Raw genomic sequence first — 72,089 nt, forward strand, 5'->3', positions numbered from 1 at the left:
AAATATGATCTCTGAAAAGCATATACTTCTTTTCCCTGCAAAGAACTAATTTAGTATTCCATTTTACTATTATATGACATAATGACATTAATTTCTTATCTGTGTGGGTGGGGAAGTAAGGCAATGGAGAGAATAATCCTTTTACTCTGGTGCTAGAAATCACCGAAAGTAAAATGAAGAGACTAAAATATGGGGATAGAGAGGGAAAAATCAATAAATATCTAAATTATTTAAAGAAAAGCTACTACCAAGTGTCTTACTGTCATGCATCATACCCCAGATCTGAAAGCAGACAGGTGAATTGTCTCCAGCCTGCATTGGTTTGGACACTCTTTCCAGCACGCTCATTAGCAGCTCCAAGTCTAGGCTCCCTGTTAGTAGAAAGGCAGGGATCACAGCAGGGAAGTTATATCTCAGGCTTCTCACATTCCTGCTCTATCTTAGTAAAGCTTTACAAAGCCTTTTCTGGCAGCTCATTAGTAGGTGCACTGATGCATAAGAGACAGTCATTAGAAGTGTTTTTCAACATTGGCTTTTGATCAGGTGACTAGTAGCATCGTGGAGACATTTACTTACATTGTTTTCCATAAGAGATTCTGTTGCTATATTGAGAATGACATACATAAAAATGTTGAAAACTAGTTTGACCTTTCTATGACAAAAAGGGAGAAGAAAAAGAAACTCCATTAGTTCCCTGAATGTTGTCCTTATACTGTCAACTATGACGTAAGAGATGCGTGGACTGCTCCCTCAGCAACTGCTCTCTTTTAGCTTTAATAATCTAAGCTAAGTTCAAATCTATCATTTGATTTAAGGTTATGACAAGAGGAACACTAGTGTGAGCAAATAAAAATGAAATATCATAAGCTTTATAGAGTCTCTTCTAATGCTAGGCATTTGTTTTTTTCACCATAAAGGCTGACTTTCCAAATAAGGGCAAAATCCATCATTCACAGCCTAATAAAGCATTGTAAAAAGTTAGCAGACAAAATTCAAATGTCTGATTAATCTCTAAAGAGAAATTCTATGGTAAAAATTTGTTAAGGCTACAGAGACAATTTTTTAATAAGTAAAAGCATAAAACACTTCATGTGGAGAAAGCATCTGTGGTCAGGTGAGCCCCCACTATAGCATAATTGAATTTGTCATTCTTTTAAGAGTCCACTGTCTGTAAAATAAAGCAGGTTATTATGGGTAATTGAACTTTTGCTAATAAATTTTCTTTGATAATTATCTTTCACTACTGATATCTGCTCTTGTTTTGTCCCCAAAACATTTACTTGTCAAGTCTTAGTTTGGTGAGAATTTTTATTTCATCAGTTCACAGCGTATACAGTTAGCCTTGGGTCCCTTCTCAACAGAAGAAAATCATGTTAAGCACATACCCTGACATGTAACTCAAAAGGATGAGAAGCTCCCTTTGTCATACTTTACTGAAGTGCATCAGCTTAATCAGGTCTGTTCTTGGCAATGCAGGAACATGACATGCCAATTACATAAACTTTCAACTAAGTGAAGACTCCTGCTGACTAATTCAGTGTTGATTGTTTTCCGCTACTTGGCTTTGACTGCTTGTTAAGACTTCAGGAAAAAAAAAAAAAAGAGGGGATGGGAGAGGGGTTAAAAATTGTAGGAATTCTCTCCTTCCGTCAAACATTCTTATGATTGCCAGCAATTAGTTAAGCTTCTTGGAGGTAAAAATGACAAGATGGAACTTGACCAAACACAATGTGTGGAACTCACAGGCATCCGCCCCAGTTGAAAGACATTACAATGTTTGTTAACCTTACGGGTCATTCCTGATTCACTTCTGCAGACAGAAAACAAGATTTATATAACACAGATCAATACTGCCCTAAGACTTTCGCCATTGAGGATGCTAGATTGAGGCACTTCTCTTTATCAGTTTACCATGACACTAATGTATTTTGCCTGTTTTGCCTGGGCAGTGATGAATCTGTTGGCAAGAGAAAACAAATAAGTTTTGTTGTTGAGAGACATGTTGTCCATGATTTGTCTCAGCAGACATGCCAACTTGCTGGCCAATTCATTTCCTATTTAATTTAAGTGGCATTCTGTCTTCCCCTTTCAGGTATGTCTTTTGTCTACTGCACAACCACACTGGCAGTGCTCTGAGAGAGCCTGCCGTAGATCTCTGCAAGGAGATTGACACAGCAGAGCCAAGAACCCAATCTATAATTTTCAGAAGAATCTCTCTGAAATATAGAGCCACCATCTAACCCAATGTCTGGCATGAAACTTACTATTTACCCAGGGTCTGGCATGAAAGAATATTTTAGCAATATTTTACAAATAGTTCATGAATTTGATCCTACTTCCAAAATATAAATACATAGCAAGTGTCCTTTTAGAATCAGAGTTTATTTCTTATATAGAGAATATTTTGTTCATTTTGTGAGGTCAAGCAAGAATTAATTATGAAATATATGTTGTATAATATATAAAATAAAAATATTTTATTTTGATATGTTCCATGTGGGTACAGTTCCTAATTTCTTCATTACCTCAATTAGTTTTACTCAATCCTCTCACCTTTAAGGCATTGGATAATGTTTAAATAGAAGAGAAACAAAATGCAAGGTGATTAATTTTAACAGCAATGCTTATATAGTTTAATTTTAAATGAAGCCCCTTTTTAAAGGAAGATAACATACCCTATCACCAGACACACATGACACCTAACTAAATATTAATAGAAAAGCCAAGGAAGAAATGACTTAACATTTCAATTCATGACAAAGCTGATGCTCTAGGAAAATGTGTCAAGTGCTAAAACCATAGCACAGGAACACCTCAAGCTGACAGTCCTTTAGCAATGGAACAGTTAACATAGCACAGCACAGTCCACAAATGTGCCAGCTAAATCTCTGTGTCAGAACACATTAATTATAGCAGTCAGTTTACCTTTCTCCTTCATAACATTTTTGATTAAAATTTCACACATTACAATGATATGTGTCTTTTCTACAAGCTGTGAAATTTGCTCAGCCATCAGTGGGTTTGGATTTTGTTCCTAAGAAGCTTATAAAACATAAAAAGTTGACTTATGAATTTCTGAATAGTGAAATCAAGGACAGCTTCTTTTGGATAGACTTAGAATTTTATACCAGGAGTGGTGTTTCAGAGCAAAACATTCATTAGTAATATTGTACCCCCAAAGCAATAACTTCTCTCTTAATATGCTGGCTCAAAATTTATAACTGTAAGGCTTAATTAAGCTGTAGATTATGTTTTGAAAGGTATAGTCAATTTAATGAATCCCTGAAGATGAAAAATAAACAATAAAAGATAATCAAAACATTTATCTATTTAATGGATTTATATAGTTGTGTTGTAAATGTTATTTAACAGATGTGCAAAGATTAATAAAATAATGCAATGATAATTATAAGCATATTCAAATCATTACTATCTAAACTGACATGCAATACTTCTATGTTAACTCTTACAACTACAGAATACATGTTTATATGTCTATCAGCTTGAAATACAATTACTTTTAAGGATGAAGCACATTGTAGGTTTAGAGTCTATACTTTTGAGGTTAGTTATATAACACTGACTGTTCTCAATTTAAAAATCAAAGATTTAATAATGTAAACTTGAGCCAAAATTTCTTTGATGTTTCATCATTTACCAAGTCTAAAGATTTCATCTATATCAATCATGTTCTGGAGTGATTCTTCTTGAGAGATTCTGTTGTAATAATTTAGAAATCAAAATATGAGTGCGCATCTGTGTATTCATATATACACACACATAAGCATATATCTAGCTACTCTCCCACCTATACAGGCACACATAAAATTTTAATTCCCCTGAAACTGCTAAAAAAAATCAAATATTAATTTTTTTCACTTAAAAATACAATAAATACCAAACTTTTCTCTTACTGAAACAAATTCATTAGTGAGTAAACTCAACTCCTTTATTATAAAAAAAAATTGAAATTTAAATACATTTCAACTTTTTTATTGAGCTTAAAAGTTATATGTATTTGAATGTCACTTCTCTCAGAAATGAATCCCAATCTTTCTATCATGAAAAGAACATTTCTTTTGATAAAGGAGCATTTGGAACCTCATCAGTATTTTTTTTTTTTCAGTTTTAACAATTTCTTACAAAACTCAGTAGTTTGTTTTATAATGGAATATTTTCCAAAAGGAGCATAGCCAACATTTGGAAACGATGGACAGTATAATGGTTAAATTTAGAAAAAAATATAAAGCTTCAGCTAAATGGTAGGTCACTAACTCAAAGATTTCCTAAGATATAGATTGTAAATATCCTTTTAACATCCATGAATAACCGGGGTGAAGTCATTAATGAAGTAGAACTGGTCACCTCCCAAAATACCTTGCAATTTATTGAATTTTTATAGCGGGAATCCACAATACATTCCCAAACTTTGACTAGAAATGAAAATGCTTAGGCTTCCTTCTCTTCAAGTCACAGCTCAATTTGCCACTGAAAAAAATCCAGTTTCATCGATTATGAGAGATTCCAGTTAACCCTAATTCCAAGGTCATTCCAGTTAATCTATATCCAACCTACTGCAATTTAAGCTCATCTTTTTATTCTTGTCATTGAAAGGATGAACGACCAATGACTACTGTCCATAAACTTGAGATAGAGTGATAGGATGTCTCTCAGCCTTCCCTTTTCTAAATCATTTAATCTGAATTCCCTTAACCTTCCTCACTTTCAAATCTTCTGGTTATTTCCTCTTTTTTCCTTCATATTGTCTTTGATTTTTGACATTTAGCTTAATGTGAGGATCCCAAACACTGAGACAGTCCCAAGATGAATACCAAGGTACAAGTATCAAATTGGTCATGGAAATACTGAGTTTGAACATATTAGTAGTCATTAAAATATAAAACTAAATATAAATAAACTGCCATTATATCCTATTTCCATGAATTTTACAAATAAAATAGAAAGTACTACTTATTTAAGAGCCAGTATTTATTAAGAATGTTGGAGGTCACGAAACAAAGAGATCACACCAGTCCTTTTATCAAGCAACATAAACAAGATCAAGAATAAGTGGTATTGCTTCCCAAGAAAATGATACATTTGAGTATCATTGAGATGGATTTGGTGAAATAAGCTGTACAAGACCTTTTTCTCTCTCTGTCTTTTTCTCTCTCTGTCTAGACAGCCTAGAAAAGCATCATTTCCTGATCTTTGCAGAGGTCAGCCATTTGGGAAAGAAACATCCATTCTTAAGACTAACTTAGCTTTGTCTTCCTTGGGAAATGCACACAGGGTTCTGCTCTCCCTTACCCTCATCGAGTTTTATAGGACCTGCTTTCCAATGTCTTATTCCTAGAAATCCTGAATGCTCCTTCCTATTGCTCTGGCATGTGAAAGCTCAAATAATGTAACTCAGATCATCAGTTTCAGATGCTCTAAAAGGGAAACGGGCAAATTTTGGTCTAATAAAATTTTAAGAGACTAAATTGTTTGTCTTATGACTAAGACATTCAAACAAACTAAATGTGCATTGGTGGTGTATGGATAAAGAATATCTGAGATATTTATCTATATATCCCCAAAAACAAAAATGAAATCTTGCCTATTAAAATAATATGGATGAACCTTGAAGGTATTATGCTAAGTGAAATAAATCAGAGAGAGATAAATATCATATGATTTCACTTATATGTGGAATCTAAAAACAAAAGAAACAAAAGAAAAAACAGCTCATGGATATAAAGAACAGATCAGTGATTGTATGAAGCAAGAGGTGGCAGGTGGATGAAATGGGTTGAAGGGAGTCAAAAGGTGCAAATTTTCCGTTGTAAAATATATAAATAATGGGAATATAATGTACAGGTTGACAACTACAGTTAATAATACTGTACTGCATATGTCAAAATAAATTAGGAATGGATCTTGAAAATTCTCATCACAAGAAAAAAATTTGTCACTATATGTACGGTAATGGATGTTAACTGGAGTTACGGTGGTCATTATTCTGTAATATATACACATATCAAAATAAGAACAAGAATTTTCACTTCTAAGAAGCTCTCAGATAATGTTAATGTGTGTGGTTGAGGACCACACTTTGAGAACCACTTGTGTAAGCCATGCCTAAATTGGCAAATTCTAGAAGCGATAGAACTTCCAGGGCTCCATGGAAAATTGACAAAAATACTGGGAATGAACTGAGTCCATCTCCTCCTTTATCATCTTTCTTAGTTTTAACCAACCCTTAGAAAATAACTGGAATGCAGGACTCAGAATTTTTTGTCTTCCTATGCTTTTGTAGGCAAGGAACAGTATAGGTATGGATCTCAGTCAATTCAGTTCAGTCGCTCAGTCGTGTCCGACTCTTTGCGACCCCATGAATCGCAACACGCCAGGCCTCCCTGTCCATCACAAACTCCCAGAGTTCACTCAGACTCGCATCCATCGAGTCAGTGATGCCATCCAGCCATCTCATCCTCTGTCGTCCCCTTCTCCTCCTGCCACCCATCCCTCCCAGCAACAGAGTTTTTTCCAATGAGTCAACTCTTCTCATGAGGTGGCCAAAGTACTGGAGTTTCAGCTTCAACATCATTCCCTCCAAAGAAATCCCAGGGCTGATTTCCTAAAGAATGGACTGGTTGGATCTCCTTACAGTCCAAGGGACTCTCAAGAGCCTTCTCCAACGCCACAGTTCAAAAGCATCAATTCTTCGGCGTTCAGCTTTCTTCACAGTCCAACACTCACATACATACATGACAACAGGAAAAATCATAGCCTTGACTAGACAGACTTTGTTGGTAAAGTAATGTCTCTGCTTTTCAATATGCTATCTAGGTTGGTCATAACTTTCCTTCCAAGGAGTAAGCGTCTTTTAATTTCATGGCTGCAGTCACCATCTGCAGTGATTTTGGAGCCCCACAAAAATAAAGTCTGACACTGTTTCCACTGTTTCCCCATCTATTTACCATGAAGTGATAGGACTGGATGCCATGATCTTCGTTTTCTGAATGTTGAGCTTTAAGCCAACTTTTTCACCCTCCACTTTCACTTTCATCAAGAGGGTTTTTAGTTCCTCTTCACTTTCTGCCATAAGGGTGGTGTCACCTGCATATCTGAAGTTATTGATATTTCTCCCTGAAATCTTGATTCCAGCTTGTGTTTCTTCCAGTCCAGCATTTCTCATGATGTATTCTGCATATAAGTTAAATAAGCAGGGTGACAATATACAACCTTGACGTACTCCTTTTCCTATTTGGAACCAGTCTGTTGTTCCATGTCCAGTTCTAACTGTTGCTTCCTGACCTGCATACAGATTTCTCAAAAGGCAGATCAGGTGGTCCGGTATTCCCATCTCTTTCAGAATTGTCCACAGTTTATTGTGATCCACACAGTCAAAGGCTTTGGCATAGTCAAGAAAGCAGAAATAGATGTTTTTCTGGAACTCTCTTGCTTTTTCCATGATCCAGTGGATGTTGGCAATTTGATCTCTGGTTCCACTGCCTTTTCTAAAACCAGCTTGAACATCAGGAAGTTCATGGTTCACTTCATTGCTGTTCATGGTTCACAGGCTTCATTACTTAAGCCTGGCTTGGAGAATTTTGAGCATTACTTTACTAGCATGTGAGATGAGTGCAAATGTGCGGTAGTTTGAGCATTCTTTCGTATTACCTTTCTTTGGGATTGGAATGAAACTGACCTTTTCCAGTCCTGTGGCCACTGCTGAGTTTTCCAAATTTGCTGGCATATTGAGTGCAGCACTTTCACAGCATCATCTTTCAGGATTTGAATAGCTCAACTGGAATTCCATCACCTCCATTAGCTTTGTTTGTAGTGATGCTTCCTAAGGCCCACTTGACTTCACATTCCAGGATGTCTGGTTCTAGGTGAGTGATCACACCATTGTGATTATCTGGGTCGTGAAGATCTTTTTTGTACAGTTCTTCTGTGTATTCTTGCCACCTGTTCTTAATATCTTCTGCTTCTGTTAGGTCCATACCATTTCTGTCCTTTATCGAGCCCATCTTTGCATGAAATGTTCCCTTGGTATCTCTAATTTTCTTGAAGAGATCTCTAGTCTTTCCCATTCTGTTGTTTTCCTCTGTTTCTTTGCATTGATCACTGAAGAAGGCTTTCTTATCTCTTCTTGCTATTCTTTGGAACTCTGCATTCAGATGCTTATATCTTTCCTTTTCTCCTTTGCTTTTCGCTTCTCTTCTTTTCACAGCTATTTGTAAGGCCTCCTCAGGCAGCCATTTTGCTTTTTTGCATTTCTTTTCCATGGAGATGGATGGTCTTGATCCCTGTCTCCTGTACAATGTCACGAAACTCATTCCATAGTTCATCAGGCACTCTATCAGATCTAGTCCCTTAAATCTGTTTCTCACTTCCACTGTATAATCAGAAGGGATTTGATTTAGGTCATACCTGAATGGTCTAGTGGTTTTCCCTACTTTCTTCAATTTCAGTCTGAATTTGGCAATAAGGAGTTCATGATCTGAGACACAGTCGGCTCCTGGTCTTGTTTTTGTTGACTGTATAGAGCTTCTCCATCTTTGGCTGCAAAGAATATAATCAATCTGATTTTGGTGTTGACCATCAGGTGATGTCCATGTGTAGAGTCTTCTCTTGTGTTGTTGGAAGAGAGTGTTTGCTATGACCAGTGCATTTTCTTGGCAAAACTCTATTAGTCTTTGTCCTGCTTCATTCCGTATTCCAAGGCCAAATTTGCCTGTTACTCCAGGTGTTTCTTGACTTCCTACTTTTGCATTCCAGTCCTCTATAATGAAAAGGACATCTTTTTGGGGTGTTAGTTTTAAAGGTCTTGTAGGTCTTCATAGAACCGTTCAACTTCAGCTTTTTCAGCATTACTGGTTGGGGCATAGACTTGGATTACTGTGATATTGAATGGTTTGCCTTGGAAATGAACAGAGATCATTCTGTCGTTTTTGAGATTGCATCCAAGTACTGCATTTAGGACTCTTTTGTTGACCATGATGGCTACTCCATTTCCTCTGAGGGATTCCTGCCCGCAGTAGTAGATATAATTGTCATCTGAGTTAAATTCACCCATTCTGGTCCATTTTAGTTCACTGATTCCTGGAATGTCGACATTCACTTTTGCCATCTCTTGTTTGACCACTTCCAATTTGCCTTGATTCATGGACCTGACATTCCAGGTTCCTATGCAGTATTGGTCTTTACAGCATCAGACCTAGCTTCTATCACCAGTCACATCCAAAGCTGGGTATTGTTTTTGCTTTGGCCCCATCCCTTCATTCTTTCTGGAGTTATTTCTCCACTGATCTCCAATAGCATATTGGGCACCTACTGACTTGGGGAGTTCCTCTTTCAGTATCCTATCATTTTGCCTTTTCATACTGTTCATGGCATTCTCAAGGCAAGAATACTGAAGTGGTTTGCCATTCCCTTCTCCAGTGGACCACATTCTGTCAGATCTCTCCACCATGACCCACCCGTCTTGGGTTGCCCCACGGGCATGGCTTAGTTTCATTGAGTTAGACAAGGCTGTGGTCCTAGTGTGATTAGATTGACTAGTTTTCTATGAGTATGGTTTCAGTGTGTCTGCCCTCTGATGCCCTCTTGCAACACCTACCATCTTAATTGGGTTTCTCTTACCTTGGATGTGGGGTATCTCTTCATGGCTGTTCCATCAAAGTGCAGCCACTGCTCCTTACCTTGGATGAGGGGTATCTCCTCACTGCCGCCCTTCCTGATCTTCAACATGGGGTAGCACCTCTAGGCCCTCCTGCTCCCGTGTATAGAACAGTATAGGTATGGATCTAGTTTTAGCTAATACAGTCAGGACTTCATGTCCCTGAGTTCTCCAACCAAGGATTCAACTAACTGAATCAAAAATAATTTTTAAAAATTTCGGAAAGTTCCAAAAAGAAAAGGTTGAATTTGTCACACACTGGCAACTATTTACACAACATTTAAATTATATGTATAACTATTTACATTTACATTGTATTAGATATTATAAGTAATCTAGAAATGATTTAAAGTATATAGGGATAAGTACATAGGTGATATGTACGTACCATGCATTTTTATATAGGGGACTTGAGAATCCCAATTTCCTTTCTGTAGGGATCCTGAAATTAATCTCCCAAGGATACTGAGGGAAGACTGATATCTGTACTATATTCCCATTTCACTGTCTCCCTTCCCTAGATCTGTGTGATGCCTTCACTCTCACAGAGGCACAGCAGAAGGTAGAACACAGCAGCAGCATCTCTCATAAATATGTGCCCATGAGAATACCAAATCCTTTATTAGTTTTCAAAATATTTTTGGTGACCAAGTAAGCTCAGAGTTCTAGCATTTTTTTCATGGGTATTTATTAAATTCCTCCTCTATTTTGTTAATTCTGCAAATTACAAAGGGTAGAAAGATAAAAAAATTTTGGTCTTTAAAATTCATAGTTTTGGTGGAAGAAATTTAATAACTTCCACTTGTATCACTTTACTATTAAAAACAAATTTTGCATGTATTATCAAACATGATCTTCAAAACATGTCTGTGAGGCAAGGATCAAATTTAAGTAATTACTAGGATTTGTATGTGTTAGTTTAGTTCCCCCAAATAGACTCTGAGACAAGGATTTGAGTTCAAATAATTTATTTGGAAAGTCATCCAGAAAATACTGTGAGAGAATGAAAATCTGAGCCAGAAACAGAAAAACTAATAACCGAAAAGTACAAAGCCTTTGACTGTGTGGATCACAATCAACTGTGGAAAATTCTAAAAGAGATGGAATATCAGACCACCTGACCTGCTTCTTGAGAAACCTGTATGCAGGTCAGGAAGCAACAGTTAGAACTGGACATGGAACAACAGACTGGTTCCAAATAGGAAAAGGAGTATGTCAAGGCTGTATACTGTCACCCTGCTTATTTAACTTATATGCAGAGTACATCATGAAAAACGCTGGGCTGGAAGAAGCACAAGCTGGAATCAAGACTGCCGGGAGAAATATCAATAACCTCAGATGTGCAGATGACACCACCCTTATGGCAGAAAGTGAAGAAGAACTAAAGAGCTTCTTGATGAAGGTGAAAGAGAGGAATGAAAAAGTTGGCTTAAAGCTAAACATTCAGAAATCTAAGATCATGGCATCCGGTCCCATCACTTCATGGCAAATAGATGGGGAAACAGTGGCTGACTTTATTTTTTTGGGCTCCAAAATCACTGCAGATGATCATTTCAGCCATAAAATTAAAAGACGCTTACTCCTTGGAAGGAAAGTTATGACCAACCTAGATAGCATATTCAAAAGCAGAGACATTACTTTGTCAACAAAGGTCCCTCTAGTCAAGGCTATGGTTTTTCCAGTAGTCATGTATGGATGTGAGAGTTAGACTATAAAGAAAGCTGAGCGCCGAAGAACTGATGCTTTTGAACTGTGGTGTTGGAGAAGACTTTTGAGAGTCCCTTGGACTGCAAGGAGATCCAACTGGTCCATTCTAAAGGAGATCAGTTCCGAATATTCATTGGAAGGACTGATGCTGAAGCTGAAACTCCAGTACTTTGGCCACCTGATGCGAAGTGCTGACTCATTTGAAAAGACCATGATGCTGGGAAAGATTGAGGGCAGGAGGAGAAGGGAACGACAGAGGATGAGATGGTTGGATGGCATCACCGACTCAATGGACATGGGTTTGAATGAACTCCAGGAGTTGGTGATGGACCGGGAGCCCTGGTGTGCTGTGGTTCATGGGGTCACAAAGAGTTGGACATGACTGAGCGACTGAACTGAACTAGTACATGAATGAACAGGTTCCCACTAAAACCCACAATCTATGTATTAAATGGTCAAGATAAAGATGATAACATGTTGTTAGCAAGGAAGCATCTATGCCCTATATTCATATATATATATATATATATATATTCATATATATATATATAATTTTACCATGACCAAGATTTTTACTATTTCATAAATGCTTCAATATTACTTTTGAAAATGAACAATTCTTTTCCCCTGACATATTTAGAATCAAAGTTGACCAAGCTGCTCCTACTCTGGAATTTTAAACGAAATCTAATTAAATCAACAAGATTCTCTGGATGTTGTTAGGCTGTTTCCTGAATATACACGACCCTGCCGTTCTGCTTGTAAAGAGCTCTCAGCCCTGTTTTCTGCTGACTTTTCCTTTGGGCTGGCCCTCGATCAGTCTTAATGATCCCCAGCTGTATCAGTTCCCTGTCTGCTTTAACCCCAATTGGCCTGGCCTCACATCTCTGCAGAGTCTGGAAGACAAATGAAGCCAAGTTGACCAGTACCTTTTTAATGTAGTCCCAGATTATAGGTGGTAATAGACATTTAAGTCATTTCTTTTGTTCCTGTATATGTGCTATGAAAATTAATAACCTGTATTTTTTTAAAAATCAGGAATAAAAGATAACAATGTGGTATGTTTGTCAATCTGGTTGCTACTATATCACTATTCCTAACCTCTCTCACCCACTTCGTTTTTTTAAAGATGTTTACAAACCGGCCAGCATAGAATCGTGGCTGTGGCTGAAAGGTGGTGAAAATCTGTTCAGAATTGGCCACAGATGTGCGATGGCCTCAAAACCCATGTGTATCTCTTCTGCTGCTGCTGCTAATTCGCTTCAGTTCTGTCCGACTCTGTGCAACCCCATAGATGGCAGCCCACCAGGTTCCTCCGTCCCTGGGATTCTCCAGGCAAGAATACTGGAGTGGGTTGCCATTTCCTTCTCCAATGCATACATGCATGCTAAGTAGCTTCAGTCATGTCTGACTCTGTGCAACCCTATGGACAGCAGCCCATCAGGCTCCTCTATCCATGGGATTCTCTAGGCAAGAATACTGGAGTGGGTACCTCCTCATTATATTTCTAAAACTGACCCCTTCCCAAAGATACTTGTGTATGAAAATCACAGACCATATTATTAGTAGGCCATATTAGGTTATTTAAATTAAGATTAAGAAAATATCAAAAATCAAGTGTTAGGCATGAAGAGTGGCAGAGGGTGAACTTGCAGTTCTTAACATTATTATCAGAAAGGAATCAGGGCCCTCTGTCCTATATGCAGATATTAACAGATATAAACTCAGCTGAAGGCTAGGAGATTATATGTAGTCCAGAAACTACTGATAAATAGCCAAAATGTGCAAAGACACCCTTTGAATGTTATACATCCCAGCTAACATCAATCAACTGCCGAACTTTGCTCAAAGTATTAGTTTATACCTGCACGGACACAGTCTCCAGTTAAGTTCTCATTAGGGATTGTCATTGTTGAGATCCAATTATTTTTCTTTAAACAGCAACAATAAAAAGGAAAGAGACATAGTTGGTCACTTTCCCAGCTCAGGAGACAGTTCTGATTTGCCAACCACTTTGTGGGTACCATAATCATCAACCAAAACAGTCTTCATGATTAGCTTTAGTCACAATATTAGAACATACTGATAGAGAAAGGAGAAACAACAGACTTGAAATGTTTTAAAGTATCATCCATTAATTTTCCTAAGAACTTTTGTCAGCATGAGCAATGGTAATATGTAAAATTTTATTTTAAAAAATGTACCTGACACATACATTTTACTTTTTTCTAGACAACCAAGGACAGATACTTTCCAAAGTGGAAGATATGTACGTGTTTGTTAAATTCAAGTTTCATTTACATGTATGCTTTCATCCTACAGGAAGTTATACCTGCTGTGTGTATGTGTATACACACATGTACATATGAATATGTATGGACTACATGCATCTCTGTTATTGTATTATTATTATACTTTTTAAGGCTGAGTTCCAAAGTGTTAACTTGTTCATATCACTTCGAAAAGATTTTTTTCGAGATAATCACCCTTTGAACAATGTTTCCATCTATATATATTCTTATTTATAATGCTATATGAATTTATTTTGGTCCTGTGAGTTATGTGACAGAAATATGAAATTATTAAATAATGTTATTTTAATTGAATCATCTCACTGCCTTTTCTATGGAAACCAGCTTTTATTTCATGTATTTATGCTCCGGTGTTGATTCTGCACTCTGATACGTATGCCACAAAATTTTGAAGACTGAACTGAAATTACCAGGAATAGAATTTAGCTTAAAGTTTCCACATAGCTGGCTGGCAGAAAATGTACTTATAATCTTATACTTGTGATATCACACGGAGAAGGCGATGGCACCCCACTCCAGTACTCTTGCCTGGAAAATCCCATGGATGGAGGAGTCTGGTAGGCTGCAGTCCATGGAGTCGCTAAGAGTTGGATACGACTGAGCGACTTCACTTTCACTTTTCACTCTCATGCATTGGAGAAGGAAATGGCAGCCCACTCCAGTGTTCTTGCCTGGAGAATCCCAGGGACGGGGGAGCCTGGTGGGCTGCCGTCTTTGGGATCGCACAGAGTCAGACACGACTGCAGTGACTTAGCAGTAGCAGTAGCAGCAGTGATATCATAGTTGGCTTCTCAGTGAAAGATCTTCCTGTGAACACTGATTTCTATGATTGAGGAAGAAGGGTGGCTTTTTGTTTGTGTGTGTGTGTGTGTGTGTGAAGTTAATAGTATGAATTGTTTTATGTCTGCTGCTGCTGCTGCTACTGCTAAGTAGCTTCAGTCGTGTCCGACTCTGTGCAACCCTACAGACGGAAGCCCACCAGGCTCTCCCATCCCTGGGATTTTCCAGGAAAGAGTACTAGAGTGGGTTGCCATTTCCTTCTCCAGTGCATGAAAGTGAAAAGTGAAAGGGAAGTCACTCAATCGTGTCCGACTTTTAGTGACCCCATTGACTACAGCCTACCAGGCTCCTCCATCCATGGGATTTTCCAGGCAAGAGTACTGGAGTGGGGTGCCATTGACTTCTCCCGTATTATGTCTAGCCCCCTACATTTTCTATTTACACCTACTTAAATCAATAGTACTGATTTACATAGTAGTACTATGTAAAGCATTTTACGTCTGAATTGCAAAGGGCTATTGTAAATGCAACAGTTATTCATGCACCATAAGATGATGAAGGCCAACATCTGAACTTGTGTTGTTGAAAGGATTTTTGCAGCAAATGGATCAGAGAGTGCTCTTCATTTAGGTCTGCTGGGGATAATGTGTCCAAAGTAAATACCCAAAAGGCCTTCCTTCTACTAAGTTCACCACCTGAATTATCCTCTCTCTGTGAAGGATTAATTTTCTAAATGCCTATGAATTTCAAACTAGAAATTGCATGGCACAAATTAATAAAGAGTTTAGCTGTAGGGCAATCAGTGGCACTTTTTCTAATCAAGCTCAATATACCCAATGTATTCCTTTAAGATTGTAATAGTTCACCAAATATGTCTGAAGTCACATGGGCATGTCATCACATGAATAGCCTTATTAGAAAAACAATTCCCTTATTAATAAAATCTGAGAGTATCATGGCCAGAATGTAAGAAGCAAGTGATGAATGAGAACCAGCAGTGCCTTTGCTGAAAGTATAAGATAAACTAGTCACTTCTATCTGCTGAATGTACTGGTGTCAAGATGTTTTGAGAACAACTGACTTTACTTTTATTTCAAATTAAAAACTTACCTAAAATAACATCCTTAACAATTTAGAATTAGACTCTCTCTTTCTTTATTCTGTCGCTTCTTTCATCTTCCATTTTCTTTCTCCTGTATAACCTTAGATGTAAAGGAATAAGTTAAAATTTTAAATCATGATACCCTGTTGTTGTCCATCTTGAAACAATCATCAGTGGTGGTTTTGCTTTTCTTTCTTTCTCCATTGTCCTCATCTTTCTTCCCTTTTGCCTCTTCCCAATAGAACTTATTGGGAAGTTCATATTTCACTCTAATATGAAAGTAAATTTGTACAATATGTAAGAATCCTTAAAAGATTGTTTTGTGTATATTGGGATTTTTACTTTTACATAATATTTATTATGATATAGTTCCTTTTACTCTTTTTTTTTCACTTTTCTGCTTTTGTTTCTTTTTACTCAGCAGTAAGTTTTAAGATTTCCTCTTCCTCTGTGTATTTCTAGCTTGTTGCCCCCTACTGCTGCAAACTATTTCACTATGCACAGCCACACATTTGCCTACCCGTCTCCTTGTTGATAGACCCTTAGATTCTTTCCAATTTTCTCTCATACACACACACATACAACTTTGAAGTAAGCCCTTATGCATCTAAGCAAGTATTTCTCTGAATGACATACACACTTAGGGATGAAACAGTAGAGTCATACGGCAGAGATATCTGCACATAAAATTCCACTGAGGACTGTCAAATGTTACTGCAAGTAGACTCTCTTATTTTAACTTGCATTTCTCTTTTTACCGGTAGAAATGCTGTACTGAACCATTTTTCTAGTTTCTTGTTTCATAGTTTCTTGTCTTTTTCTTTTACAGTTCTTTAACTGGTACAAACTACAATGCAGTTTTGTATTTTGGGAGTGTGTACAAGAAATCCATCTGTACTTCAATAGTACAAGGATTTTATCCGACATGATCATTATATAGCTTTTGACATTTACACAGAAGTTTCAAGATTTACATGCTTGGTTGATAATGTTTTAATACTTTTACTTTTAGACCTTGGAAATGTATTTTTAAATATTCTCTGCCTTATTTATATTTTATTATTTGGGCCAGCAGTTATTCTAAGTCTTAAAACTCGAAGGCCTCCATTCTAGCACTAACTGGTGACTGCTTTTTAAATTTTTATTGACACCTGAACAACATAAATACTTACAGGCAAAGGATTAATTCATTAGAAAATGAAATCTAATGGAGTAGATATTAGCTCTAAACTCTGTATCTTCCTTTATGTTGTTGGTTACTTTCCTGTTTACATTAAAATAAATATATATATTTTCTAAGCCATATATTTGTATACAGATATAAAAAAACAGCTATTATACCTTAAAGGCTAGGAGGGACTAGATGGTGATAAGTATAGTCTTATAAAATGATTTTATAAATAACTAGAAATAAAAAATTTATTTTTGATTTATAACTTTTTCATAATATATATGAATTTCATAGGTAAGTGGAATTTATGATTCTTTTTTTTAAATTTTATTTTATTTTTAAACTTTACATAATTGTATTAGTTTTGCCAAATATCAAAATGAATCTGCCACAGGTATACATGTGTTCCCCATCCTGAACCCTCCTCCCTCCTCCCTCCCCATACCATCCCTCTGGGTCATCCCAGTGCACTAGCCCCAGGCATCCAGTATCGTGCATCGAACCTGGACTGGCATCTCGTTTCATACATGATATTTTACATGTTTCAATGCCATTCTCCCAAATCCTCCCACCCACTCCCTCTCCCATTGAGTCCATAAGACTGTTCTATACATCAGTGTCTCTTTTGCTGTCTCGTACACAGGGTTATTGTTACCATCTTTCTAAATTCCATATATATGCGTTATTATACTGTATTGGTGTTTTTCCTTCTGGCTTACTTCACTCAATAGGCTCCAGTTTCATCCACCTCATTATGATTCTTGATAAAAAAATTTTATGTTTTTAATGATCTTAATTAAAACTTAAAATCCATACATAAAAGGCTAGAAGAATATGATTTGTTACAGTAACTCTGAGTGTTAGATTCACTTTTCTGTCATCATGGACGTAGCAGGGTAGCAGAACATGATTAGTAAGGGGTTCTCTCCCATAAACCTGAGGAGTCCCAACATTACCCTGTGTGAAATATGGAGAAGAATGTCAAGGCATGTGAACATACAAACAGAACAGTAGGAATCCTGGGTGAAGAAGACGCTGACTCAGTCTTAAGCAAACATGCACTTCGAATGCTTTTCCCAACCATGCACATGGATTTCCTTTGATCCTTCCAAACACAATCAGATAGACATCTCTAGTGACAACATATATGCATAAGTTACTTGTGATAAAGGGTACAATCCATAATCTTTGTATACAACTAAGCAAATGGGTGCACAGACTAGTAGATTCATGACCTTGGATTCATTAGCCAGGTGTTCTCACCAACTGCACAACCAACATGGATACATACAAGAAATGTGTCCTGCTGAATTTCAATGCTACTTTGCCATCAGAACTCAACTGTAGAAATTAACCAGAAAATCTATACACAAGAGAGCATGAAAGAGGGATAGCAATACAAGAAATTAAGATCTGATTATTCTCTAAGGTTTCAGTTTATGAATTTGACACTGACTAGTAGCAGATACAGCTTATAAAATATAACATGATTTGTGGTTTGTGAATCATTAATTTATTTAAATTGATCATGTAATTCCAGATTCAGTGTTATTCATGAATCATGAATGAAAATTCATCAAGAAAGAATTTTTTATTAACAAGAATAGGAAATTGTTCATGCGTAGTTTTGTTTATAACTGAGTAAATTAAATATAGAGTATCAAAATATAAAGAAATAACCAATGTAAGAATATTATGATTATAACATTTTACACATGCTATATTAGATAATATCAAATACTATAAGACAAATAAATTTTTTGGAATAGAAAGACTATCACTATCATCTCCTCTTATAAATGGAATAGAATTAAATTACATTATACAAAGTAAATCACAATAAAATACATATCTGTAAAACCAACTGTTGAGCAAAATCAGAATATCTTCTATAAGAGAATAAGATAATATATTATGTAAATAATTATACCTTCAATAAAATACATCTTATTATAGTGACTTAGAAAACTGCTAATTAGAGATCAGGATATATGAAGAATATGTTTTTCAAATTTTCGGGGGTAAAACTGATATTAAATAGGACTGAAAACTGTCAGGCTTTTGGAAGATCTTATACAGCTTTATCAATTGGAATGTATAAAAAATGAGGAATTCTGATTTAAATCCAAATAAAATCTGATTGAACTGTATTAAATAACTATTTATGTAAGACAAAAATAATCAAATTACAGTTCAGTATAATTTGTCTTTGATCTTAGTTGGCTGTTGGTCACTTCCCTATTATATAAGCATAACTTCTTAATTAAAAAAAAGTGTTTCTTTTTCATGTCTCTCTCTTTAAAAATTAAATATAAAATAGGAGGAAAATGGAGAGGCAAGATAGGGGTAGGGAATAAGGGATTAAGAAGTACAAACTATTATGTATAAGATAAATAAGCTATAATGATAAATTTTACAACACAGTGAATTTAGCCAACATTTTATAATACCTATAAATGGAATATAACCTTTAAAAATTGTGAACTATTATGTTGTACACCTGAAACATATAATATTGTACATCAACTATACCTCAGTTTTTTAAGAAGGACCTTTAAAAAATCCTAAATGCCTAATGTGAAGGTATTTGGAGGTAGAGCTTTGGGGAAAATGTATATATATACAGACACATACATACACAGCAGAGCAGATCCCAGTGAAGGAAGGGTATGTGGATAAATTGATTCTAACTATAACTCAGTGTTTAATATATTTAAATCCAGGTAGCAACTAAAGGAAACATTTTCAATATTTTTGCATAACAAATATGAAGAGCTGGGCACTGGTATTTCATTTGAATTTTTATTTTATTATTTTAAAAGTTTGAATTTGCAGAACTTCCAAGCTTTTCTAGACTATTAGGAATTCTCATTCTTGGTATTAAATTTTAAAGTGGCTATACATGTAACATGGTTATGATGCTAGCTGTATAGAAAATATTTTATTCTTTTATTTGTGTGCACATAAGTGATTAGACATAAGTTTATATAGAGACAATATATGACAAGTTTGTTTGTCAAGCAGTGTAAACATATGAAGGTGGAGGAAATAAGAGCAACTGATTTTCAAAATGTAATATTTTGTATTATATTTAGTATTGTTTCTTTCAAATGATTTTTTTGTTTGTTTGATGCTTTTGAAGCTTGGAGGTTTGAGGCAAGAAAGATCATGAAATAGAGGTGTGAAAACTCAGATAGCAGTTAATTAGTTTAGTTAGACTGTTAACACGGACATAATGGATTTTCAGCTTTTTCTCTTTTCTATTCTCTGACTTCAGGCAATTATACACCAGCACTTTTTGAACAACTTATTATAATGATTTGAGAAAACAGACTGCTTGCAAGCTTAAGCCCAATCTAATTATTTCAATGTATTGATGCTTATTCATCTTAAATCATATTGTGTCTGCTATGGCCATCACTGAGCTCATTCATATACTATTATCTTGGATGTTGAAGTCACCTATTTTCTTACCATTGGCCCTAGAGGTAAAATAGTATATTGAGCACTACATAATTTAAAAGCCTAACTTTATAGGACAGATTATGTTTGTTGATTCTTATCTGCATGGATCTAAAGAGTAAGCCACATTCAGGTCTTGAGCTTCATTTGAGTATTTTACATTTCATTTTGAAATTTTATTATTTTCATTTTATTTTCCTCTGCTTAACACATTGGAAAAATCCAAAAATGGGAACTGAATAAATTTTAGTTTGTTTTTTTTTTTTTTTCAAAAATAAGACAATGGGGTAAACATGGGGACTTTAAGAGGTACTTTCTATTTTCTCATGTTATCAGTTCAGTTCAGTCGCTCAGTCGTGTCCAACTCTTCGCAACCCCATGAATCGCAGCACGCCAGGCCTCCCTGTCCATCACCAACTCCCGGAGTTCACTCAGACTCACGTCCATCAAGTCAGTGATGCCATCCAGCCATCTCATCCTCTGTTGTCCCCTTCTCCTCCTGCCCCCAATCCTTCCCAGCATCAGAGTCTTTCCCAATGAGTCAACTCTTCTCATGAGGTGGCCAAAGTACTGGAGTTTCAGCTTTAGCATCATTCCTTCCAAAGAAATCCCAGGGCTGATCTCCTTCAGAATGGACTGGTTGGATCTCCTTGCAGTCCAAGGGACTCTCAAGAGTCTTCTCCAACACCACAGTTCAAAAGCATCAATTCTTCGGCGCTCAGCTTTCTTCACAGTCCAACTCTCACATCCATACACGACCACAGGAAAAACCATAGCCTTGACTAGACGAAACTTTGTTGGCAAAGTAATGTCTCTGCTTTTGAATAAGCTATCTAGGTTGGTCATAACTTTCCTTCCAAGGAGTAAGCGTCTTTTAATTTCATGGCTGCAGTCACCATCTGCAGTGATTTTGAAGCCCCAAAAAATAAAGTCTGACGCTGTTTCCACTGTTTCCCCATCTATTTCCCATGAAGTGATGAGACCAGATGCCATGATCTTCGTTTTCTGAATGTTGAGCTTTAAGCCAACTTTTTCACCCTCCACTTTCACTTTCATCAACAGGCTTTTTAGTTCCTCTTCACTTTCTGCCATAAGGGTGGTGTCATCTGCATATCTGAGGTTATTGATATTTCTCCCGGCAATCTTGATTCCAGCTTGTGCTTCTTCCGGCCCAGCGTTTCTCATGATGTACTCTGCATATAAGTTAAATAAGCAGGGTGACAATATATAGCCTTGACGAACTCCTTTTCCTATTTGGAACCAGTCTGTTGTTCCATGTCCAGTTCTAACTGTTGCTTCCTGACCTGCATACAGATTTCTCAAGAAGCAGGTCAGGTGGCCTGGTATTCTCATCTCTTTCAGAATTTTCCACAGTTTCTTGTGATCCACACAGTCAAAGGCTTTGGCATAGTCAATAAAGCAGAAATAGATGTATTTCTGGAACTCTCTTGCTTTTTCCATGATCCAGTGGATGTTGGCAATTTGATCTCTGGTTCCACTGCCTTTTCTAAAACCAGCTTGAACATCAGGGAGTTCACGGTTCACATACTGCTGAAGCCTGGCTTGGAGAATTTTGAGCATTACTTTACTAGCATGTGAGATGAGTGCAATTGTGTGGTAGTTTGAGCATTCTTTGGCATTGCCTTTCTTTGGGATTCGAATGAAAACTGACCTTATCCACACCTGTGGCCACTGCTGAGTTTTCCAAATTTGCTGGCATATTAAGTGTAGCACTTTCACAGCATCATCTTTCAGTATTTGAAATAGGTCAACTGGAATTCCTTCACCTCCACTAGCTTTGTTCGTAGTGATGCTTTCTAAGGCCCACTTGACTTCACATTCCAGGATGTCTGGTTCTAGGTGAGTGATCACACCATCGTGATTATCTGGGTCGTGAAGATCTTTTTTGTACAGTTCTTCTGTGTATTCTTGCCACCTCTTCTTAATATCTTCTTCTGTTAGGTCCATACCATTTCTGTCCTTTATTGAGCCCATCTTTGCATGAAATGTTTCCCTGGTATCTCTAATTTTCTTGAAGAGATCTCTAGTCTTTCCCATTCTGTTGTTTTCCTCTGTTTCTTTGCATTGATCACTGAAGAAGGCTTTCTTATCTCTTCTTGCTATTCTTTGGAACTCTGCATTCAGATGCTTATATCTTTCCTTTTCTCCTTTGCTTTTCGCTTCTCTTCTTTTCACAGCTATTTGTAAGGCCTCCCCAGACAGCCATTTTGCTTTTTTGCATTTCTTTTCCATGGAGATGGATGGTCTTGATCCCTGTCTCCTATACAATGTCACGAAACTCATTCCATAGTTCATCAGTCACTCTATCAGATCTAGTCCCTTATATCTGTTTCTCACTTCCACTGTATAATCAGAAGGGATTTGATTTAGGTCATACCTGAATGGTCTAGTGGTTTTCCCTACTTTCTTCAATTTCAGTCTGAATTTGGCAATAAGGAGTTCATGATCTGAGCCACAGTCAGCTTCTGGTCTTGTTTTTGTTGGCTGTATAGAGCTTCTCCATCTTTGGCTGCAAAGGAATTAATCAATTTGATTTCAGTGTTGACCATCTGGTGATGTCCATGTGTAGAGTCTTCTCTTGTGTTATTGGAAGAGGGTGTTTGCTATGACCAGTGCATTTTCTTGGCAAAATTCTATTAGTATTTGTCCTGCTTCATTCCGTATTCCAAGGCCAAATTTGCCTGTTACTCCAGGTGTTTCTTGACTTCCTACTTTTGCATTCCAGTCCCCTATAATGAAAAGGACATCTTTTTTGGGTGTTAGTTCTAAAAGGTCTTGTAGGTCTTCATAGAACCATTCAACTTCAGCTTCTTCAGCATTACTGGTTGGGGCATAGACTTGAATTACTGTAATATTGAATGGTTTGCCTTGGAAACGAACAGAGATCATTCTGTCATTTTTGAGATTGCATCCAAGTACTGCATTTTGGACTCTTTTGTTGACCATGATGGCTCCTCATTTCTCTGAAGGATTCCTGCCTGCAGTAGTAGATATAATTTTCATCTGAGTTAAATTCACCCATTCCAGTCCATTTTAGTTTGCTGATTCCTAAAATATCGATTTTCACTCTTGCCATCTCCTGTTTGACCACTTCCAATTTGCCTTGATTCATGGACCTGACATCCAGGTTCCTATGCAATATTGCTCTTTACAGCATTGGACCTTGCTTCTATGACCAGTCACATCCACAGCTGGGAATATGTATATATGATTTCCTGATTCAGCATAAGGGACTTTTTTATCCCAAGAGTGATTGTTGACTCAATTGTGTCTGACTCTTTGTGACCCCAGGGACTGCAGCACATCAGGCTTCCCTGTCCTTCACCATCTCCCGAAGCTTACTCAAACTAATGTCCATGGAATCAGTAATGCCATCCAACCATCTTGTCCTTTGTTGTCCTCTTCTCCTCCTACATAAAATCCCAGCATCAGGGTCTTTTCTAATGAGTCAACTCTTTGCCTCAGGAGGCCAAAGTATTGGAGCTTCAGCTTCTGCATCAGTCCTTCAATGACTATTCAGGACTTATTTCCTTTAGGATTGACTGGTTTGATCTCCCTTGCAGTCCAAGGGACTGTCAAGAGTCTTCTCCAACACCACAGTTCAAAACCATCAGTTCTTGGAAGCTCAGCCTTCTTTATGGTCCAACTCTCACATCCATACATGACTACTGGAAAAACCATAGCTTTAACTAGAGGATTTTTATTGGCAAAGTAATGTCTCTGGTTTTTAATATGCTGTATAAGTTTGTCATAGCATTTTTTCCAAGGAGCAAGTGTCTTTTAATTTCATGGCTGCAGTCACCATCTGCAGTGATTTTGGAGCCCAAGAAAATAGTCTGTCACTGTTTCCATTTTTTCCTCATCTATTTGCCATGTAGTGATGGGACCAGATGCCATGATCTTGGTTTTTGAATGTTGAGTTTTAAGCCAGCTTTTTCACTCTCCTCTTTCACTTTCATCAGAGGCTCTTTAGTTCCTCTTCGTTTTCTGCCATAAGGGTGTATCATCTGCATATCTGACATTATTGACATTTCTCCTGGCAATCTTGATTCCAGCTTGTGCTTCTTCCAGGCCAGCATTTCACATGATGTACTCTGCATAGAAGTTAAATAAGCAGGGTGACAATATACAGCCTTGATGCACTCCTTTCCCAATTTGGAACCAGTGTGTTGTTCGATGTGCAGTTCTAATTGTTGCTTCTTGACCTGCATACAGGTTCTCAGGAAGCAAGTAGGGTGGTCTGGTATTCCCATCTCTTTAAGAATTTTCCAGTTTGTTGTGATCCACACAAAGGCTTTAGCATGGCTAATGAAGTTGAAGTAGATGTTTTTCTGGAATTCTCTTGCTTTTTCTATGATCCAATGGATGTTGAGAATTTGATCTCTGGTTCCTCTGCCTCTTCTAAATCCATCTTGAACATCTGGAGGTTCTTGGTTCATGTACTGCTAAAGGCTAGTTTGGAGAATTTTAAGCACTAGTTTGCGAGCATGTGAAATGAGTGAAATTGTGCAGTAATTTGAATTTTCTTTGGCACTCTCTTTCTTTGGGATTGGATCAAAACACCTTTTCCCATCCGGTGGCCACTGTTGAGTTTTCCAAATTTGCTGGCATATTAAGTGCAGCACTTTAACAGCATCATTTTTAGAATTTGAAATAGTTCAGCTGGAATTCCATCATCTCCACTAGCTTTGTTCATAGTGATGCTTCCTAAGGCCCACTTGACTTTATACTCCAGGATGTCTGGCTCTAGGTGAGTGATCACACCATCATGATTATCGGGGTCATGAAGATCTTTTTTGTACAGTTCTTCTGTAAATTCTTGCCGCCTCTTCTTAATATCTTCTGCTTCTGTTAGGTCCATTTGTTTCTATCATTTATTGTGTCCATCTTTGCATGAAATTTCTCTTGATATTTCTAATTTTATTGAAGAGATCTCTACTCTTTCCCATTCTATTGACTATACGGAACGATAGCTGTATCTTAACTTTCCTTTGTGTTTCTGAATTACAAGATGCTACTCCACACAAACCTTTTTGCATCCAGAGGGCTACTGTAATACCCACTCCCTACAGTTGGGTATGAAAGAATTGCACCCAGATCCCTGAACTTTAGGGAGTTTAAGATTTATGCAACAATCAGGTTTGACATCATTCATTCAACTTTTTTTTTTTTTTTACTAATTATTTAAGGTTCTGGAAATTGGTTTTGGAAAATAGAAATCATCTAAAATATTTCTCATAGTATATAAATAAAAAAGGAAACATAATCTAACTGTGGGCAATGGGCATGACATTTAAATAGACACAATTATGACAATCTTGCCATCCTACAAGTGTCACATAGGTCTGAAAAAAGCAGACCCTTTTCTAGTTTTTTGTAATCATTGCATCAATAAACTAGAACCCCGAATCTTCAACCAGCCAAAAGATGAAACATGTGGCCATCCGCAAATGAAGACATCAACTGTTTAATGAGGGGGTAACATTTTCTTGCCTTCAATCCTCAAGAAATCTTAGCCTATTTCCAAAATATACAACAAATACAACCTACAGTGGTTAGCCCCAATTTGTTAACATACTTGGCCACAATCAAGAAGAACTTTGATACAAGCTAAAATATTAGTCACTTATATATTATCAGTGTTCCACAGAAAGTATTTTATAATATGGTTAGAAACCATAAATAAATTGTATTTCTCACTTTGAAAAGAAATGAGGATCTGGTTAGGAAGAGAATGATTAGAACAGGGAAAGATGTTTGTAACAAACAAAGAAGAAACAACTATGTGACATTTTGTAAAAGAAGACAGAGAATGGCATATTAGAGATGACCCCAAGTTTATCCCACACAAATATGCTTATATCGCTATTCTTTGCCCCTTCCTCATTTAGCACCAAACAGCTAAATATAGATTAAACAAACTTTCACCTGATAATCTGCAGTTGTGTTTCCAGTTTTTATATAAGCAAGTCTAAATTTAACTGAATGTGTATTCAATTTGGATGGAAGTTTTTAACACCCGGTAAAGATGTTCAGCAGGCAGGATGGAAGCTCAGGAGAGAATATGTGGTTGACTACCAGGCAGAATTATGAGGGAACAGATGTAACAAGACATTCAATAGACAGAATGCCAAAGGTCACATCACTTTTGGAGTTATTAATCATCTATTTAAGGCTTGTCTTGGATTAATTTCATGCCAATGACTAATATATTATTACAATTTTAAGGTATTTTTTTAGGAAAAATAAAATATCCCTAAATACTTGACTTATATGTATAGCTTTGCCCGTACTCCTATTCTCCAAAGTCAGGAAAGACACAATTTGGGAGAGTGTTGATAGTGACAAATTCAGTTATCTCAAAGACATACACAGGCTGCCCGGGTCTTGCAATCTATTACCACATAGCATAATGCTGTCTACATTGACTGGGCCAGAAATACTTCATTTCACTGGATCACAATCTTATAAGACAACCTTGTCATTTTAATTCGTCATTCTTTGTCTCCTATATCTCATTGAAGGCTCATCTCTTCAGCCAAGTGCCATAGGCTACTTCTACCAGAAAAAAATCTTATCACACTGAATAGAAAAAGGAAAGTCACTAAAAGAAAGTTTGTGTCTAAAGACACCACTATAGACTCTATTCCCACAGGCATAGCAGGTGGTATAAATACAATCTAAACTGAGACAGAAAAATGAATTGTTGCTTCTATTTCCTGTCTCCAGTGTCTCTGGGAATGTTATATCTGCTTCTTCTACTCAGCTATTGATTTGGTATCCCTTATCATCCACAGAGCAAAGAAGATGAAGGGGAAGGAAATAGAGAGTATAGGAGGACTAAAGTCTGATGCATGGTCTGTTCTTGAAAAAATAGCAATTTCCAATTAATGAGGACTGAAAGCATATCTCCTCCAGAAATCCTTCCTGCTGATTTAGGAAATAGATACCTATTTCAATGCTGCTCTCCCAGTTCATTCCAGGGACATCAGCTCTGTGCACTGTGATGACCTAGAAAGGTGGGATGGGGATCGGGTGGGAGGGAAGTTCAAGAGGGAGTGTATGAATATATAGATATATACCTTTGTTGTACAGCAGAAACTAACACAATATTACAAAACAATTATATTCCAAAAATAACACTTTTTTTTTTAATCATGAAAAGAAGAAGCAAAATAGGTGCCATTTTTATCAGGGACCTACCCTGTATTGGGAAGTGGCATACAAATGAAAGATACCTATTATTGAGGTTTAGCCCCTTTCTCCTAACTTAATCTAACTATTTGTGATATTGAAAGAACATAATACAAATGCCATTGTGAATTCTATTGATATATTTCACTATTTTCCTTTATTTAAAAAAGTGATTAAGAACTTTCTCTGATTAATAATGCTTTTCTTTCTCTCAGATGACAGCTGAGATTCCTGTAACTCTTTTAAAACTGGAGAAGTGGAGGTAGAACTATCTATATGTTGAACATATGTTTCTTTCACTGAAATTCTACTTCTGTTAAGCTTTATTTGAAGACATTTTGCCTTCATAATACAGGGATTTAATTAATGGCAGTATTTTCCTTTTTTTTTCTGCAGTGGAGATATTTAAGTGCTCACAAAATGAGCACTTAACTCCAATGACCCACTAGGTTTTCCTTTTCTTCTGTTCCCTTGCATGAGTCACTGCTTGGTCAGCAAACTCCCACATACTCAAAAACATAAGCCTCTCAACTAGTGGACACACCTGGATATTTATTGGGGCCATTAAATCTAGTTAGCCTTATTGTCAAAGATTTGGGGGAAAAAAAAAAGTCTTTAAAATTAACAACAATCCAAAAAAGGAAGCCTAACTGTTAAACTTCTTATATAAATTATTTGTGACAGCCCTTACTTTTCTTTATACCCCTTTAAAATACAGCCTGAGAAATCCTCACATGAAGTTATAAAAGTGAGTGAAGATTAATGTAACATAAATGATTCAAACTTGTATGAATGCCCATTATCATTTTCACAAAATATTAATAACAAGCAAGCATGTTTTTAAAGACTATGGCATAATATTAGAATCATATGTATTTAGTTGTTCATATGCCATTCTTATATGTTACTTGTTCTAAACTATTTGCTTTAAGGTCAAAGACCACATATGTTTAACCAGTTCTACATGCCATTAGGTATAGGTAAGATACATAAAGAGTTCTTTTTTGTGATGATCTGATACTAAAAGTGTGTGCATTGTCAGAGAGAAAAAAAACAAATTAGAGCTAGATATTAAGGGCCAGAAGAAATTATTTGATTCTAGCCACACTTAAGATATGCAACGTATCTTTGATTGCAAGCCTTTCTCTAGCTTTTACTGTTTAATCTCTGCATCTGACACTACACTGATGAGTGAGACTCCGTTTAATTTACAATTTTAGAATCTCACATGAGAAAGTACTGTTACAACATTTTACCCTATAAGGATACAAAATATAAAATGAATAAACTGAGTATTTAATATGCATGTGCACAGGTGGACATTAAACAAATGTTTCCTGATATAGATAGCTATACATCTGTGTGTTCACCTGCTCGAAGAACTACCAAAGCATCAGGAAACACTAGAGTGTGAACTGTTTCTAAAAATGATGGAATCAATGGGATCTTTAAGAACACAGCTTGACAAGAGAATATAAAGTGTAAGTTTTCTTAAACTAAATTTTATGAATGTATTATGCACTTCTCAAGTGAATCTGTTGTCTTGAAAATAGTAACAATTTGCATCACAAAATATAAGAAACAAAATGAAAGAGTAGTCATCATAACTCTGTATTATACATGTGTTGACTGAAGGACTTAGGCTTTTTAATAGTCTATTTTACATTTGCTCAAATAAAATGGTTGCTTATGTGTGTGTCACTCAGTCGTGTCTGATTCTTTGTGACGCATGGACTGGAGCCAGCCAGGCTCCTCTATCCATGGAATTCTCCAGGCAAGAATACTGTAGTGGGTTGCCATGCCCTTCTCCAGGGGATTTCCCAGACCCAGGAATCAAACCCAGGTCTCCCGCACTGCAGGCGGATTCTTTACCATTTGAGCCACCAGGAAAGCCCCAAAATATTTGCTACATGAACTAATATACCAATGTTTATTTTTGAACAGGTTTATTGAGATAAATAATTGCCATATCTTAATAGCCTCCCATTATAAATACACAATTCAATGTTACTGGTAGATTATTTATAAGGATGTGAAAATATTACCATGGTCTAGTTTTAGAGCATTTTCATCAACCCCAAAAGTTTCCTGTGCCTTTTCATAGTTAACCCATGTTCTTACTCTCAAGTCTTAGGCAATCACTGATGTGTTTTCTACTTCTATAATGGGCCTTTTCTAGACATTTCAAGTGACTGAAATCATAATATGCAATCTTTTACCTCTGGCTCCTTTCCTGAGCATAATGTTTTTGACAAGCAAGCATTCAGTTCAGTTCAGTTCAGTTGCTCAGTCGTGTCCGACTCTTTGCGACCCCATGAATCATAGCATGCCAGGCCTCCCCGTCCATCACCAACTCCCAGAGTTCACCCAAACTCATGTCCATTGAGTCGGTGATGCCAACCAGCCATCTCATCCTCTGTCGTCCCCTTCTCCTCCTGCCCTAATCCCTCCCAGCATAAGAGTCTTTTCCAATGAGTCAACTCTTCTCATGAGGTGACCAAAGTATTGGAGTTTCAGCTTCAGCATCAGTCCTTCCAATGAACACCAAGGACTGATCTCCTTGAGAATGGACTGGTTGCATCTCCTTGCAGTCCAAAGTATTAATAGCTCAATATTGCATTGTATGGATATACCACAATATATCAGTTTATCAGCTAATGAACTGAATTTTTTCTACACTTTATTTTCATTATAATGTTGCTGTATTTGTGGACATGTCTTTGTGTTACAATGTATTTTCATTTGTTTTAGATTCCTAGAAGAGAAATTTTCGGTTTATATGGTAAATTGTTATTTAATTTTCTAAGAAACTACCAAAATATTTTCCAAAATGCTGGTAACATTTTAAATTCCCATCAGAAAAGCATGAAAATTACATTTTCATCACATCTTTACCATCACTTGGTTTTAGTCTATTTCTTTGATTACAGCCATTTAAATGGATTTGTAGTGGTCTCTCATGATTTTCCTTCACATTTCTATAATGACTAATAATGTTGAGTATCTTATCTATTATAAGCCATTCATATATTTTTTTCTTTTTTAAAAAAAAAGTGATTTCTTTTTTAAAAGTTGAATTGTATATCTTCTCTTGAGTTGTTAATATTCTTCTATATTCCAGATACAATTCCTTTATCAGGTATATGTGTGTGTGCTTAGTTGTGAAGTCGTGTCCAGCCCTATAGACTGTAACCCACCAGGCTCCTCTTCTCCAGGGAAAAACACCGGAATAGGTTGCCATGCCCTCCTTCAGGGGATATTTCCAATCCAGGGATCGAACCCAGGTCTCCTGCATCGCAGGCAGATTCTTTGCTGTCTGAGCCACCAGGAAAGCCCAAGAATACTGGAGTGGGTAGCCTATCCCTTCTCCAGGGGATCTTCCCAACCCAAGCATTGAACTGGGGTCTCCTACATCTTTACCAGGTGAGGACCAGGGAAGCCCTTGTCAGATACATATAACTTTTTTTTTTTTTTTTAATCAGGAAACTAAGATTGGATTAGTTTATTTTTATCCTGGGAATCTTCTTAAAGATATTCTAAAAAGGCCATGATTCTCTTTAATGAAGAAATCATTTCAGCATTTCTCTCTGAAACTTGTGCTAAGAAATTAAAAAATGAAAAAAGAAAGAAAAAAAATTCAATCTGTAAGGGGCAATAATCTGGTCCTGATGGTAAAAAGGAGTACAGCTATGTTTTATGAAATATCTTTGCTTTACTGACATGGAAGTGACATCATGTTTCTTTTTAAATATCCTTCCAGAGTAGTATAAATGAAAACATATTTTCCCCTGACTTCCTAGATACATATAACTTGCCTAATTTTCTTTCTGTCTGTGGCTTGTCTTGATTGATGTGATTATGTGATTTTACTTTTTTAGCCTGCTAATATGGTAGATTCCACTGATAGTCTGAATATTAAACCAGCTTTGCATCACTGGAGTAAACTCCACTTGATTGTGGTATAACTTGTTGATGTTATACTGACATCATTGTAGATTCACAAGCATTTGTACAAAATAATACAAAAAGATGCTCATACCCTTTGTGCAATTTCTACTGATAATGTCTTACAAAACTATATTACAGTATAACAACTAGAGTGTTGACATTGATATAATCCACCTATCTTATTCTGATGTCCCTATTTTAGTTACACTCATTTGTGTTGTATGTGTGTGTGTGTATATTTCATACATCAGTTGTGTGTCAAGCATCACAGTTAAGTTATAGAATAGTTTCATCACAACAAGGATCACATGTGTTACCATTTTATATGCTATGCTAAGTCACTTCAGTCGTGTCCGACTCTGTGCGACCCCATAGACGGCAGCCCACCAGGCTCCCCCGTCCCTGGGATTCTCCAGGCAAGAACACTGGAGTGGGTTGCCATTTCCTTCTCCAATGCATGAAAGTGAAAAGTGAAAGTGAAGTCGCTCAGTCATGTCCGACTCTTAGCGACTTTATAACTGCATCCAATTTCCTCCTTCCTCCCATCATGCCCTAACACCTGGAAACCATGAATCTGTTTTCCATTACTGAAATTTGGTCTTTTCAAAATGTATATAAATGGAATAATACAATATGTAAACTTTCTGGATTGGCTTTTTTAGTCAGTATAAGTTCTTAGAAATTGCAACATGTTGTTGTGAGTATCTATATTTCATTTTTTTTTATTGTTAAGTAGAATTCCATGGTCTTTACATACCTTAGCTTGTTTAGTTATTTACCTATTGAAGGACTCAGCTGGGAGATTTTATTAATAAACTTGCTATGAACTTTCATATACAGGTATTTGTATGAACATAGGCTTTTATTCCTCTGGATTAACGCCCCAAAGTGTAATTCTTCCAATCTCAAGGTAAATGTACATTTAATTTTATAAGAAGTTGTGAAACTGTTAACTGGAATGCTTTGCAAATATTTTCATCCAGTCTGAAGCTATCTTCTTGTTCTCTTGATTTAGTCTTTCAGAAAGCAATTCTGATGAAATCTAAAATATCAATCTTTCTTTTTATGGATAGTGCTTTTGATGTCAAGTCTAGCAACTCTTTATTTAGCTCTAGATAAGATGCTTTTGAACTGTGGTGTTGGAGAAGACTCTTGAGAGTCCCTTGGACTGCAAGGAGATCCAACCAGTCCATTCTGAAGGAGATCAGCCCTGGGATTTCTTTGGAAGGAATGATGCTAAAGCTGAAACTCCAGTACTTTGGCCACCTCATGCGAAGAATTGACTCCTTGGAAAAGACTCTGATGCTGGGAGGGATTGGGGGCAGGAAGAGAAGGGGACGACAGAGGATGAGATGGCTGGATGGCATCGCTGACTCAATGGACGTGAGTTTGAGTGAACTCTGGGAGTTGGTGATGGACATGGAGGCCTGGCGTGCTGCGATTCATGGGGTCACAAAGAGTCAGACACGACTGAGCGACTGATCTGATCTGATCTGATCTGAATGAGATTTTCTCTTTTTTTTGTTAAAGTTTCATAGTTTTTCATTTTGCATTCTATAATATATTTTGGGCTATCTTTTGTAAAAGGAGTAAAAGCTTAGGGTTGTTTTTTTTTGCAACTGTTCTATCATCGTTATTGAAATATGTACCATTCTCTGTTGAATTACATTGTTTTTGTACCTTTGTTAAATCAGTTGAACATGTTTGTGGGACTTTTTCCCTGGTTCTCCATTCTGTTCAATTGTTCTATGTATCTATCCAACCACTAATTCCATACTGTCATGACAACTATAGTTATACATCGATATTTATGTAACCTTAATATCACTTAAGGTTCATGACTCATCCACTTCATCTTTACTTTTTAATATTGTTTTGGCACTCTCTCTATATATAGATAGATAGATAAGGTCCATATACTCAAAGCTATGGTTTTTCTAGTAGTCATGTACGGATGTAAGAGTTGGACCATAAAGAAAGCTGAGCATTGGAGAACTGATGCTTTTGAACTGTGGTGTTGGAGAAGACTCTTGAGAGCCCCTTGGACTGCAAGGAGATCCAACCAGTCAATCCTAAATGAAATCAACCCTGAATATTCATTGGAAGGACTGGTGCTGAAGCTGAAGCTCCAATACTTTGGTCACCTAACTCATTAGAAAAGACCCTAATGCTGGGAAAGATTGAAGGCAGGAGGAGAAGGGGGTGACAAAGTATGAGATGGTAGGATGGCATAACCGACTCCATGGACATGAGTTTAAGCAAATTTTTGGAGATGACAAAGGACAGGGAAGCCTGGCATGCTGCACTTCATTAGGTCGCAAAAGATCAGACACAGTTGAGCAACTGAACAACAACAACATGCCTTTTTATATAAATTTGCATATTAACTTCTCTGTATACACAAAAGCTATTGCTGGGATTTTAATAGGAATCACACTGGCCACGTGGAGCAATCTGGGGAGTACTGACATCCGAATTACATTGAGTCATCAATCCATAAACATCTATGTCTCTCCATTTATTTAGCTCTTGATTTTTTTCATGAGCTCTGAATCATCATTATACAAATCTTATACATGTGTCGTGCTTAGTCGCTCCATTGTGTCCGACTCTTTGCAACCCCATGGACTGCAACTTGCCAGGCACCTCTGTCCATGGGGATTCTCCAGGCAAGAATATAACTGGAGTGGGATGTGTGTCCTCCTCCAGATACATGTGTTAGATATACACATTTATATACAAACATTTCATTTACACATTTCATTTTCTTTATGAGGAATTGTAAATGGTATTATGTTTTAAATTTCAGTTTCCTCATATTCATTGTTAGTATATAAACAATTTACTTGATGTTTGAATGTTGATCTTGTATTCCCCAACCTTGCTGAACTCACTTATTATTCACAGGCTTTTGTTTTCTAGATTCCTTGGGATCTTCTCTGCAAACTATTATGTCATCTGCAAATAAGGTCAGATGTGCACCTTTTATTTCTTTGTGCTGTCTTATTGTAGTACCTAGATTTTTCACCATTATGTGGAATAAAAGTGATAAAACTAGATAGATACCTTTGCTTTGTTGATGTTAAGGGTTAAATAGGCAGCTTTTCATCATAATTGAAAACGTTTGCTATATTATTTTGTAAATATTCTTTATTAGATTGAAGACGTTACCTCTACTCTTCTTTTGCTGAGAGGTTTTATGATAACTAATGAATTTTTGTTTAATACTTTTTCTGCATCAATTGAGGTAGTAATATTTTTCTTTTTAGTTTATTGACATGGTGGATTACACTGACTTTTTTGAGTGTTGAATCGGTGTTGCATACTTTTATAACACCACTTAGTCTTGTTCTGTTTTACACATTTATTCTTTTACACATTGATAGGTCAATTGGCTAATATTTTATGAAGATTTTAAGTCAAAGTTCATAAAAGATATTGGTCTCTAGTTTTCTTTTTGTACTATCTTTATCTGATTTTGCTATCAGGGTATTATGAGCTTCATAAAATGAATTGATATAAGTTCCTTCTTCTTATATTTTCTAGCATTTATTGTGTGAAATTGTTGACAAGTCCTTTTTAAATATTTAGTAGAATTCTCCAGTGAAACTAGTAAAAATAGAGAGTTCTTTTTCAGGAAGTTTAATTGTAAATTCAGCTTCCTTAATAGTTACAGAACTATTGAAATGATCTGTTTTATACTAGTAATGGCAGTTTATATTTTCTGAGGAGTTAGTCTATTTCACCTAAATGAATCAGTTTTATATTTGTAGAGATATACATCAATGCATTTCAGGTCAGTTCAGTCATTCAGTTGTGTCTGACTCTTTGCAACCCCATAAATCACAGCAAACCAGGCCTCCCTGTCCATCACCAACTCCCGGATTTTACCCAAACTCATACCCATCGAGTTGGTGATGCCATCCAGCCATCTCATCCTCTGTCGTCCCCTTCTCCTCCTGCCCCCAATCCCTCCCAGCATCAGGGTCTTTTCCAATGAGTCAACTTTTCAAATGAGGTGGCCAAAATATTGGAGTTTCAGCTTTAGCATCAGTCCTTCCAAAGAACACCCAGGAGTGATCTCCTTTAGAATGGACTGGTTGGATCTCCTTGCAGTCCAAGGGACTCTCAAGAGTCTTCTCCAACACCACAGTTCAAAAGCATCAATTCTTTAGTGGTCAGCTTTCTTTATAGTCCAACTCTCATATCCATACATGACCACCGGAAAAACCATAGCCTTGACTAGACAGACCTTTGTTGGCAAAGTAATATCTCAGCTTTTCAATATGCTATCTAGGTTGGTCATAACTTTCCTTCCAAGGAGTAAGCGTCTTTTAATTCCATGGCTGCAATCACCATCTGCAGTGATTTTGGAGCCCCCAAAAATAAAGTCTGACACTGTTTCCACTGTTTCCCCATCTATTCGCCATGGAGTGATGGGACCAGTTGCCATGATCTCAGTTTTCTGAATGTTGAGCTTTAAACTAACTTTTTCACTCTCCTCTTTCACTTTCATCAACAGGCTTTTTAGTTCCTCTTCACTTTCTGCCATAAGGGAGGTGTCATCTGCATATCTGAGGTTATTGAGATTTCTCCCAGCAATCTTGATGCCAGCTTGTGCTTCCTCCAGCCCAGCGTTTCTCATGATGTACTCTGCACAGAAGTTAAATAAGCAGGGTGACAATATACAGCCTTGACGAACTCCCTTTCCTATTTGGAACCAGTCTCTTGTTCCATGGCTAGTTCTAACTGTTGCTTCCTGACCTCCATACAGGTTTCTCAAGAGGCAGGTCAGGTAGTCTGGTATTCCCATCTCTTGAAGAATTTTCCACAGTTTATTGTGATCCACACAGTCAAAGGCTTTGGCATAGTCAATAAAGCAGAAATAGATGTTTTTCTGGAACTCTCTTGCTTTTTCCATGATCCAGCAGATGTTGGTAATTTGATCTCTGGTTCCTCTGCCTTTTCTAAAACCAGCTTGAACATCAGGGAGTTCACAGTTCACGTACTGCTGAAGCCTGGCTTGGAGAATTTTGAGCATTACTTTACTAGCGTGTGAGATGAGTGCAATTGTGTGGTAGTTTGAGCATTCTTTGGCATTGCCTTTCTTTGGGATTGGAATGAAAACTGAGCTTTTCCAGTCCTGTGGCCACTGCTGAGTTTTCCAAATTTGCTTATATACTGAGTGCAGCACTTTCACAGCATCATCTTTCAGTATTTGAAATAGGTCAACTGGAATTCCATCACCTCCACTAGCTTTGTTCCTAGTAATGCTTTCTAAGGCCCACTTGACTTCACATTCCAGGATGTCTGGCTCTAAGTGAGTGATCACACCATTATAAATATTTGGGTCATGAAGCTCTTTTTTGTATAGTTCTTCTGTGTATTCTTGCCACCTCTTCTTAATATCTTATAGTACTCTCTTATTATGCTTTTGCTATTTGAAAGGCCTGTAATAACATGCCTGATTTCATTCCTAATATTAACAATTTTAGTTCTCTCTCTTTTTTTTTTTTTTTGTCAGTCCAGCAAAAGGTTGGTCAAATATATTGGTTTTTTCAAAGAAGCATTGTTTTATTGATTTTATTTTTTCCATTTCATTGATACATGCTCTTTATTATTTCCTTTCTTTCTGCTTGCTTTGAGACTATTTTGCTCCTAGTTTTCTAGTTTTTTAATAAAAGAGCTTAGATTATATATTTTTTCCTAGTTTCTCTATGGGAGAACTTAGGTCGTAAATTTCTTCTTTTCTAATGTAAGCAAAAATTTCCCTCTCAGCACTGCTTTAGTTGCTGCCTCAAAATTTGATATTCTGTGTTTTCATTTTCATTCAATTTAATGGACTATTTTATATTTATATTGAAAATTCTTGTTTGAACTATACATTTTTTTGAAGTGTGAGTTTTATTTTTCAAGTGTTTGGCAATATTCCTGTTATCCTTCCATTACTTATATCTAACACTGTGGTCAAAATCTCTGTGTGATTTCAATTATTTTAAATTGTTGAAATAGATTTATTTATTGCCCAGGATATGGTCCATCTTGGTATATGTTCTGAAGGATATAGTCTATCTTGGTATATGTTTTGAGGACACCTGAAGGTATATTAGTTGTTGGGTGCAGCATTCTATAAATATCAACTAGATCCTATTGGTTGATCATGTTATTGAACTCTTTTATAGCTTATGTTTATCTTTAGTCTTTTTATTGTTTGTTGAGAGTGTTAAAATCTCCAAGTATTATTCTAAATTTGGATATTTCTCCTTTCAGTTTTATTACTTTTTATTTCACACGTAATTTTTTGTGTTTGATCTATTCATACTTAGGAATAATATTTTTCTTGTTGGGATTACCCTTTTATCATTAATATTTTTATCTCTTCCAGGCAATTTGCTTTGTTCTGAAATCCACTTTACTTGATATTACCTATTCTTGCTTTCCTTTGACTACTGTTTGCATGATTTATCTGTTTCCATTCTTTTATTTTATCTCAACTATATGAATATATTTAAAATGAGATTATTGTAGATAGCATATAATTTGATTATGTTTCTTTTATCCACTCTACCAATCTATCTTTTAATTGTTGCATTTGGTGATTTTTATTTAATGCAATTATATTAGATAGAATTATAAATTTTCCCTAAATCATCTAACATAATTTAGAAAATTCAATTAGGAAAATTTGTTACTAATTTTGTTTCATCTGTTGTCTTTTCTTCTTTCTTAATGTTCCAAGGTTCCTTATTTTATCACTTTCTTTCCGCTTAGAGAACTTCTTTTAACTATTCATTTAGGATAGGGTTTTCTCAGAATCTCAGAATTTTTAAATTTACCCTTTATTTGTAAAGGAAAAATTGTAACTGAATACAAAATTTTGAGTCGACAGGTCTATTCTTTCAGCTCTTTGAAAAATATTGTGCCTCTTCCTCTGACTTCCATGGTTTCTTTTGAGAAAGTCACTATCATTTGGTTTGTTTCTTCCCTCTAGGAATTGTATGATTTCTCTCTGGCTGCATTCAAGAATTTTTTCTTTCAGATTTCGGAAATTTGACAAAGGTGTGTCTTTCCATTGATTTACTTGAGTTTATCTTGTTTGCAGTTTGCTCAGCTCTTGAATCTGTAGTTTGTCCCTTACAAAATGTGGGAAATTTTAAGCTATTATTTTTTAAATGCTTTTTCAGATACATTAATTTATCTCCTCACTCTCAGGCTACAATGATGCAAATGTTAGATCTTTTGTTACAGTAAATTTTTTTAAGATTCTGTTCATTTTTTTCAGTCTATTTTCTTTATTGTTCAGATTCAATAGTTTCTGTTTTGCTGTCCTCAAGCTGATTCTTCTGTTTTCTCCTTCCTACTGTTGAGCTCATTTATTGAATTTTCATTTTAGTTATAGTGATTTTTTTTTGTACAATGTTGTAAAATGTCCTAAATGATTTAAAATTTCTGTTTGGTTCTTATATTTGTTTTCTGAGTCTATATCTTTGATGAGATTTCCCATTTTTTAATTTGTCTCAAGCAAGTTCATAATTGCTAGTTGAAGTATTTTTGGTTAACTTTTTAAAAATTATTCAGACACTGCTCACATCTGTGTCATCTTGGTGTTATCATCAATTAAGATCATCTTTTCTTATTCAGGTTGACATCTACCTTTTTATTTGTATAAGTAACTTACAGTCTAAACCTAAACATTTTGTGAATTATTATATAATACTTTTGGTCTTATTTAAATCTGTGTTTTAGCAGACCTCCTACAATGATTTGACAGGGGAAAAGGCACCACCTTCTTCCTACAGGCCCAAGTACTTCTTCTCCACTCTGACTCCAGTGATTCTTGAAAGGGAGGGTTCTTTATTACCACTGGGCACAAGTATGAATTCAGGCTTCTAACTGGACCTGCACTGATACACCATATTGGGAAGGGGAAAGGGCAACTTGTTATTGCTCCCTATGCTGTCTTTCACCTTCACTGAGGTGAAGGGCCTCCTTATCATCCCATGGGGATGAAAGTCCTAGCTCCCTAACAGTGTTTCTCTGATACCACCTCAGAGCAAGGGGAAATGTTGGGTACCTCATTACATGCTGGCAACGGGGAAAGTCTGGATTCTTCACTTGACTTCTACTGGCTATGATGGGAATAGTGTTTGGAGTGGTGTGGTTGCGGTGTAAAAGTATTTGTGTCTTACCAGACTTCCCCCTTCTTGGTTTTTTGTCTGGAAAGAGAAGTTTTCTATTGAGACTAATGTCATTCCTTGTCACCTTCTTTGTCACTCATCCTGAGAGATATAAAGCAACCACATGAGACACTATTCCTTAGGGCATAAAATCTCCAAGCAGGTGCCTTGTTGTTTACAGTTTTCAAATTCTTTTAATGTTTATTTTATACATGATTTCTAGATTTTCAGCAGTATGGAGAGGGAGTATGTCTAGTATACCCTCCCCATGCTTTTATTTTGAATACTGTTTTTGCTGGATATTGAATTTTTGGTTGACAGATTTACCTTTGTTTTTGTTTCCTCGCTTTTTCTTTCAGCATTTTGTATGCGGTATTCCATACTTTGGGCCTCCACTGTTTCTGATGAGAAGTTAGCTGTTAATGGTCATTATTCTCCCATATATGTGATATGTTGTTGTCTCTTTCTTCAGTTGCTTTCTCTTTTATCTTTCAAAAATTTATGATGGGTATATATGTCACATCTTCTAAAACTACCTGTTTTACTCATCCTTCTTGGGCTTTGTTGATCTTCTTGGGTGTATAGATCACGTTTTTCATCAAATTTGATTATTTCTTCAATTATTTTTTTTGCCCTTTCTCTCTCTTCTGTCCTTCTAGGATTCTGATGGCTTTGAATATATATACATTGTACACCTTATGTTGACCCAGAGGTCTTTAAAACTGTTCATTCTTTTTTATTTTCCTTTTCAGATATAATTTCCTTGATTTACCTTGATTCACTTATTTTTTTTTTCTGCCATCATGAGTCTGCTGTTGAACTGTTTACTGAGTTTTTCATTTCAATTACAATTCTCAACTCCAGAATTTCTAAAATATGTGTATGTGTATTATATAGGTATACATAATACACACATATTAGATATGTACATATATACATCTACTTAATATATACCTGTGTGTGTACATATATATCTACTTATTGAGAATCCCAATCTGATCCATCAGTGATTAGCTAGTATGGCTATCATTCTTTACTGATATGTCTGTGTCATTTCCAGATTTCAGGACATTTTTTTTTGGCTTTACTGAGATATAATTGACATATAACACAGTGTAAGTTTAAGGCATATAGCACCTTAATTTGGTACACTGCAAAATGATTACTGCTATAGCATTAGCTAACCTCTCCATCACATCACATAATTATCATTTCTTTTCTTTCTTTCTTTTTTTTTTTTGTGAGAATATTTACAATCTACTTCAACTTCCCTGGTGGCTCAGACAGTAAAGCATCTGTCTACAATGCGGGACACCCAGGTTTGAGCCCTGGGTTGGGACGATCCCCTGGAGAAGGAAATGGCAATCCACTCCAGTACTATTGCCTGGAAAATCCCATGGACTGAGGAGCCTGGTAGGCTAGTCTATGGGGTCACAAGGAGTCAGATGTGACTGAGCGACTTCACTTCACTTTCCAGGTTTTACCTTCTACGTGGGCTCGTTCAGGTCTCCTATGTGCATGTGCACAGCCTCTGGGTTGGCCAGAAGTGTATGAATATCTTGGAGCTTCTCCAGTCTCCATAGAGCATGTATAAAAGTCAACAGAATTAAACTGTGCTTGACTGGCAAACATAGGCTAAGTGCACTGAATCACTGACCCTCCCCTCTTCACCTGTCTTCAGTGAAGTCATGTCTACGAACAGTGCTGCTGGGGGTAGGTACCACCTGCCACGCTAAATTTAGTGTACTACAAAGAATCTGCCAAAAACATCTTATCCCAGCGAGGGCAACTGGTGGGGGTGGGGAAAGACAGGAAAATACCTCAGCCAGAATGCTATAGATTCAAAATAATACTGCCCAAAACTCAGCACAGTTTTAAGCATAAATTCTTCTCAGATTGTTTTATGGCAATTGTCAATTTTATGTGTGCTGAAATAGTTGTTTTTTATCTAGTTTTATGGTTATTTGAAGAAAAAAGTTGATAATATTTGATAATATCCTCACCTGGGCAAAGTTAAAAACCATGTTCTATTTTAACCAAACTTAGGTAAAGTTATCCTTATATATAAAAGGCAGGTACATACAGTTTCTAGACATGCCACAGGAATTTCTTTGATATTGTACCTCCTTTAAAAAAATCTGATTTTAATTCAGTTGCCTAAATTTTTAGTACAATATATTGTTTAATGTATATTATTTAAAGGCTGGGAACAGGTTCTGAAAAAGTTCAAGCTATTTATCTATACCAAATATTTCAATCAATTTGTTTTTTAAAAAATCAGTCTATTCAACTAGCTAATCTAATAATTTTCTTTAGATGGTTTCCTTTAGTAAGGACATAATCAGTAATATACAATAGATACTGCTTATAAGAACCCCAACATGAGTTCTTTTTTAACAAATATAAATAATCATTGGAATGCTGTTTTTGGTTAAGTCTATCTTTAATTGCTATTATTTATCCATAAATATAAACTTATGTTATCACGTCACTTGCTTTTTGATTTTATTTTTTTCAATCAATTTGATTTTTTTAAAATAATATTTATTTCTATTTATTTATTTGACTGTGCCAGGTCTTAGTTGCAGTGTGGGATATAGTTCCTTGACCAGGGATCAAATCCGGGCCCCCTGCACTGGGAGCATGGAGCCCTAGCCACTGGACCATCAGGGAAGTCCTTCAATTTGATTTCTAATGGTTGCATAGCATTCCATTCAATGAATTTATTATATTCTTCTAAACCAATTCTCTGCAGATATATACTTAGGTTATTTATAATATTTTGACAATAATAAAATGATGAAAATTATGTACACTCTCTTTTGCATGCACTTCAACTATTTTAGGATAATTTCTAAGAAATAAGTTAATGAGTAAAAGTTGTACACCTTTTTTACAGGATGTAGTAACTTTTGTCCTAAAATCTATAGACAAAAAGTGCCCATTTTCTTAGGCTATCATTTATACTAGATGTTAATTGGGAGGTTTCGATTGAATTTTCACATCTTCACAGCTGGCATTGCTATAAAATAACAATAATGCTAAAAGATTCTTGATAATGCCTCTTAAGAAATGCATAAATACGCAAAGAGAGAAGCATATAAAAGCCCTGGGTATCTGCATACCATAGTAGATAAGGTATTAAGTACTTAACTGTTTATTTGTCCATTTATAAAACATGTTGTAGGAGGATTAAATTGTATCCCAAAAGAGACATTAACTTGTATTATACTGAAGTATTTATTATTGCAGCATATGTAACAGATAATATTTGTTTACATTTTTAATTACTTACATTTTCAGCCAAGAAAATCTCTGAGGATAATGCTTCATTTACAAGAGTGTCCTGGCAAAAGACAACATAATGTAATCACATATTACCAACAATTCCATGACAACGATGCAGTGGTTTTAAAATGACTTCCAAATAAAAGCTTAATTATAGCAAGCTATAAAAAAATTAAACAGAAGACACAATAATGGTACTAAAATTAAATTAAGGCAAAAATCACACAGTACATAGAGATGTGAATAGAAATGAAGATACTGAAACTAAATACCTGGCATATTGTCCATTATGTTCTGGAATCCCATTGTTGAAGTCTAATTGCTCATTACTCAGAACTCACAATGCTAGATATGAAAGAGCCATAGGGATACACTCAATAGTCAGAATTGACTCAATGTATGGAGAAAATAAGGTACTTTCTATTAAAAGTCATTTCTGTTTTTTTCTTTTCTGTTAGTGTTGATTGGGGGTATGGACCCGGGAAGCAGGATTACATTAATGAGAAGGGCAGGAACCACATCATCTTATCCATTTTTCAATTAATATATATGGTGTTGGTTGTAGTTTAGTCTTTAAGTCATGTCTGACTCTTTGCAATCCCGTGTAGCCCACTAGGGTAGCCCACTGTAGCCCACTAGGCTCCTCTGTCCACAGAATTATCCAGACAAGAATACTGGAGTGGTTTGCCATTTCCTTCTCCAAGGGTTCTTCCTCACCCAGGGATCGAACCCGGATATCCTACATTGGCAGGCGGTTTCTTGCATTGCAAGAGGATTCTTAACCAACTGAGCCACTAGGGAATCAGTAAATAGGCTGAAAATATCTAAAGTGTATTCTTTCTTATTGGTTTGGGAACATATTTTCAACTGAGTGTTTTAATATATCTGTACCTGGTGCCTTATAGACCTAAATTTTTAAATAAAGTGACAGAGCCATGGTGAAAACTTCAACTCATAAGCAGTTGGTGAAGTACAATCAGGAACATGTATTAGATAGAATCCAACCCTGAATATACATTGGAAGGACTGATGCTGAAACTGAAGCTGCAATACTTTGGCCACCTGATGTGAAGAGCTGACTCACTGGAAAAGACCCTGATGCCTGGAAAGATTGAGGGCAGGAGGAGAAGGGCGTGACAAAGGATGAGGTGGCTGGATGGCATCACCCAGCCAATGAACATGAGTTTGAGCAAACTCCAGGAGATGGTGAAGGACTGGGAAGCCTGGCGTGCTGCAGTCCATTGGGTTGCAGAGTCAGATACAACTTAGCAACTGAACAAGAAACCAGAAGGTTTATCTTTATGTCAGAGAGTAGAGCTGTTTTTCTTATATACATGAGACATTGCTGCAATTATGAGTTGTGGAAATCTAGTACAATTTATCTCTTCACAAAGCTGTCCACAATGTGAAAGAAGACAAGCTTTGTTATTCACACTGGATTCAACCACCCTGTGACATGGTAGGAGCTAGCCTGGCTATTCTGTATTTGTGAGCTGTATGGCACACGACTTCCAAGTAAAGTCACTAAAGATGTTTACTTTTAACATATCCATAAGGAGGTAAAATGAGGTCAATATGAGGGAAATTACAGAAGAGAAAATTGTGCTATGGTACAAGAGGGTTTAAGAAAGCATTATTGATCTTGCTAGATGCATTTAGAGGACATAAGTGGCGCTAGTGGTAAAGAACCTGTCTGCCAATGCAAGAGATATAAGAGACATGGCTTCGATCCCTGGGTCCGGAAGATCTCCTGGAGGAGGGGCATGGCAACCCACTCCAGTATTCCTGCATGGAGAATCCCACGGACAGAGGCAGGCTACAGGTCAAGGGGTTGCAAAAGAGGTGGACACAACTGAGGTGACTTAGCATGTATGCATGCAACTAAAATGTAAATACCAAAAGGAGAGTCAAAATTATACCTTAGAATATTATTTAGCTGCAATTGGATTTGTTATTTAATCTCAAAATGCTTTTGAGAATTTTATCTTACTGAAATCAAAACTAGATTACAAGCTGCATTTTATTTTAGTATCTAATGCCATCGGTTTTTCCTAGGGCCTGTGAGGAGCCACTTGTAACTCCAGAGTTGGTATAAAGATGATTAGAGGCTGAAGACATTTGAGATTTAACAGATACAGGAATAGCCTTCTCAGAACCTCTGTTATCTGACTAGAAGTAGAAATTTCTGAAAAACGAGGACTGTTAAGAATTCCCTCTTTGAGATTGCTTCTACGTTTAATATCTAAAGAAGAGTTCTGAAAATAAACATTTTAAACAAAGATGCAAATTATTTTTATCAAGAAGTTTTCGTAACTTTGCACTGTGAGCCTACTGCCATGAACATCAATGGTTTGGCCCTTAAGAGGAGTAAAAAGTAAAAGTGTTAGTCACTTGGCTTTTTCTGACTTTTTGTGGCCCCATTATTGTAGCCCACCAGGCTCCTCTGTCCATGAAATTCTCCAGGCCAGAATACTGGAGTGGGTGGCCATTCCTTCTCCAGGGGATCTTCCTGATCCAGGAATAGAACCCACGTGCTCTACATTGCAGTTGGATTCTTGACCATCTGATCCATCAGGGAAGGAAGCTGAGAACTAGTTTGAGACAGGAATCCTTTCCCAAGGTATACCCTTTATTACTATTTTCTAAATATAAGACCCTCATCTTTAACTCATTCTACAAGTCAAATTTTATTAATTTTCCCTATCTTAACTTAACCAGCCCAAACTATGCAAACAAATCTAGCAAGAAAATAACATTATTTTTTTCCACTTTATCAGAAATAACAATGATACTATTTTATTTACTGAGTACATACTATGTGTAAGTTACCACTCTAATTATTAAATTCACTTAATTTAATAATCTTATAGATTGGTATGATTATTATCCCTACAAGGAAACTAAGGTAAAAGTAGTTTCAATAACTTTCCTAAGATCATACTACTAATGAATACCCAAAGCACAAGTTTGAACCAAACCAGGATGGCACCAGAACCATGCTTCTGCTTAAACTTGTAAACTTCTATGCAAATAAATGGCCTCAATTTTGTAGAAAGAGAAGGAACAACTATGCATTTTAACTTCTCATAATATAGAGCTTAAGCAGGCAAAGGAATCACCAGTCCAGGTTCGATGCAGGATACAGGATGCCTGGGGCTGGTATACTGGGATGACCCAGAGGGATGGTATGGGGAGGGAGGTGGGAGGGGGGTTCAGGATAGGGAACACGTGTACACCCGTGGCGGATTCATGTTGATGTATGGCAAAACCAATACAATATTGTAAAGTAATTAGCCTCCAATTAAAATAAATAAATTTTTTAAAAAAAGAAAGATTCTGCAGCAGAGAAAAACAAAAAAAAATCTTTGATAAAATATTAAAAAACAAACAAGGGTATCTAAGAGAGTAGGAAAATAAGAGGTTTCCTAAGGAAAGAAGTAGTAAGGAAGTCTTGATGTCTTTGTTTTCAGGCTGTTTGCTGATCTTCCTGGCACCACCTGGGAAAGCAGGACCAAAGTTAAGCAGCAGTCAGATATTACCCTCAAGAAGCTAGATGCCCCAGAAGTATAGAGCCTCTTGTAAGTGACTTAAAAAACAATCTATTACTTAAAGAACACTTACCAGTTTTTATTTTGCTTCTGACTGAAGTCAGAGAAATTGGGGGAAAAAGTTTCCCTTGGAAAATTTCTACTTATCACTCTATACTCATATGGTTTGGGAACTAGAATTCATTCCAATTTGGATTCCCCAAAATTTCAAGATAAATGTTAAGTTTAAAATGTTACTCAGTTAATAATCCTCCAGGCTCTAAGTAGAAGCATATACAAATCTTCTATGAAAGGTTCATCTTTAACCCAGTCCTCAAAGTATTCCCATAGATAGCATGTATAGACACAGTCTCATAAATTTTAAAAAATCACTAAAACAGGTACAAAGAACATATTATAGAGGGAATAATTATGGCTGATATGCACTGTTATATGGCAGAAACCAACACAACATTGTAACGCAACTTCCCCCCAATAAAAAATCAATTAAAAAAAAAAACTCTATAAGACTGGCCCCAAATAGAAACTCTGGACTCCTGAGTCTCAAGCAAGCTCTCTGGGCCAAAACTGCACACGTATTGCTGCATCTCACTACTGGAGGAGTGGGTTCAGCATGATCTCTCCTAAGAGGGAACACTTTGGAAGCCTGTATCAGGATTCCTCCAGATTGCCTAGTACATTTTTTAGTATTGCTGATCACTGCAATAAAACACACTGAGGTTTAAAAAAAAAAAAAAACATTATAAATGAGTATAAGCAGAAACAATACTCCTGCCTGGAAAATCCCATGGACGGAGGAGCCTGGCAGGCTGCAGTCCATGGGGTCGCTAACAGTTGGACATGACCGAGCAACTTCACTTTCACTTTTCACTTTCATGTGTTGGAGAAGGAAATAGCAACCCACTCCAGCGTTCTTGCCTGGATAATTCCAGGGACAGGGGAGCCTGGTGGGCTGCCATCAATGGGGTCTCACAGAGTCGGACATGACTAAAACAACTTAGCAGTAGCATCAGTAAGCAGAAATAATAAACCTCAAAATCAAACTCACAAAGACTGCAGATGTTTGAATAAATATAAACCATAAAATAGAATATAAATAAGAATGTTTAGCATATTTTTTAAAAATAGAATTATTCATGTGATGAAGAATTAGAGAGTAAAGATTTGCAGAAGTGTGAAAAGAATTTCTAGAAAAGATTGTTGTTTTTAGTCACTAAGTCGTGTTTGACTCTTTTGCAACCCTATGGACTAGAGCCCACCAAGCTCCTCTGTCCATGAGATTTCCCAGGCAAGAATACTGGAATGGGTTGCCATTTCCTTCTCCAGGGGATCTTCCTGAACCAGGGATTGAATCCGCATCTCTTGCTTAGCAGGCGGATTCTTTACCACTGCGCCACCTGGGAAACCCTCTAGAAAAGATAATACACAGTAAACACATGTAGAAGTTCATGAAATAACAACAACAACAACAAAAGACAAGGTTAAAAGGGAAATAATTAAATTGAAAGATTTTTAAAGCAGCCAGGTATAAAATAGACTACCAAAAAGCAATAATTGCACAGATAACTGATTTCTTATTAAGAAAAACATATATAAAGGAGGTTAAAAGATTTATTTAAATAACAATATAACTGTACATAAGGAATTAAATATCCAGCAAAGACATGTAATTTCTTCAAAGAAGAAAAAAGTAGTTTTTTTTTAATAGTAAGAAGACTGAAAAAATTAATCCTAAACATTCTTATCACAAGGAAAGAAGGTATATTTTTTCAACTTTATATCCATGAGATGACGTATGTTCATTAAACTTACTATGGTAATCATTTCATGATGGACATAAGTCAAACATTATGCTGTGTACCTTAAACTTTTACAGTGCTATAGGTCAATTGTGTATGAATAAAACTGGAAGAAAGAAAACACATTCTGGTGTCAACTGAGAAGGAGTGTTAGTAACATATCAGTCCTATTGATCCAGTTGCTAGAAAAGTTTTCCCTTTTCCTTCTTTTCCCCTGTAAGTGTTATATTTTTTCCAGTGTTTGTCAAGAAGCTCCCATTTCAGGACTTTTGAACTGTTATTCTCTTTTCCCAGAATATGTTTCCTCCAGTTAATTGCTTGACTTGGTCCCTCATTTAATTCCGGTTTTAGAAAAAGAGAGGAAGGGGAGGGGGTGGAGGAGAAGGGAGAAGAAGAAAGAAAACTGAGAGTCAAAAGCTAAGGAACGCCCTCCTCGAGGTTCAAGAGGGAGGGGACATACGTATACTCATGGCTGACTGAATGTTGATGTTTGGCAGAAACCAACAAAATTCTGCAAAGCAATTATCCTTCAATTAAAAAATAAATATTTCTTAATTGCAAAAAAAAAAAAAGCTAAGGAAATCTTGATGTATGTACTTTTTTCAAGAAGAAGAAAGATCTGAGATGAAAAATGCAACTGCATGAAGGAAAATGTTAAAACAGATATACTTGTTCTATAAGACTGTAATAATAACTACTTTGTGGGGTTGGCATAAAATCAAGACAGAATAAAAATTTTGTACAACAATAACATTTTAGGAAGTAGGTAATCAGTCTAAACATTCTAAATTCTAGCATTATTTGAGAGAAGGGAAAAAATTTTTACTAAATATAGGTTTTATTAAATTACATATATAAGTAAAAATTTCCAAATTAATGAGATTATAACATGTAACTCCCCAATGAGTAGAGAAAATATTAGACTTACTATTTGCAAAATATTAGACTTATTATTTCTTTCTTTCAAAGAAAATGTTTACATATTACTGGCCAATTGTTGGAATTTAAGAAAAAAATTTAGGTTAAAAAATATTTTAAATTCAATATACAAAGGTGTAAAAGTACAAATCAATGCAACAAAATGACATAGTATAAATTTACAAAACCATTAGAAAGTAAAGTACCATAAATAAATCTAAAAATTATGTGTAAGAACTTTATGTAGAAAACAATAAAATGTTTTATGTAGAAATGTTTCTGTGTAGAAAACTATATAGTCCATGGAATTTCCCAGGCCAGAATACTGGAGTGGGTAGCCTTTCCCTTCTCCAGGGGATCTTCCCAAGCCAGGGATCAAACCCAGGTCTCCCACACTGCAGGCAGGTTCTTTACCAGCTGAGCCACAAGGGAAGCCCAAGAATACTGAAGTGAGTAGCCTTTCCCTTCTCCAGGGGATCTGCCCAACCCAGGAATCAAACCACGGTCTCCTGCATAGAAGGCGCATTCTTTACCAACTGAGCTATCAGGAAATTCCATAAAATGTTACTGAAACACATTTAAGAACCTAACTAAATAAAGAAGCATGGCATGTGCACGTGTAGGAAGAATCAATTCTGTAAAAATATGAATTCTATCTAACTTGATCTATAGATACAATGCAATTTCAGTCAAAATCACAACAGTTTTTTTTTTAATTAAGGATGATGACCTAATTCTATGATACATTTGGAAGATTAAAGATAGCAAATATCCAATATTCTCCTAAAAGAACAAGTTAGAGGGCTTCCTATTAGATACCAATATTAATTACAAAGCTAACATTTAAAGCAGTGCCATTTTGGTGTAGGAATAGATGAATAGACCAATGCAACAGTTTGAGAGCAAACATGTAGAATTCAGGAAAACATGTAGATTTAAGGGATGAGAAAGCTAGATATTCAGATCAGTAGAGAAAGAATGAACTATTCAGTAAATGGTTTGGTTATTGTTATCCTTCAAAAATAAATGAAAGCAAAAAATAAATGCTACTTTAAAACACACAGGAAGATTAGAAACATAACACCAAAGCAATTTTTTTTTTTATTTTAGAAAAAACTATCATCTTTTAGGTAGCACAAAACATAAAGGAAAAATAAATTGGACCTTACTAAAATGGAAACTTTATATTCATTAAATGAGAAGATGAGATAAAGAACAATACAAACTATACAAATATAAACTAGAACTGAAAGAAGATAATTATGAAACACACAAGACAAAGAATTAGCATTTATAATATATAAAGAACTCCCACAAATCAATAAAAAGGTCAAAAGCTCAATAAGATAAAAGAACAAATGACATAAGTATTTCAAAGAAAATAAAAAACAAATGACATACAAACATATTAAAAGTTATTCAACTTCTGTAGTAATCAGAGAAAATTAAACTTATAAATATGTACTGTATTTCACAGTGCAGTTATCAATTTGATTGATATCAATCAGATTATAATTAAAATATTGGTAATCCTAAATCTTGACGATGATTTAGAATAGTGAAACTCTCATATATGAATGAAACTGTGAGTAGCATAATTTTGCAAAATGATTTACACTATCTAATAAATTTAAAAGTACGCATATTCTTTGATTCAGAAATTTCAATTCCAGATGTAGAACTCAGAGATATATACAAGATGTTCACAGAAACACATTAATGCTAAAAATAAAATTTGAAACTTCAAAACAATCTAAACAGTATTTACCAAGAGTATAATGGATTTAACAGTATATTTGAAACAATGTATCTTAAAAATTATACTATCGCTGGCAGCAAAAATAAATGATCTACAAATTAACACATTTTTTAAAAATTCATAAAGTTGAATGGAAAACAGCAATTCATTAAAAGATACAGACAGTATGATTTAATGTGCATAAAATTCAAAACTAATAAAAAGTAAATTAAAAAATTAAAACCAGGGTAACTACTTATGTGATAAAACCATAATAAGAGAATTGAATTGTTCCCATACATTATACATATTTCACGCATGATATGTTTTACACAGAGCAGTCAAAATCAATGAAAAAACATGCTCCACAAGTAAAATATTTATCGCATAATGGTTGTTCTGACTTGCATGCTCTTTAAGCTTTAACTGTAGTTCTACTTTTTGTATATGGTTTGCTCAGCTTGGTACAAGAAAATTACAATCAGTTAATTCAAAATTGCATTTTCCCCAGCGAGTCTTATTAGTGTCAAGCAAGAACACAATTTTTATGTTTGGATTTGTAAAATGACATGGCTTGAGGGTTCCTACAGTTTCTGTTACACTGTTACTTTAAATAGTAAATACAGCTCCAAATTTAAATATGTGCTTAAAGAGAGAAATAACAATGAAGACCATAGTGATATACAGATACTCTTAGCTCTTCCTGGAAGAGTCAAATCTATGTTTTGTTTTTTTTTTTCTTTGTAGTTTTGTTTTACTGTCCTTTAAAAGGTATAAGGATAATAAACCTTTCAAACTATTCAGGAAACATAAAATTTGAAGAGAATACAAACCCATTTTTCAATTTTTATGACTAAAATATATCACCATCTGCTTGGATAAATTAACAAGTGACATTATTTGTCTTAAAATATTTTTTTCCATTTCTTCTAAAACTGCATAATTTCTTACCAGCAGAAAATCTAACAAAAGTCAGGTAGACAACCAAAATAGACATCATTAGTAAGGAAAAATTCTGTACCCCAGAAAAAAACTTGCTTTGGACTTCAAAACAATATTCATATATGGATTACACCTGATTAAAAATTATTTTTACTTAATAAGTTAATGATCTTCACCTGCTTCTATTTTCAATATGATCATTTATTTTAGACAGTTACTATTACATGCATAAATCCATGCAGAAATGCACACATTCATAGGCATATACATGTGAAATATCAAGTCAAAGTTTGCTGCTGCTGCTAAGTCATTTCAGTCGTGTCCAACTCTGTGCAACCCCATAGACGGCAGCCTACCAGACTCCCCCGTCCCTGGGATTCTCCAGGCAAGAACACTGGAGTGGGTTGCCATTTCCTTCTCCAATGCATGAAAGTGAAAAGTGAAAGTGAAGTCGCTCAGTCATGTCCGACTCTTAGCAACCCCATGGACTGCAGCCCACCAGGCTCCTCTGTCCATGGGATTTTCCAGGCAAGAGTACTGGAGTGGGGTGCCATTGTAAGGCTAAACTTATCTAATAAATGAGATGAAAATAAAGCAAAAAATCACTTAGTCATAAGAAAATTTTAAGACTTTGACTTCACAGTGAAATTGAACTTTTAAAAAGCTCCAAGCTCTAATAAAGCAAGGATTCATTATCAAAAGTTTCTGTGAAAAGGAAACAGAAAAATATTAATGACTTGAAGGGACTAAAAATAAGATGACCTCAGTCTTTAAAAGGGGAACATGGAATTATAGAATCTAGTGAAGACACATTTAATACAATTTAACTTGAGAAATTACATGGCCTTCAGAAATTACCATCAGAAATTACCATCCTGGCCACATCACTGTGAGACATATCCCTGGTCATAGATTAATCTGGACATTCTGGCTTTTGTTAACAATATTCTAAAAAGTGTTGTAGCACCTTTTAGTTACAATTCCATTCCTAACATTGACAAACTTATTGAAAAGGTTTTTTAAAAACATAAGTAAACCTAAGTTTATTTTGGGTTGTATCTCTATTAATTAGGACTGTAAAATGCAATTAATAGAAATGAACTCAAGTTAGTTTAAGATATAAATCCCAACATTATAAATAAATCAGGAGTACATTATAACCCCAAAGGAGAAAATACGCAGCGGAACATTATGAAAAAGAAATTTCATTGGTAGTTTCTCTCTCTGTGAATGGGTTTTCTCTGCCTCTCAGTCACCACCATGCAGTGGGTGGTGCATGAAGAGTGGCACCCCATACTTGTAAGTTCACAGTTGCTCCTAACTCAGCAGGGATATACTAAAATCAATTATGAGATCCCTGGGAAGAAAAATATTTTTTCTTCTCAGGTTGAAGAGTTCTCTTTTGGCTCAACAGGAATAGGAAGACTGATTACGTAATCAAGTATAGCTGACAAAGGCAATTGCAATAGTGGCTATGTATAAGTTGGAATAATACTGCAGGGGGTATTTATTACAATCTCAGTGGGGGTTTATTACTAACTCTGGGCCCACTTACTAAACCTGGGAATTTGGGTTGTCTCAAGGAGTCCATATTTGGACCTATAGTGATTGTATTATTACAACATTGTACAGATTAACAGACATTAACCTATGCTAATGTACATGTTGTTGGCTTCAGGTCAGTTCAGTCACACAGTCATGTCCGACTCTTTGTGACTCTATGAACCACAGCATGCCAGGCCTCCCTGTCCATCATCAACTGCTGGAGTCTACCCAAACCCACGTCCACTGAGTTGATGATGCCATCCAACCGTCTCATCCTCTGTCCTCTCCTTTTTCACCATCTGCAGTGATTTTCCACTGTTTCCCCATCTATTTGTCATGACGGGATGGGATCAAATGCCATGATAGTAGTTTTCTGAATGTTGAGCTTTAAGCCAACTTTTTCATGCTCCCCTTTCACTTTCATGAAGAGTCTCTTTAGTTCTTCTTCACTTTCTGCCATAAGGGTGGTGTCATCTGCATATCTGAGGTTATTGATATTTCTCCCGGCAATCTTGATTCCAGCTTGTGCTTCCTCCAGCCCAGCGTTTCTCATGATGTACTCTGCATATAAGTTAAATAAGCAGGGTGACAATATACAGCCTTGAGGTACTCCTTTTCCTATTTGGAACCAGTCTGTTGTTCCATGTCCAGTTCTAACTGTTGCTTCCTGACCTGTATACAGGTTTCTCAAGAAGCAGGTCAGGTGGTCTGATATTCCCATCTCTTTCAGAAGTTTCCACAGTTTATTGTGATCCACACAGTCAAAGGCTTTGGCATAGTCAATAAAGCAGAAATAGATGTTTTTCTGGAACTCTCTTGCTTTTTCCATGATCCAGCAGATGTTGGCAATTTGATCTCTGGTTCCTCTGCCTTTTCTAAAACCAGCTTGAACATCTGGAATTTTACAGTTCACGTATTGCTGAAGCCTGGCTTGGAGAATTTTGAGCATTACTTTACTAGCGTGTGAGATGAGTGCAATTGTGCAGTAGTTTGAGCATTCTTTGCCTTTCTTTGGGATTGGAATGAAAACTGAGCTTTTCCAGTCCTGTGGCCACTGCTGAGTTTTCCAAATTTGCTGGCATATTGAGTGTAGCACTTTCACAGCATCATCTTTTAGGATTTGAAATAGTTCAACTGGAATTCCATCACCTCCACTAGCTTTGTTCGTAGTGATGCTTTCTAAGGCCCACTTGACTTCACATTCCAGGATGTCTGGCTCTAAGTGAGTGATCACACTATCACGATTATCTGGGTCATGAAGATCTTTTTTGTACAGTTCTGTGTATTCTTGCCATCTCTTCTTAATATCTTCTGCTTATGTTAGGTCCATACCATTTCTGTCCTTTATTGAGCCCATCTTTGCATGAAATGTTCCCTTGGTATCCCTAATTTTCTTGTTGTTGGCTTCAGGACACTTTAATTGTATTGTGAAGGGAACCGAGTAGTGTGCTTCCTTTTGGTGTGACTGCCCTGTGAGGAAGACTGTGAGATAAGTAGACCCTTGAGTACCATCTGCCTGAGTACGTGGCTGACCCAATTATCTCTGAGGGTAATATGAAGGAAGCAAGTAGAGTATATTGTTTATGCTGCATTTATCTTTGATGCATACTTTTTTTCACAGATGGTGAGTTATTTAGGGGCCAAGAACGAGGTTTTCAGGGGTACTATAGCATCGAGGCTATATGGACTGCTGTTTGTGATATACTATCACAGTCCAAACTATAGCTTTGCCATTTACTAGTTGCATGGCCTCCGTCAAGTTAAGTAACCTATCTGTTCAGAAGTTTCCTCATCTTTAAATCTGGGATAAAAATAGATTAAAGAAATTAATCCTAGTAAACTGCTTAGAACAATCCCTGGAAGACCGTAAGCACTCAATGTTCTGGTTGTTTTATAAGAGGTGATTTTATGAGGTGCGATATTCCTGGCTTGCCAATTCTTTGTAACAAAGCCAGGTACCAAGGCTGATCTACTGTGAAGGTATTTAACGTTGCTCCTGAGTTGTTTCTGACTTCCCAAGGCTTATCAACGTATTTTGTTTTTTTTTTTTTTCTTCTTAAAGTACACCCCAAACTGTATCAACTTCAAGCCCAATAGAACCTAATTCCACCCCTGGTCAAGTAGGGTGGACTGATTTAGATAACTATTCAGAACTTTAAGAAAAACTACTTTATTCTTACTGTATATAAGAATAACAATAACTAGAAGAGTACAAGGATTATACAGTAGGGCTGTGACCATAACAAAGTGCATCAATGCTATTGTTTTAACTGCTGACTCTACAGTCTCTTTAGGAGAAAAAGCTATCATTACTCTTGCCTGGAAAATCCCATGGATGGAGGAGCCTGGTGGGCTGCAGTCCATGGGGTCGCTAAGAGTCGGACACGACTGAGCGACTTCATTTTCACTTTTCACTTTCATGCATTGGAGAAGGAAATGGCAACCCACTCCAGTGTTCTTGCCTGGAGAAGCCCAGGGACTGGGGAGCCTGATGGGCTGCCATCTATGGGGTCGCATAGAGTCGGACACGACTGAAGCGACTTAGCAGCAGCAGCAGCAGCAGAGTTTCTTGAAATAGTGGATAGGATTCCCAGCCCTTGGTTGCCAGCACTAAGCCTTGAAAGGAAGAAGAAATTAGAAAAAATTGCTCTATGTAATCAAAAGGGAGAAGAATTTGAAGTTGCCCAAGCAATCCATACAAGGGAGGTGGAGGAAAGGAAAGCAGAGAGAAAAAAGCTGCACTTGGAACAAAGTGACTCCTCCTAGGGAGTCTTCTAAATTCTCAATAAAGTCTTTCAAGTTTGTAAAAGTTGTGAGTGAGTATTTATTTTGGGAACTGAAGAGGTTGAGTTCCACCCATTTAGCTTATGAGGACACAGGCCTCTAAAAACGTAATGGCTGTGGGAGTATGTATAAATCTCAGAGATGGTGCATGGTTTGTGTGCCCCCAGACACAGATGCTAAGACAAGGGTTCTAGTGCAAATAGTTTATTTGGGAGGAGAAGAAACCCCATGTAGGAAGCAAGAAAATGAGACAAGGAAGGAAAGGCAGCCCAGAAATGTTCCTTATTAAGCCATCTACCACTGTGGGTGACTGGACTTAATTCTGTTGGGGAAAAGGGAGCCAGTGTGAAACACACACCCCAGAGTTATTCTCCCCAAAGGACTGGGGTATTTATGTATCATTGCTGTCAATCATTGGTTAAGGACTACTCCCAGAGGCTGTCTATTGGCACTTTTGCCCCAAGAGATAGAGGTAAATATGCAGGTGCTGGAAGTTGGAAGTTGAATGAGGCGATATGGGCAGGCAGGGCACCAACATTATCTACTCCAGTGGAGTTTTGATTTCCATTCACTCTGGAATGGACGGGAATTTAAAGAGAAGTTCACTAGATTTCTGAAGGTCAGAGGAACTCCCAATGTCTCCTGAACTGCATTACTGTATTTTATTTAGTTTTAAATTCACACCCACAAAGCACTGATTTTCCTTTAAAGAAAGTCTTTACACAGATATGGCTGGGAGATGACAGTATGAGACAGTGAGTTAGATATGCATTTTCCCCTTGAATCATTCAGTTTCTAATAATTTTCTTCTAAATATCCACTTTCTTTGTCCAAAGTCCTCCAATATTGAGATGGTTTTCCTTTTGCATAGTGCCACTAAAATTAGTTTAAAACCCTTCACTCTCCAATTTTAATACAAAAGCTTTAAAATGATATTTAAAGGCATCTATTTTCTCTAAGAATTGCTTATCTATTTGAAATGTTCTTATTTATGTCTCTATTTCTATAATTTCATAATCTGCAGTATTAAGGTTTTATTCTTCTTGCTTTTGAAAAGAAAAAAAAAAAATTCCAGATGTAGCCCAAACAGAAAAAATTCCTAGGTTTATAAAGAAATGTAGATATCATTCCATTGTCAGCATAACCCTTTTAAACATATGCACATCCTCTTCTCCAATTGTAGCAGCTCAAAGATTAACTGTTTAACCATCTCACATAACATTGTGTAGTCTCTGCAGGCATCATGTTTGATATGTGTAAATGTTCAATGCATACCTATAAACTGATATGTAGGAAAAAGAAAAATGATCAATGACTTCATTTATCTTGAAATGATACACTTAGGTCTGATAGAAATGTGAATAAATTCAATAATTTGGGGGATATGCATTATCTTTCTTTCAGTCACCTCTCTAGAAGTTATTAATTGTTGGTTTTCCATCTAGTGTTTCATGTATCTTTTTTATTTCTAATAGTTTCAACCCCAGTATTGAATTTTCTTTGGCCTGAAAACATTTCATTCCTTTCCCAGTGAACAATGATTTCCTTTTCTTCCATCCTTTAACTTCCACAATAGAGTCTCAATACTGGGGGCCATTCCACTCTCCATGATTATGAAGACAGCTCTGGTTCTCTTCCTTCACAGTTCCACAAGGGTTATCAACCTGCTTTCTCTCTACTTCAGGTAGAAGTTTTTCTTCTGAACCAATTATCCTCCCTATCTTTGTCCTCTGAAGAATTGGTTTTCCACTCCCAGCTATTTTCTCTCTTAGGGTAAGTTTTCTGTCTGGGTCATTTTGCTTATTTCTCTACCCTCTTAAAAAGTGGATTCCTCTGCCTTAGAGAATTCTCAATTTCACATAGTATTTGACATGTTTAAAATTTATTCGATTCAGAGGGAATTTTGTTTTGCTACTATTTGAGAAGTGCAAAGCAAGTCATCAGTTCAAAAACACAGAAACATATGTTACCTAAAGAAACAACCCACAGATGTATTTTGCAGGTGTTATAAAAATCATCTTGTGGTGAATTATCCAACTGGGTTTTACCTCCCCTTAACCACCAATACGGAGAAGGCAATGGCACCCCACTCCAGACTCTTGCCTGGAAAATCCCATGGACAGAGGAGCCTGGTGCGCTGCAGACCATGGAGTCACTAAGGGTTGGACATGACTGAGCGACTTCACTTTCACTTTTCACTTTCATCCATTGGAGAACGAAATGGCAACCCACTCCAGTGTTCTTGCCTGGAGAATCCCAGGGACAGGGGAGCCTGGTGGGCTGCCGTCTATGGGGTCGCACAGAATCGGACAGGACTGAAGCAACTTAGCAGTAGCAGAAGCAACCACCAATAGCTACAAACTCTGAAAATTATTAAACATTGCAAACATTTTATCAATGACTAAGAAATGTTTCTTAGTTTAACAACCAATTTTTGTAATTTGTTGGCTATACCCTAATATTTATCTTATTAACAACAAAAGATGATTGAGTATGTACATCAAAACTGATTCTTTATGTAAATAACTCTTAACACCTAAATATTTGTCTTAAGAACTCCAATATTATATTAGGAAAGGTTGACAGTTGTCACAAACCCATAAAAGTAGGACAGACTGCAATAGCAATGACACCCAGAAGACAGGAAGGGACTATGCAATGGCTTTTTGATTCACCCATGAAATCATTCTTCTCATATAATTAATTAAGGAGAGAGAACCCTGGCAGTTACACAGGCAAACATATAATCTTTCTAGCCATGGGGCAGAACATGTGTTCCTTGGAGGGATTCAGACTTCTCAAACAGTAGTAGTAGGTAATAGAGAATTCAAGTCAAAGCAAAAGTTTTTGAGATTGCCTAGAGGCTCTCTCCACTTACACAACGGACTTAACATTAAAACCAAGAAAACACATACAGTCGTAAATCTGGCAAAGAGAGACCTTGGCCAAGTTTTTTGTCCTGGACCACCAGGATTATTTTCCATTTAACTCATACACTTGAAGCTGCTATGGTTTCTTCATCCTTCTCAATATAGTCATTGTAATTAGAAGAGTATTCAAATCAAGATCAGTGTCAAGCCTATACTTCAGGAGCTGAAAGCCCCTCAGATCACAGAGACTGGAAAGGGAGAGAGAGTTGGTCCTTTATAAGTGATTAGGCAGTGATTATTTTTTGCTTCCCTGGTGGCTCAGTGGCAAAGAATATGCCTGCCAAGCAGGAGACATGGGTTCAATCCCTGGGTCAGGAAGATAACCTGAAGAAGGAATTGGTAACCCATTCCAGTATTCTTGCCTGGGGAATCCCATGGACCGAGGAGCCTGCTGGGCTACAGTCCATGGGGTCACAAAAGAGTCAGACGCAACTTAGCAACTTAACAGCAGTAGCAGCAGTGATGGTGACGGTGACAGGAATCCAGGCCTCCTAGTGGATGACTAAGAGATATTTCTTGGTTACTGTTATGTTTTACCTTCTCAAATATGTTACTATTATTTGATATGTGATAATAGATTTCAGTCCTGTCCTCCACTTCCTGCTTTCTGCACCCTTTCTGCATGGTTAGGTAGTGTTTTACTATCTTCTTCTAGCCACTCTATACCCATGTACTGTAAAATACAGAGGCATTACTCAACACTCATTGAGAGTAGAAGATTTTGCATCAATATGCAAATCTACATGAAAGTCACTTGGTCGTGTCTGACTCTCGGCAACCCCATAGACTGTACAGTCAATGGAATTCTCCAGGCCAGGATACTGGAGTGGATAGCCTTTCCCTTTTCTACGGGATCTTCCCAACCCAGAGCTCAAACCCAGGTCTTCCACATTGCAGGCAGATTCTTTACCAGCTTAGCCACAAGGGAAACCCAAGAATACTGGAGTGGGTAGTTTATCCCTTCTCCAGCAGATCTTCCCAACCCAGGGATTGACCTGGGATCTCCTGCATCGCAGGCAGATTCTTTACCAACTGAGCTATCAGGGAAGCTAGCAATGTTCTTAATGCCTATAGATGAGCTCTTTCAATTTTCACAACAGTAGATACCATTGTTACCCTCACTATTTTACACAGGAAATCTAATTGGTATCTTTGTTGGTGGTTTAGTCGCTAAATTGTGTGTGACTCTTGTGACCCATAGCCTGCCAGGCTTCTCTGTCCATGGGATTTTCCAGGCAAGAATACTGGAGTGGGTTGCCATTTCCTTCTCCAGGGAATCTTCCCAACCCAGGGATTGAACTTGGGTCTTCTGCACTGCAGGCAGATTCTTTACTGACTGAACTACCAGGGTTACTGATTGGTACTCTTGAAGTCACAACAATAGAAGGAGTCAGAATTTGAACACAGGCAGTCTGTTTCTAGAGTCAGAACAATTAACAACTATTTCACCTAAGTAGGATGAAAACCAGGGAGAAATCATGTCACAGGAACCAGTGTAAGGAAAAGTTTCAAGAAGAAGATAATGGTCAATAGAGGCAATAGTGCTCAGGTAGGTTATGTAGGATAAGGGTGGAGATGCATCTGTTGGATTTAAACACAGAGAAACCACATTACTGAGGATGGTTTGAGACAGTGGAGATCTGGAGTAGGGTAGTGAGGTGGGAAAATGAGTTTAATGAGAAGATACAGGACTAGGAGGCAAGGCCATGAAAACACTAACTGTTCAATAGTCTTTCCAAAAATTGAACGCTCAAAACAAAGTGAGATGAGATGGCTATGAGAAGGAAGATACAAGTATGGTTTTTAGGTAGCAACTCCAAATCACTAAGGCACACATAGACTTCAAACTAACCAGGTTTGCAGATTTACCCAGTATAAAGCTGGGGACTATATTGAACTGATTTTTTATGTCAGATGCCCTAAGAACCTGCTAGTTTCCTACTTTGTTCAGTAAAACACCTGGAAATGTTGCCTAAAGAGCACACCAAGAAATGTTTTTCAGTTCATTAACAAAAAAATAAATAAATAAATCTCATGGTAAGTCTAGACCTTACCTTACGTAGGCAGTATGAGAACCCAGTCCCTTCACTATTATTAACAGATGGCTTCACCTAATCTATAATAAAACAAAAACTACAACAAAGAAACTATTCAATATGAGATTATCAATTAAATAGTCCACTTTCCAAGTTAAGCTTCCAAACAAGTAAAACATATTTCTTATTTTGAAAACATCAGCTACCTCTAGACATCTCAGAAATATATGAAAGAAAACCAGCATTCTTGGTAGCCATAAAAAAGTAAAAAGTACTGGAAAAGACTGCTGCAGAGAATAGCACAAGCATTCTGTAAAGTGTTTTCGTGGGACAGATGTCCTCATAAATTCTTGATAAAGAAAAAGAAAAAAAAATGATGTGATGGCAAAAGAAGAAAAAGGGATGTGTTGAAAGGGATGTGTTGTAGTGGTTCCAATGGAATAAATTAAATGTATATTCTGTGTTTGTGTGTATGTGTGTATTTTTCATGGGGTTCTCAAGGCAAGAATACTGAAGGAATTGTTATTCCCTTCTCCAGTGGACCACATTTTGTGTATATGTATGTATATATATTTAACTCCAACAAAATTCTAGAAAATATCATTAGGAGAGTAATTATAAATATATAAATATTAATATAAGGTAGTACATAATGCTGCTAAGTCGCTTCAGTCGTGTCCGACTCTGTGCGACCCCATAGACGGCATCCCACCAGGCCCCGCCGTCCCTGGGAGTCTACGCAAGAACAGTGGAGTGGGTTGCCATTTCCTCCTCCAATGCATGAGAGTGAAAGTGAAGTTGCTCAGTCATGTCTGACTCTTGGCGACCCCATGGACTGCAGCCTACCAGGCTTCTCCGACCATGGGATTTTCCAGGCAAGAGTACTGGAGTGGGGTGCCATCGCCTTCTCCATAGTACATGATAGGAGAACGCAACGCCACCCCACTCCAGTACGCTTGCCTGGAAAATCCCATGGTCGGAGGAGCCTGGTAGGCTGCAGTCCGTGGGGTCGCCAAGAGTCGGACACGACTGAGCAACTTCACTTTCACTTTTCACTTTCACTTTTCACTTTCATGCATTGGAGAAGGAAATGGCAACCCACTCCAGTGTTCTTGCCTGAAGAATCCCAGGGACGGGGGAGCCTGGTGGGCTGCCATCTATGGGGTCACACAGAGTCGGACACGACTGAAGCGACTTAGCAGCAGCAGCAGCAGTACATAATAAGTACCCACTAAAGTAGGTATTATTAATTCTATAAGATAAAATTCAGTTTCAGATGGCTGAAGGTTAAAAACAATATATTTAAGAACACAAGACTTAGAAGTTCCAAGGCATAGCAAACTATGGGACAGAGACTAATTTAGAAATACCACAACCAAATGTAGAAATCATAGGTTCACAGAATATTAGAGCTTGGAGGAATTTTAGGAACATTTAGCTATTTCTTTTACAGATAAAGGAATGACATAAATCTGTTAGGTTTCCTATGAATGGCCTACGTGTTGAATGGAGAGCTTGCCTCCCATGACATGTGATATTTTACTAGAGAAGAAAAAAATAATGTACAGTAGACGGACAATTCATTTGTGGCTGACTTTGAATGTTTTACAGGAAATAAGAAGAACATGTTTAAATTACTTATAAGAGAAAGTGTCCTAAAGGCAAGAGCAGTTTAACAATGGAATAGCCACCCAAAGAGGTCATTGAGGAAACATCAATAAGACATTCAGAAAGAGATTAAATATATTTCTAAAGGGAATAATAAAACTGCCTGGCAATAGCGTGCATTAGGTACAGAGGTCTGAATACAATGACCTGTCATTTTCCCCATACTCCCGGTGTCTATGATTCACGTAAAATAATTATGACAGCAAATAGAGGTAAGGTGAATATCAAAGGGAGAAAAATCATGAGAAAAAAATCTAAAAGGACTACCAGAACTGACACGATAGCACAGAAGAAAATCTTTTTCTGGTTGAAGAGCTTACTAAGCAGCATTCTGTTGGTACTTTTTTCTGCTTCTGTCTAGAGGAGCAATGGCAAGACACTCACCATTCTGTCAAAAGACAAGATGTTTCAGAACTGTTTCCAATCCTTAAGAGAAGCACAGGCTGCCTTTAAGTTTTTATGGTCTCATCATTGAAGGGACCAAAAATGTAACTTCCATAAGAACGTATAGTCAGAATAAGCATTCAGTGCATTTAGTAACTTGTGAAGGTTTATGCTGATAGCAATAATGTTATAATGCAGGATCATAAAATCAGAAAATGTTTTAGCTGTAAGAAACTTCAAAGATCTTTAAGCATAAAACCTTGTGTGATTGGAAAACCTCATTTGATTGGAAAAGAGTAGTATGGACTTACGGTCAATGCTAAGGCACATTTTAGAATATAATCACACTTCTCTAGTGGCTAAGTAGTAAAGACTCTACCTGCAATGTAGGAGATCCAGGGTCAGGAAGATCCCCTGAAGGAGGAAATGGCAACCCACTTCAGTATTCTGGCCTTGAAAATTCCACGGACAGAGGAACCTGGCAGGCTATAGTCCATTCGGCCACAAACAGACACGACTGAGTGGCTAAACAACAAAAAAAATTGGTAGTTTCTACTTTTTAATGAAAAGTAGTAAACATTCTGTCCATTGACTTTTATAGTTATGTTGTCAATTCTAAATGCTTAAATTAAAAGAGTACTGAAACGAAATATCACAGAACAAATACAATTTGCTTAAATACAGAATGATTTCTTCTTGTTTTTAAACTTTTGAAAAACAGAACAGTTCTTAAGTAGTATTTGTCTCTTTAAATTTTCCTGTAAAATGGGAACTTGCCACTATGGTGGTGGTGGTTTATTCATTAAATCTTGTCTGACTCTTTGCAGTTTAATGAACTATAGTCCACCAGGCGCCTCTGTTAATGGGATTCTCCAGGCAAGAATACTGGAGTGGGTTGCCATTTCCTCCTCCAGGAAATCTGCCTTACCCAGGTATCAAAAACATATATCCTGCATTGCAGGCAGTCTCCTGAATTACAGGTGGATTCTTGACCAACTGAGCCACCAGGGAATCTTATGGTATACCCTTTTTATGTACAAAGTAGTGCACAATACTGGGAATGGACTTTCATTATTAATAAATATATGGATGGTACAGATATTGGTTCTTTGGTGAAAGAAAAACCAAATGGAAGAGGAGACTGTACCTTTATTTTCTATATTAGTTATTCTGTTATTAATTAAGTAGGAGAAAAAGAAAGATATACCCATATGAAAGCAGAGTTACAAAGAATATCAAGGAGAGATAAGAAAGCCTTCCTAAGTGAAAAATGTGAAAAAAAAAAATAGAGGAAAACAATAGAATGGGAGAGACTAGAGATCTCTTCAAGAAAATCAGAGATACCAAGGGAATATTTCATGTAAAGAAAGGCACAAAAAAGAACAGAAACAGGGTGGGCCTAACAAAAACAGAAGATATTAAGAAGAGGTGGCAAGAATACACAGAAGAACTATACAAAAAAGAACTAATGGCCCAGATAACCATGATGGTGTGATCACTCACCTAGAGTCAGACATCTTGGAGTGTGACGTCAAGTGGGCCTTAGGAAGGATCACTATAAACAAAGCTAGTGGAGGTGATGGAATTCAGGCTGAGCTATTTCAAATCCTAAAAGATGATGCTATGAAAGTGCTGCATTCAATGTGTCAGCAAATTTGGAAAACTCAGCAGTGGCCACAGGACAGGAAAATGTCATTTTTCATTCCAGTACCAAAGAAGGGCAATGAAAAAGAATGTTCAAATTACCACACAATTGCACTCATCTCACATGCTAGCAGAATAACACTCAAAATTCTCTGAGTGAGGCTTCAACAATACGTGAACCAAGAACTTCCACATATTCAAGCTGGATTTAGAAAAGGCAGAGGAACCAGAGATCAAATTGCCAACATCTGTTGGATCATAGAAAAAGCAAGAGAATTCCAGAAAAATGTCTACTTCTGTTTCCTTGACTATGCTAAAGCCTTTGACTGTGTGAATCACAACACACTATGGAAAATTCTTCAAAAGATGGGAATACCAAACCACCTCACCTGCCTCCTGCAAAACCTGTGTGCAGGTCAAGAAGCAACTGTTAGAACTGGACATGGAACAATGGACTGGTTCCAAATTGGGGAAGAAGTATGTCAAGGCTGTATGTTGTCATTCTGGTTATTTAACTTATAGGCAGAGTATATCATATGAAATGCCAGGCTGGATGAAGCACAAGCTAGGATCAAAATTTCTGGGAGAAATATCAATAACCTCATATATGCAGATGACACCACTCTTATGGCAGAAAGTGAAGAACTCCACCTCATGCGAAGAGTTGACTCATTGGAAAAGACTCTGATGCTGGGAGGGATTGGGGGCAGGAAGAGAAGGGGACGACAGAGGATGAGATGGCTGGATGGCATCACTGACTTGATGGACGTGAGTCTGAGTGAACTCTGGGAGTTGGTAATGGACAGGGAGGCCTGGTGTGCTGCAATTCATGGGGTCACAAAGAGTCGGACACCACTGAGTGACTGAACTGAACTGAAATGAAAGAGCCTCTTGACGAAGGTGAAAGAGGAGAGTGAAAAAGCTGATTTAAAACTCAACATTCAAAAAATTAAGATCATATTATCCAGTCCCATCACTCCGTGACAAACAGATGGGAAAACAATGGAAACAGTGACAAATTTACTTTTGGGTCTCCAAAATCACTGCAGATGGTGACTGCAGCCATGAAAATAAAAGATACTTGCTCCTTGGGAGAAAAAGTTGTGAGAAACCTAGATAGCATATTAAAAAGCAGAGATGTTACTTTGCCAACAAATGTCTGGATAATCAAAGCTATGGTTTTTCCAGTAGTCGTGTAAGCATGTGAGAGTTGGACCATAAAAAATGCTGAGCACCAAAGAATGGATGCTTTTGAACTGTGGTGTTGGAGAAGACTCTTGAGAGTCCCTGGGACTGCAAGGATATCAAATCAGTCAATTCTAAAGGAAATAAATCCTGGATATTCATTGGAGGGACTGAGGCTGAAGCTCCAGTACTTTGGCCAACTGGTGTGAAGAGCAGACTCATTGAAAAAGCAGATTCATTGCTGGGAAAGATTGGAAACAGGAGGTTAAAGGTATGACAGAGGATAAGATGGTTGTATGGCATCACTGACTAATGGACAGTAGTTTGAGCAAACTCCAGGAGACGGTGAAGGACATATAAGTCTGGTGAGCCGAAGTCCATGGGGTCACAAAGAGTTGGACACAACTGAGCAACTTGACCACAACAATTAATTAAATAAATCTTAGTGAGGGTCTACTTTCATCTAGTCACCAACTTAAGCAGGGAGAGTACTTTTCTGACAGAATGAGTTTTAGGATAAAATGAGAAAATAGTCACGAAAAATCAAAATAAGCCATTGTTTTGGAAAATTATTTTTATAATGAAGATGAATACATAGTGTGAGGGAACCTAGGAGGATTGATTTGGTCTATCTGAAGACTTTCAGAAGGAGCCACAGAGATGATTGTCTTTGATCTGGACCAAGCAGACAAGCTAAGTTTAGCAAGAATGTGTTAGTAGTGTTAGTGTCTCAAACAGAGAAGTCATCTTGATGAGAGACACAGCTGTTTGGAAGCACATGATGTATCCTGGAAATGCTAGTGCCAGAATATTGCTATGCCAAATGAAGAGAAGCAGAAGACAGAACCGGATGAGTCAGGCAAAGGATGTTCCTGAAACGTAGAGGATTCCTGTGCCTACAGAGCTTCCCTGGTAGTTAAGTCAGTAAAGAATTTGCCTGCAATGCAGGAGACACAGATTCAATCCAGGGGTGGGAAAAATCCTCCTGGAGTAGGAAACTGCAACCCACTCTAGTATTCTGCCTGGGAAATCCTAAGGACAGAGGAGCCTGGTCCGTGGGGTCGCAAGAGTCAAACTCAACTTAGCAACTAAACCACCACTGTCCTATGCTTAAAAGCATAGTGAGGTGGCTGGGAGGAGGATAAATAAGCATCTTGGGCCAGGGTGTATTCACACTACTTTAAGAATTTACTCAGATATTTAGTATCTATGAATTTCAGCATGTTTACTATTCATCTGAGGTATTTTCAGGGCACAGTGGATGGGAAGTCACTGAGTGATGGGTTGTAGAATTTATATATAGATGTTTGCACTTACGTTGGTTACAACTACTTGGTTGAATCTCTTTGGAGGAGCCAAAGGGAAGCTGAGAATTGTAATTCACCTCAGCAGTACTTCACCCCCATTCTGTGACTTCACATGCACCACAGTCACTACAGCTATGGAAACAGTACAGGCTTTTTTGATATTTCAGAGATAACTACATGAGTTGGAATCAGCAGTAAAGCTTTTGAGTAAAACAGTCAGTCCTGTGGTCAAATCCTGGCACCTCCATTATTCTCTGAGTCCATTTTTTCCCTTTATAAAAGAGGCTGAAATATCCTACTTTAACAGAGAAGCTGATGGTTGTAAGAAATGGAGAAATGTATCTGACATTTAGTAGGCAAGTGCTATTTTGTTTATTTGGCTTTCCATCACACAAAGAATTAGAATGGGTTCAACCTAGTCTTATATGGCCCTCAGGACCAAGCTTGGTGACGCTGAATTTTTAAAACTGCCTTAATAAGTGGGGCTTATGCCAAGAGTCTCCTAAAGTTTGAACAGCACCTGGTGTATTATTTTAAACAGTTAAAATGAAATACATATTAGATCCCCTGCTTCCCTAAGGAGCAGCCATTAGGTTTTATATTCCTACACATTAGCCTCTTGGATCAATAAACACGATAAACAATAGAGCACTTTTTCTGTTTTTATATTGTGGCAGAAACATCTTGAAAATGCTTTGAGTGTGAATAGCTTTCTAAATAGAGCTCTCTACACTACTGTCTTTTTAATTTAATATGAAACCTCTACACAAAGCTACAGAGGCAAAGAGGATTTTCACCCATTCATATGGTCAAATACATGTGAGCACAGTAGCCCAATTAAGTTGATACCTCCACATGCCTTTCTCCCTCCACACCCCCAAGGAAACATATAATTTATAAGTAGAAATGTGAAATTTTCAATTGAGGCAAAATGCAGTGGTATGTAGAAATATTCAACTGTACTTCAGGCAGAATGAAAGGAAACCTTGATTCCAGAGTTTTAACAACTGTTAACATAGTACAGGTAGGGAAAACAGACTGTGGCTTGATTGCAGCAATAACAAAACTCTAATCTTTAAATAACAGCATCAATGTAATTTCAAACAGATTAGAGGATTTGAAAACCTCCCAGAGTAAGCAGCTCATATTTCTTTTTCTTCCCCTCCAGGGAATACTTATTTGGTATCTAAAGTTTATCTCATAATGTATTTGTTCTCATTTTTTCCAAGGTATGACCAAAACATCCATGGACAAATATAAAATAAAGTATATGTCATTAAAAAATTATTTTTACCTTCAATAATTTGGCTCTTCTGAAACAAATAACTGGAGAAACTATCCAAAAGGATTTTGTTAATTATTATAAAGAGAAGAAAAAAATTATGTCAGGGGTGAAAACATCTACAGAGATTTTTAATTTCAAGAACTTTTTAAACCATAAGATCTCATAAGTTACATGATTCACAGTTTTCCTTTTATTAAACTGAGACTTTATAATTCTTTTATATTTTCCTGCCACTGTGATAAAGATAGTTAGCAACAAGAGAACAAATAACAATACCATGTATTTATCAATTTATCATTTTATTTCATTTTACAGTGTGTCTCCCATTATGGGAACTATAGATTTTGTATGTGGCTCTGCTTAAGACTAAGCTTTATAAGTAATATATTTTCTTATTTTAATTAAAGGAAGCAGTTGTATTATTTGTGTGGGCTGAGGCATCAAGAGGGAAGAATAGAATACATTCATCAAAGATGTTCTTACAATATGAAACCTTAAGACCCATTTTTAACCATTTTTGTTAATAGTGCTTGTGCACTTTATAAAGATTTATGTCTTGATATGACTAGAAAACAAGATAACAATTAGATACAAGTAGGCAGAAATATCAAATTTATATGTAAATTGTAAGAAAAAGTAATATAGTGATATACTGTCAATAATCTCAGAAAATTCATAAATATTCCTTTTATATTTCATAGTTAACTTGAAAAAAGTATTGCTATTTCATTATGTTTAAATTTAATTAATTTAAAAGGTAGGTTATAAACATTTGGGAGCAATTCAAATGAGTACCAAATGTGGTAGAATTTCAGTTTTATTCTTCACTGAGGATTCACGCACATGAACACGACAACCTGTGCCCTCAGGGTTGGGGTAGGTGAGCACACTACAGTAAGAGCTAGGGAGATGTCTTCTCCTCTCTGTGTCCTCACAGGCACTGAAAAACATCAGAAGGCTTCAGTATAAAGGTCTCAATCCAAGTTTATATGTTTAACTTCCTCCTTTCCTCAAATACTATTGAAAAGTCTAACGAAATATAGAAATAAGAAATACAGAATTAAGGATGGTAACCAGTTTACATCTTATCAAGCAGGCAGATTAATTAAAGTACCAACTAATAGATAATAGTTTTAATTTCAACCTTGGTGTTAAGGGTTGAATAGTTGGTTCTCAAAACGTATTTAAGTCTAACCCTTAGTACTTCAGAAAGTGACAATTATTTAGAAACAGGGTCTTTAAAGAGGTAATTAAGTGAAAACAGGATATTTAGGGTGAATCCTAATCCAAAGAACAGGAAATGAAGACACAGGTATAGAGGGAGGAAAGACTACCTGAAGACCCAGGGAGAAGATGGCCATCTACAAGCCAAAGAGGGAGATCTCAAAAGAAACCAACCCTGCAGATACCTTGATTTGGACTCTTAGTCTCCAAAACTATGAGGAAATAAATTTATATTGTTTAAGCAAACCAGTCTCTGGTAGTTTCTTACAACAGTCAAAGCAAACTCATAAGCCTGGCAAAGTAAGGGCTTACCTCAAAAGTAATTGGAAGCATTTTTCAAAGAAAAGTCTGGAAAACTCTCAAGCATGAAGTCATATTTGAAAAGATGCTATAAACTAAGTTTGGGGTGGTAAAAAAAAATGTAGCAGAGAAAAATGATAGAGGAATCAAATGTTAATAGTTGAGCCCTAGACAAGTGGATGCAGCATTTGTCCTTAATATTTCACTTAATGTAAGTGAACACTAATGACTTCTGATTGAGACACAAAGAGATGAGAGAATGAGGCTAGCAGCATAATAGGTGAATTTGGGTTATCATAAAAAATGACTATGCTATGCTATGCTAAGTCACTTCAGTCGTGTCCGACTCTGTGCGACCCCATAGACGGCAACCCACCAGGCTCCTCCGTCCATGGGATTTTCCAAGCAAGAACACTCGAGTGGGTTGCCATTTCCTTCTCCAATGCATGAAAGTGAAAAGTGAAAGTGAAGTCGCTCAGTCGTGTTCAACTCCTAGCGACCCCACGTACTGCAGCCTAACAGGCTCCTCCATCCATGGGATTTTCCAAGCAAGAACACTGGAGTGAGTTGCCATTTCCTTCTCCAATGCATGAAAGTGAAAAGTGAAAGTGAAGTCGCTCAGTCGTGTTCAACTCCTAGCGACCCCACGGACTGCAGCCTAACAGGCTCCTCCATCCATGGGATTTTCCAAGCAAGAGTACTGAAGTGGGGTGCCATTGACTACAGAAAACCAAAATGTTCAGAACTCCACCTAACTTCCAGAGCATCCCTAGTGTTGTGAGTTTCCACTGTCACCCGATGCAGACACCTACAAAATCCAACCAGAAGGAGCTGGAGGGAATGCAGGGGAGCAGCCCCAACAGAGAACATATCAAGAAGCTTTGAGAATTTTACAAGAACTCTATATCTTAAATGACTTCTCTCAAAGTCTATTTGGCGTAGAGAACCTGAACATTTCAGTGGAGACGTTCAGCATGTTGAGTCTGGTGGACTCCCACGCTGAATGCAGTAACTTCACTCATCTGCAAGTCCAACTGGAGACTAAGCCCCAAAAGGAAAAGGAAAAAAACAAAATCAGGAGCCCCCAAGAGGGAGACCAAGACACATTATTTTAAATATTTCCCTAACTAATGTATACCAGAAATAGTGGTGAGTAATAAATTCAAAGAAATATTTAAGTATATTTTGATTTTTTCTAAAATTTAATTCTTAAGTTCTGAGACTCTAATTCTTAGGTTCTAAATTATTATTCATAAAGTTCACTTTAAACTTACAAATACTTGATTGTAATCATTTTAAAAATTATTTGACTAGAAAAGATCTAAGCAACAGTGATGTACTGGAATCAGTTTATAACAGTTCACAAGAATAAATTCAGCATGCTTTCCTAATTCCACATCTAGTGGTATGGATGCTTAAAGACTGAAATTCGCCATGGCAGAAATATTTACACCATGAAAATCAGCAAATTCTAAAATCAGGAATTTTTAAAATTCTTCCAGAGATTTACCTGTTAAATATTTGCCAGTATCCATAATTATAATAATTATAAAATGGAGTTTTCAAGTTTGAGAATGAATAATTTAATTCATCATAACAATTAAAATACAAGATGCTTAGGTTTGAGTATAATAAGAATTTCTTTCTTTCTATGAAGCTATAAAAAGTCATTGAGGAATATAATGGAAGACATATAAAGTAGGTAGGAAGTCTAAATTTTAGAAAAGATGTCAAATCTCCCCAAAAACTATTCTGTAAATTACTGTAATTCCAATAAAATGTCTACAATTTGGGAGGTTGATCAAGTTGAAGTTTATTTAGTTCATTTGTGAAACAAAAGAAATGCTACAGTATAGACAAAAAATGTTTGGAGCAAAATGATAATAGATCTCTCTAACTGGATATTGAAATATTTTATAAACTCATTTTATTAAAAGAATATGACAATGCCAAATAATGATTATATCCTTGGAACAATGTAGACTATGGGAACTTAAATTTATTATATTAAAAATGG

This window comes from Bos mutus, chromosome 2 (genome assembly GCF_027580195.1).
Source record: "Bos mutus isolate GX-2022 chromosome 2, NWIPB_WYAK_1.1, whole genome shotgun sequence".
Classification (NCBI taxonomy): Eukaryota; Metazoa; Chordata; class Mammalia; order Artiodactyla; family Bovidae; genus Bos; species Bos mutus.